The 72,089-nt window shown below is 36.1% G+C and overlaps 3 protein-coding genes across 3 annotated transcripts in view; all 3 read right to left on the bottom strand.

Moving 5' to 3' along the window:
* The window catches only part of kcnk2a (potassium channel, subfamily K, member 2a), a 28,568-nt gene extending 21,567 nt beyond the window's left edge, over window positions 1-7,001 (bottom strand). The window contains exons 1-2 of the mRNA XM_073827295.1: window positions 6,962-7,001; window positions 5,275-5,585 (exon numbers count right to left, since the gene is read on the bottom strand). Coding sequence (XP_073683396.1) covers window positions 5,275-5,585; window positions 6,962-7,001 — 351 coding nt within the window. The remainder of the gene's footprint in view (window positions 1-5,274; window positions 5,586-6,961) is intronic.
* A 19,233-nt stretch (window positions 7,002-26,234) lies between these two features.
* cenpf (centromere protein F) lies at window positions 26,235-42,527 on the bottom strand. Its single transcript, XM_073826987.1, has 19 exons — window positions 42,366-42,527; window positions 42,073-42,269; window positions 41,862-41,974; window positions 41,690-41,781; window positions 41,313-41,577; window positions 40,974-41,176; window positions 40,394-40,519; window positions 40,167-40,295; window positions 39,901-40,023; window positions 39,635-39,770; window positions 36,364-39,506; window positions 34,091-36,100; window positions 33,849-34,001; window positions 33,629-33,763; window positions 32,934-33,095; window positions 32,649-32,823; window positions 32,103-32,540; window positions 31,828-32,003; window positions 26,235-26,780 (listed from the first exon to the last, which is right to left on the bottom strand). The coding sequence occupies exons 1-19, from the start codon at window positions 42,525-42,527 to the stop codon at window positions 26,577-26,579; spliced, it is 8,142 nt and encodes a 2,713-aa protein (XP_073683088.1). The 3' UTR covers window positions 26,235-26,576.
* Window positions 42,528-44,845: 2,318 nt separating this feature from the next.
* On the bottom strand, window positions 44,846-67,424 carry smyd2a (SET and MYND domain containing 2a). The gene is made up of 12 exons (XM_073827066.1): window positions 67,093-67,424; window positions 64,280-64,343; window positions 58,545-58,655; window positions 51,241-51,301; window positions 50,699-50,823; window positions 48,861-48,928; window positions 48,668-48,770; window positions 48,205-48,315; window positions 47,487-47,610; window positions 45,836-46,010; window positions 45,638-45,746; window positions 44,846-45,554 (listed from the first exon to the last, which is right to left on the bottom strand). Exons 1-12 carry the CDS (start codon window positions 67,263-67,265, stop codon window positions 45,471-45,473), a joined length of 1,308 nt encoding a protein of 435 aa, XP_073683167.1. The 5' UTR covers window positions 67,266-67,424; the 3' UTR covers window positions 44,846-45,470.
* Between the last annotated feature and the right edge of the window lie 4,665 nt (window positions 67,425-72,089).

Below are 72,089 nucleotides of genomic sequence, written 5' to 3'. Positions count from 1 at the left end.
AATTTTACAAAACTGAGATATATACATCATATGAAAGCTCAATAAATAAGCTTTCTATTGATGTATGGTTTATTTGTCCGAGATACATCTATTTGAAAATCTGAAATCTAAGGGTGCAAAAAAATCTAAATACTGAGAAAATCACCTTTAAAGTTGTCCAAATTAAGTTCTTAGCAATGCATATTATCAAAAATTACATTTTGATAGGTTTACAGAAGGAATTTTACAAAAAATCTTCATGGAACATGATCTTTACTTAATTTCCTAATGATTTTTGACATAAAAGAAAAATCTTATAGATTATAAAATGATAGATTTTTCTTTTATGCCAAAAATCATTAGGAAATTAAGTAAAGAAAATGTTCCATGAAGATTTTTTGTAAAATTCCTACTATAAATATATCAAAATGTAATTTTTGATTAGTAATATGCATTTGTAAGAACTTAATATTGAGAACTTTAAAGGTGATTTTCTCAGTATTTGGATTTTTTTCCACCCTCAGATTCCTGATTTTCAAATAGATGTATCTCGGCCAAATATTGTCCTATGTATACATCTAAAAAATATATATATATATTACATAACAAAACTGAAAAATACATTTGCAATTATGATATTCATCTGCATTATCACCAAATAATGGAAAATGAAAAATAAAGTTGCAACAGTAAAACATATTTAAAACAAATTTAAAAACTGCACTGCAAGGATTAAAAATAAAGTTTATGGAATTATGGAACATTGAAGAATTTAGAAAAATTAAGTTGCAATAATAAGATTTTGCAATAGTGAGATGCACTGTACCATTTTTGTAAGATTACATTGCAAAATTCCAAAACTTGTTACAATTATGAAATGTAATGTCTAGATAAATGAAAAACTGCACTGCAAAGGTTAAAAAAAGTTGCAATTATGAGAAAATGTCCAATTAATGGAAAAATGAAAAATACATTTGCACTTATGAAATGTAATGTCCAGATAACAAGAAAAAAGACACTTCAAAGTTATAATAAGAAGATGCATCGCAAAAGTGAAAAATAAAGTAGCAATTATAAAACGTAGTGTACAGATAACAAAAATAGCAGTGCTAACATTAAATAAATATCCGAACAACACACTGCATTGGAAAAATGTAACTGTGGTGGGAAGCTATAAAGTTGCTGTGGAATAATTAAAATTAAAATGTGTAATCCATTAAAAACAGTCAACAAAGTACCACTAACATACAACATCAACATGCAATGAGGTGTTTAAATAAGCACTAAAATTTGTTTCACCAGTGTCAATATCACAAACATTAAATATATATTTCTTCTTATTAAAGTTACAAAAGTGATTTAGTCAAGAGCATTGAGAGATTTTCACACTTTTGTTGTTTGATTAACATGAATGACAGACAGCAGGAATATTAGACTGCTGTCACTTTAAGAGTTTCCTGGATCCAACACTGTTACAAGACTTAAATTACTGTTTATGAGGATACTTGCAAAGATGGGCATTTTGACTCGTACAAAATGTGTATTTAACCACTCTAGGCCTATAACACAGCAAAAATGACTCCCGTGCCTCTCTGACAGCACGTGCATATAGCAAAATGGGTGCTCTTTCGCTGCTGATTGCATTTTAACTACCTAATATCACTTGTTTCTAAGTCGTGTGCAAACAAAAAACTTTCCACTAGCTTAGCAACATCTCGTGAGCGTGTAACTGCGATAGCCGAAAATCACTACCACCAAATTTCTACTGGTTAATCGTGTCTACTAGTATTGTCACCCACCCCTAGTAACCATAAAAAACATTCAAGCCATTTAAGTATCTACATCTATTTGAATTATGCAGGAGCTATATCAGGTGTTGGCCATGCTGACATAGTCCATGTTCCAGCCATATCCTCACAGCCTAAAAATCTGTGCATTTGGCACATTTTCACTAAGCAGTTAGTGAGAAATGTAAACACTGTCAAAAACATCTGCGCATGAGTTTGCAGGTTCTCCTGGCCGACATACTGCATAGCAGGGATGCTGTAAGAGCCCTCAGCGTATCCCATCTGCTCCCTAATGTCTCCTACTCCCAGCTGGCTGCACAAGAGCTCAGCCAAAAATGAGAGGCAAAGAGAGGCCATTTATTCCGTGGGGAGGTTTCCCTGTTTGCGAACACCTTCCAAGTGTCGGCACAATCACCACTGGACTTGGGCTGTTGGCAGCCAAGCAACTTGGCAGGAATGAACATTTGTTCAGAGGTGTGTGAACGTGAGCGTCCCAACACCAATAATCAAGATGGGAAGTAGGCGAACGCAGTGTGTTAAGATGTAATTTATTGTTAGGGCAAGGGGGAGAGGTACTAGTTGTCACCTGGGGTTGAAAAATGTATAATTATGGGCTGTCAGGGAACTGCAGGAATAGGTAAGATGTTACTTAATCACATCACAACACACTACAAGTTCACTAGAAGTATGCAAATCAAATAAAGAAATATTCTGCAAATATAACATCAAAATAGCTGTGTCTAAGTTGCAAAGTAATTTTTAATTTATTATTTATTATTAAAATGATTTACATATCACAAAAACAAGAAAGTTGACTCAGCTTTTGTCCTGTTTTTTGTCAAGATTCACAATCAAATGTGGATATAAACCGAGCTAATGACACACAATCATCTAAGACTTTAAACTGCTGCTAGAACAATTTAGTACATCTTGCAGCAGACAATAAACTCTGCACTTATAAGATGGCACTTTATATTCAATCTATTTCTTACACAACGGTAAATACCACAGACTTTAGAAGAGCTAATTAGTGATGTAATGTCATTTCCCCACAGGTGAACTAGTGTTAAGTGAACTCACTAAAACTGATTTAAAAGAAAATTATAACAGACCCGACTGCCAGCAAGCTCAATTTGCAGAGCGGATAAAGTGTATATAGTTATGCATGGGTGCGCATAAGTTGTGTGCAGGTGCACATGTACAACCAAAATAAAAAATGCACTGGGTAAAAAGTTCAGACCACTTATTTGAGCACCGACTTGGTGGACAGATGTTAATGCACAATCACCATTTTTAATAGACTAACTGGCTAATATGGCTAAAATTCTGACTTTTTTCTCAAAATTGCATGATGCAAACTTGCAAATCTTGCAAAACTTTTTTAGAGATGCATTTGCAAGTTCTAAAGTTATAAAAACAAAAATTATGTTAGAATGGCAAAACTCACAAATTTGACTTTTTACAAAAAAAATGAGCATTTTTGAGAAAAGGTCATAATTGCGTAAAAAAGTCAGAATTGTGAGATATAAACTCACAACTGTGCCATAAAAAGTGCAATTCTGACTTTATAACTCACAATTGCGAGTTTATATCTCACAATTCTGAGAAAAATGTCAGAATTGTGTGAAAAAAGTCAAAATTGCAAGATATAAACAAGATATAAAAACTGTATTTGCGAGAAAAATAATTGTAAGTCTGACTTTATAACATAATTATGAGTTTATAACTCGCAATTGCGAGTTTGTATCATGCAATTCTGAGAAAAAAGTCAGAATTGGGTGGAAAAAAGTCAAAATTGCAAGATAAACTCGTAAATTTGCAAATATATATTTGAGTTTATATCTCACAATTCTGACTTTATAATTCACAACTGTGAGTTTATATCTCGCAATTCTGAGAAAAATATCAGAATTGCATGAAAAAGTCAGTATTGCAAGATATAAACAATATCTCATAATTCTGAGAAAAATGTCAGAATTGCAAGAAAAAAGTTGAAATTACAAGATATAAAAACTGTATTTGCGAGAAAATTTATAATTTTATAATTCGCAGTTGTGAATTTATATCTTCCAATTCTGACTTTATAACACAATTATGAGTTTATATCTCCCAATTCTGAGAAAAAAGTCAGAATTGTGAGTTTATGTGTTACAATTCTGACTTTATCACTTGAAATTACAAATTTATATCTCGCAATTCTGACTTTATCACTCGCAATTGCGAGTTTATATCTCAGAATTCTGAGAAAAATAGAATTGCATGAAAAAAGTCAAAATGGCGAGATATAAACAGTTTCTCAAAATTCTGAGAAATTGTTCAGAATTGCATTAAAAAAGGTCAAAATTGCAAGATATAAACAAGATATAAAAACTGTATTTGCGAGAAAAAGTCAGAATTGTAAGTTTATATCTCACAACTCTGATTTTATAAGTGGCAGTTGTAAATTTTTTATCTTCCAATTCTGACTTTATATCACAATTATGAGTTTATATCTCCCAATTCTGAGAAAAATGTCAGAATTGTGTGAAAAATAATAGAAAAATTGCAAGATAAACTTTTTTCTATCTCTCAATTTACTTTTTAGCTCACAACTGTGCGTTTATATCACAATTATATCACAATGTCAGAATTGCATGAAAAAGAGAAAAAGGTGAGAAAAAAGTCAGAATTGTGAGTTTACAGTTTTTCTCACAAATCTGACTTTATAACTTGCAACTGAAAACAAACAAACAAACAAAAAAGTCAGAATTGCAAATGTGTATCACGTAATTCAGAGAAAAAATTCTGAATTGTGAGATGAAAAATCACAATAACCTTTTCTTTTTTTTTCATTTATTGGCGGAAATGGGCTTCCGTAGAAAATGTTGAAAATTTGTTAAAAAAAAGCAAAGCATTTTATTTTTAAGTGTACTAAAAAAAGCATTTTTATTTAATGGTCTTTTATTCATTTATTTTTAAATATAATAATGTTATCACAATTTATTTATTATTTTATTTTATTTGAAAAATGATCTAAATAAAACAACAATAATGCTATTATTACTACTATTAAATAATACATTTTTTATAGTTACATTTAATTGATCAGACTATATGCAGTGTAAAACCAAATCTTCAGGTGCTTTCATGAGAACCAAACCAAAAAACTTCCAGTATGTGTACACCCCTGGTTATAAGCCTATGAATATTACAAAAATACAGTCAAAACAAACATGACAATCTTTTAATTTTTAAGAAATAAGACTGCAACAGAAACAGAACAACAGGCACAGAACAATTTATGTCCAATTAGTGTTTTCTGGCTCCAATTAATCAGATTACAGACCCTTTCTGCCAACTTCCGAGCTGTCATTATTGATTTTGGCAAAGATTAGTCTATTCGCCCAACATCCTGCAGACAAAACCACTATATGCTTTGAATCAATATCCTGAAGGCCATTTTTACCCATACAAACAGATACTTTGAATTCTAATTTCAAGCACACAGGTAAAAAATTGGATTTTGTACCTTGACCAGGTCCTCCAGTTCAGAGACGTTGACACAGGAATGCCTGAAAAGGAAGTTAATTTTCTCTTGCACGATGAGGTACTTCTGCGAGCTCTCCTGAGGCTGTTCCAGGGCTTTGAACACCGTGGCTCCGATGATCAGGTACAGAACCACCAGGAGGAAGATCGCTACGACTGTTTTCCACTTCATTACGGTGGTTATGGTATCACAATCATCCCCCGAGTTATATACAATGGGCTTAGAGGAAAACGACAGCCGTGGTTTGGTGTTGTGTGTGGCTGATTTAGGATCTAAAAGATCAGGTGCAGCCACTGGGGCGAACAAAGGGAGAGAGAGAGAGAGAGAGAGAGAGAGGGCAAGACAGAGCGAGAAGACAGAGAGAGAAACAGACAGGTTATAAAAGAGCTGTAATTGTAAAGAAATAACTGCTGATGAAGCTTTAGTAATACTTCAACCGTGTATTTCAATCTAAAGCGTTCCGTTTTGTTGATAGATATTTATTATATTATTTTTCCATGCGCCTTTGTAAACGAAAACACACTCATGTTTTTTACATGGAGCCATTAATAAATAATAGCAGCTATGAAAAGCACAAACAGCTGCTGGATTTGAAAACAGTGATGAGTGTGATTTCGATTATGGACATAGAGTTGAATCTTAATCATTTTTGTACACTGTTCAAACATTTGACTGATTATTTCTAATTACAAGCATTTAAGGTTTACTTTAGGCAACTTTTCTTCTCATCACAGGAGTGAAACTGGCCTTACATCTGAGGATTTTAATTTGTCTCTTTCTCTACTGACTTCTGCAGTGTTCCAGCCAAGTGTGAAAAGCCTCTCTAGCAAACCAGTGATAGCGAACGTAATGTTCTCCTCGCTAGTATCCAGTATGCAGCGTGTGGAAGTATGTTACGCAAGGCAACACAAGTTTTAGCACTAATTTAGAGCTGCAGATTTTCCCTCTGTGCATAATTCAGACTTCAACGCTTATTAATGATCTGTTAGTTACTGAAACCCCAGAGGGCTCCAGCAACGTATGCCCACTTTTTCATTCTTTTCCACAGGATATCAGAAACTTTAACCCGTGCAAATCCATTCGAATTTTTTTTGGTGTTTAAATGTTTTTGATTCTTTGCAATAAGTTTCACATTGAATCAGAAAAGTTATATTACTAAGACAAGCAATTATATTGCATTAAAGAGTTTATTTATTGTTTTTTAATATGCACCAGTGCACAACTGATAGATTCTAGCAATATTCCTCCTACAAATTTGGAAACCTGTCAAAGTTGTGTGGGTGGTGTGGCGCTGTGATGCATAATCTAAGATGGTCACTGAAAGGTTATAGGTTCAAACCCTGGAGAATGCAATCCAATAGGCATCAGCATTGTAGCAAGTGTATTGCAATGATTTTACAGTTCTGTTTTTCCTTTATCTGCTTTCAGTGATACTGAATTTTTATTTATTCAAGGAAAACACCGTTTTACAATCGAATCTACAAAGATGTTCAGAAAATGTGCTATGCCAACTTTTATAGAGATAGAACTATTAAAAAATAGCCTAATTATTTTGTTTGGTTAAGGCATATTCATAACATAATTCAAGCCTGAATGGGTTAACTACCATGCCAAATTTACTATGCAACACATGATAAACAATTCAATTATCCAGACAAACATTGCGCACTTACTACTTTGTCAGATCTTTTCTTCTTGCTGCTCCTCATCAGCTGTCTTGAGTGCTCGACCACTTGACTTCTTGTCTTTCCGTTCTTCTCAGGAGCACACAAGCAAAACCTGGATGTAAATCATGGCACCAAACGCACTCGCATCCCTCCGTTTTCTCTTCTGGACGATCATGCCTCTGTCCAGTTTTAAATCTCCATGCGAGCAGTATCTTGGAATCCAGCGCTGGATTTCGTGGTTGAGTAAACACTGAAGTGAGAAGGGAGTGTCCAAAGGGGGCACAAGGATAATTGGACGGGCTGTTCTCATCATGAGCGCGCTCACTGTCCGTCTCCACGCTCACAAGCGCCCGCGCTCTCAGTCTGTTCACAAACTGTTGGGAGGTTTCAAGATATCATGCGCGTCACTTCTTTACCTCAGGTCACATTGCATGTCAGTCAGCAATAGGGAAATTTAACGCGAGGAATTTAACTATTCTGGATCCGAATGTTCTGGACGATTCATGTACTTTTGAAGAGTAAATAGCCTACTTGGAAAAAAAAAAAAAAAAAAAACCCTCAGCAGCTTGTTGCAAAGTTATAAGATACATTCAGATTTCAACAAAGCATAAAGTCTGTAATTAAAAATCAATGTTTTTGGCTAACATGACACAGCAACAGTTAGTTCGTTTTGAGACAGAAATGACGAAGCTAAACTTGTAACCTGTGGTTAAGTAAGCCAAGTCCCTTGCTGGTTTATGCTGGTCCTTGTCCAGCAACATGACCAGCTAAGGACCAGTATAAACCAGCAAAGGAACAGCATAAACCAGCTAAGGACCAGCATAAACCAGCTAAAACCAGCATCCCAGCACCAAAACATACCTAACCAGCATATGCTGTTTTTTTCAACAGGGTAGTCTGATTATTTCAGAAATTGGTGTGACTGATTCTTTAAAGTGTTGAGATTGTCAAAAAACTTTAAAGCAGAATGATTCAATTGGTGCCCCGCAGGCCCTTAACTGACAAAAACACACAATTATGTCAAAATTCAAGGTTTGGGCAAGTGACCTTGTAAACATGGACTTAAAGGAACACTCCACTTTTTTTGGAAATAGGCTCATTCTCCAACTCCCCCCGAGTTAATAAGTTGAGTTTTACCGTTTTGAAATCCATTCAGCCGTTCTCCTGTTCTGGCGATATCACTTTTAGCATAGCTTAGCATAGATCATTGAATCCTATTAGACCAATAGCATCACATTCAAAAATGACCAACGATTTTCGATATTTGTCCTATTTAAAACTTGACTTTTCTGTAGTTATGTCGTGTACTAAGACCGGTGGAAATGCAAAGCTTCAATTTTCTAGGCTGATAAGATTAGGAACTACACTCCCATTCCGGCGTAATAGTCAAGGAAGTTTGCTGCCGTAATATGGCCGAAGCAGGAGCAGTAATACCACGCAGCACATGTGCAAATGCTAAACTACTTGGGAACTCATTTCTGATAATACTCCGCCTGCTTCGGCCATATTATGGCAGCAAACTTCCTTGACTATTACGCCGGAATGGAAGTGTAGTTCCTAATCTTATCAGCCTAGAAACTCTAGTACACGACATAACTACAGAAAAGTCAAGTTTTAAATAGGACAAATATCGAAACTCGTTGGTCATTTTTGAATGCGATGCTATTGGTCTAATAGGATTCAATGATCTATGCCAGGGGTTTTCAAACCTGTCCTGTAGCCTCCCCTGCCCTGCACATTTTGCTTGTCTCTCTCATCTAATACACCTGATTCAAATCATCAGCTCATTAGTAGAGACTGCAAGACCTGAATTGGGTGTGCCTAATAAGGGAGACATACAAAATGTGCAGGGCAGGGGAGGCTCCAGGACAGGTTTGAAAACCCCTGATCTATGCTAAGCTATGCTAAAAGTGATATCGCCAGAACAGGAGAATGGCTGGATGGATTTCAAAACGGTAAAAATCAACTTATTAACTCGGGGGGAGTTGGAGAATGAGCCTATTTCCAAAAAAAGTGGAGTGTTCCTTTAAATGAGTTATAAAGTCCAAAATGATTGTAAAGAGTCAATGTATTTTCTGTTGAAGTAAGAAGATGAGGTTGTGTATTGATGCGTGCGGTCCGATTCATAAACAAATGTCTTTTTTGAGCTGATTCTTTTTAATGAACCAAATAATAATAATACAGCATAAGTGATGCAGTCTGATTGCAGAAGAAATTACTCTTATGTGTGCTGGCTCTTTCAAATTAAAAATACAGAGCAAACAGTCCAGTTCTCAAAACAATTTAAAACAGGGCTATTCAATTGGCAGCACACGGCCCTTAACTGAAAAAAAACACACAATTAGGTAAAAATGTGCATTTTGGCAAGTGACCTCGTAAACACAGACTCAAATGAGTTAAAAAATACAAAATGATTGTAAAGAGTACTTGTATTTTCTACTGAAGCAAGAACACCTTGAGGATGAGGTTGTGTATTGATGCGTGCAGTCCGATTCATAAACAAATGTCTCTTTTGAGCCGGTTCTTTTTAATTTACCAAATAAAAATAATAATAATACAGTGCGAGCGATGCAGTCTGACTACAGAAGAAATTACTCTTATGTGTGCTGGTTCTTTCAAATTAAAAATACAGCGCGGACAGTGTAGTCCGATTCTCAAAACAATTTAAAACAGGGTTATTCAATTGGCGGCCTACAGGCCCTCAACTGACAAAAACACACAATTATGTCAAAATGAGTTATAAAGTCCAAAATGATCGTAAAGAGCTGACATATTTCCTATTGAAACAAGAAGATGAGGAGTGTTGTGATATGTGCAGTCCAATGCACGAATAAACGACTCTCACAAGCAGATTCTTTTTAATGAAGTAAAAAAAAAAAAAAAAGAAATACAGCGTGAGCAATGCTGTCTGATTGCAGGACAAATGACTCTTATGTGTGCTGGTTCTTTCAAATAAAAAATACAGCACAAACAGTGTAGTCTGATTCTCAAAACAATTTGAAACGTCAATTATGTTAAAATGCGCAGTTTTGGTGAGTGACCTTGTAAACACAGACTCAAATGAGTTATAAAGTCCAAAATGATTGTAAAGAGTAATTGTATCTTCTATTGAAGCAAGAAGATGAGGTTGTGTATTGATACGTGCAGTCCGATTCATAAACAAATGTCTCTTTTGAGCTGATTCTTTTTATTTAACCAAATAAAAATAATAATAATACAGCGCGAGCAATGCTGTCTGACTACAGAAGAAATTACTCTTATGTGTGCTGGTTCTTTCAAATAAAAAATCTAGCACGAACAGTGTAGTCTGATTCTCAAAACAGTTTAATGCGTGCGGTCCGATACGCGAATAAATTACTCCTATGAGCCGATTCTTTTCAATGAGTCATCTTCTTGTTTCAACAGCAAATATGTCAGCTCTTTATGATCATTTTGGACTTTATAACTCATTTAAATCCATGTTTCCAAGGTCACTTGCTTAAACCGTGCATTTTGACATAATTGTGTTAGTTTTTGTCAGTTGAGGACCCTGCTTTAAAGTGTTTTGAGAATCTGACTTTACGATAATTTTTTATTTAAAAGAACCAGCACACATAAGAGTCATCTGTCCTGCAATCAGACTGCATTGGTTGCACTTTATTATAAAGAATCAGCTCATAAGAATAATTTGTTCTTGAATTGGGTGGCATGCATCTGTTACGGTTGCTGGTTGGTGATGAGCCAGAGTGAAGACTCGATGAGCCAAGATTAAATCTCACAATGTGTTTAATAATTACAAACAGGGCAACCAAACATAACTTTAACACTAAGAAGACACAAAGACACTGAGGGACAAACGACTTATAAAGAGTGAGACTAATGACTGACAGGTGTAGACAATAATCAGGAAGAAACCAAATTCAACAGAACAACAGGGGGAGGCAATGGGAGAAACCAAACCAGAACAGTCCAATAAACAGAAACACAAGGAGACATGTAGCAGCATCACAACATGGCCTCATTTTCTGGTTTCAATAGGGAATACGCCAACTCTTTATGATCATTTTGGACTTTATAACTCATCAAGTCCGTGTTTACAAGGTCACTCGCCATAACTGCACATTTTGACATAATTGTGTGTGTTTTTGTCAGTTAAGGGCCCGTGGGCCTTCTATTGAATAGCCCAGCTTTAAAGTGTTTCAAGAATCAGACTACACTGTTCACACAGTTTTTTTTATTCATTAAAAAGCATTGTCTGTGCTGTATTTTAGAGAACCAGCACACATAAGAGTCATTTGTCTTGCAATCAGACTAAATGGTTGTGCTGTCTTTTGCTGATTTATTAAAAATAATCGGCTCATAAGAGTCATTAGTTCTTGAATTGGACAGCACTTATTACAACACAGTATCATCTTCTTGTTTCAATAGAAAATACGTCAACAAAAGGAAAGTGCTTTTGTCCAAAAAGTTATGGGCATTTAAGTACATCATGAATAGAGCAGAAACGACTAACAGTTGCTTGGGGTATTCTTGTAAAATGTATAAATATCTTCAGATAATGACCACAGATGTTATTTTATTTATAAATCATAAACCAGCATTCTAAAAACCCATGACTCAAAATTCTCTTTTGGGTTTTAGGACTACAAACTGAATAGCTATTCTATGCTATGAAATATGAGAGTTATTTTCTCTTGTTTTCAGAGTACTGCTTGTCACCATTTGCAGTAGTAATTATACAACTCTGTTCAAGGTTGCTTTAGTTTGCATATCAAATATTTATACAACTTGCATTGACTAATACATGTTCTGCTTATGTGCCATTCTAGTTGAAACCATCCATCACTACAACAAAATTTCCATAATGACTTTGACTTTGGACTTTGGTGTGTGCAGTGTTCCAGCTGTGAATGTATTAAAGTCCTGCATTCTTAATACATCTCCTATTGAGATAAAAATGAAATGGTGCAATGTTGCTTAAGGGAAGATACATGGTACCTCATGTATTTGTTTGAACATGAACAGAGGGGGTTGTCAATACCAAATGACAATAACTGCTTACAGAGGGTTTGCAATATATATGTATGCATGTAATATATAGAGATGTATGTATTAGCTATAACTACTACCCCTACTGCACAAACTTGTAGAGATGATAAACAGTGTTGAAAACTTAAAAAAAAAATCACCATCATTTCCCATTTAAACTAGCTTCTGTTTCCTTTTCCTTTTTCCCATTGTCTTTTCACCTTGGCAGTCATACTTTCTCTCACTGAGGTGGCTAAAATTATGGGTCCTTTGTCCTTTGGGCAATGATAGAAGTGCATCAAAGGCACACGTGCACTCACATTTCATGCTCACTGTGTTCATTAGCTTCCATCATGGGCTGCTGCTATTCCCTGCAAGTTTGGTTTTGGAATCACCATACCAAACATAGGCCATAATATTGGCATGGGTCTTATTTCATGCAGTGGACAACTTTGCAGTGCTGCTCAGCTACTGGTGTCACATTTATACATCTCGGTAACATGCAGAATAACCATTACTGAATAGTTTGCATACACCTTGCAGAATCTGCAAAATGTTAATTATTTTACCAAAATAAGAGGGATCATACAAAATGCATCTTAATTTTTATTTAGTACTGACCCGAATAAGATATTTCACAGAAAAGACATAGTCCACAAGAGAAAATCATAGTTGAGTTTATAAAAATTACCCTGTTCAAAAGTTTACATACACTTGAATCTTAATACAGTGTTGTTACCTGAATAATCCACAGCTGTGTTTTTTGTATGTTTAGTGATAGTTGTTCATGAGTCCATTGTTTGTTCTGGACAGTTAAAATGCCCAATGTTCTTCAGAAAACTTTTTTTTAACCCTTTCCAACAATGATTTTGAGATCCAGCTTTTTTTTTTTTACACTGAGGACAGCCAAGGGGACTCATATACAACTATTACAGAAGGTTCAAACACTCACTGATGCTCCAGAAGAAAAAAACAATGCATTAAGAGCCAGGGGTGAAAACTTTTGAAAAAAATGAAGAAGTGACCATTTTCTTATTTTGCTTAAATCATATATATATTTTTTATTTAGTACTACTCTTCAGAAGCTACAAATATACTTACTTGTTTCCTAGAGGACAAAATAAGTTAAATTTACCCTGATCTTCAAATTAAAAAAAGTTTTCACCCCTGGCTCTTAATGCATTACGTTTCCTACTGGAGCATCAGTGAGTGTTTGAACCTTCTGTAATAGCTGCATATGAGTCCCTCAGTTGTCCTCAGTGTGAAAAGATGGTTCTCAAAACTATACAGTCATTGTTGGAAAGGATTCAAATACACAAACATACTGAAAAACAAAGAATTTGTGGGACCTGTGGATCATTCAGGTAACAACACAGTATTAAGAAACAAGTGTAAACAGGGTCATTTTTATAAATTCAACTATTATTTTCTTTTGTGGACTATATGTAAACATATTTTATGTGAAATATCCTATTCAGGCCATTACTAAAAAAAATAATAGCATGCATTTTGTATAATCCATCTTAGTTTAGTAAAATAATGAACATTATGCAGATTCTACAAGGTGTGTGTAAACTTTTGACCTCAACTGTATATGCCCAAATTGATCTCTTTGCCAAATAACTGTAAAATATTTTAATTTGATTTTACATCTGCTGCCTTGTGGCACTATATCTTATGTCTATAGTGCTTGTCACCATCTTCAAGAGCCCATAATTTAGTAATAGTGTATAAGAAATGTATATAAACATTGACATTCGACTTCTGTCATCTTAGTTTATTGAGCAGCACATACACAAGCTCTCATTAAACTAAAGGAAGTGCTGTGACTCCTGCAGAGAAGCATATTTACATTATAAGAGCTTCTAATTAGAGATACTTTTTTGACAAGAATGTGACCTCTGATCTTCCACATAAATCCATTTTTACAGCCAGTGACCGGAAAAATATTAACCATGTTATTGTATTGAGACTGCAGTCAAGCCACAGGACAACAATTAGTGATGATTATAGAACAAAGTGTTATGTGTTTCCAATTTAGTCATAGAAATGATATAACAGTTAGATGCAGTTATCTAGTTATTTATATCATATTTATGGCTGGCAGGTCACAGCTACCATATGTGACCCTGGACCACAAAACCAGTCATAAGGTTAAATTTGACAAAACTGAGATTTATACATCACATGAAAGCTCAATAAATAAGCTTTCTAATGATGTATGGTTTGTTAGGATCGGACAATATTTGACTGAGATACATCTATTTGAAATCAGAAATCTGAGGATGCAAAAAAATCAAAAAGACTGAGAAAATCACCTTTAAAGTTGTCCAAATTAGGTTCTTAACAATGCATATTACAAATCAAAAATTACATTTTGATATGTTTACAGTAGGAATTTTACAAAAAATCTTCATGGAACATGAACTTTACTTAATTTCTCAATGATTTTTGGCATAAAAGAAAAATCAAAAATTTTGACCCATGCAATGTATTTTTGGCTATTGCTACAAACAAACCCCAGCGACTTAAGACTGGTTTTGTGGTCCAGGGTCACATATGTTGATATTCAGAACAATAGCATGACTGTGAATGTGATACTGAAACGTGAGAAAAAAGGATATGTTTGTGGATATAGCTCTCTGGAAAAAAAAAAAAAAAACATAGTGGAAATGATCCGTGCCCTGCTCTAGATCTTTAACATTTCCACTAAGCTATATTTCAGGTCAGAAGGTGCAGGGACACAGGGACATATTTTCTATTTATAGCACATCCTTCCTTTTAATGCACTGCAAATGAGGTTCCTGTAATATTATTTCTCACATTATCATTTTCTTCCTTTCTATTTTTTTCTGGTAACATCAGAGAGTTTCCGTGTAAGTGACCTGGGTTTTTCTGCAGAATTTTCATTCTTTGATGAATGTCTCTGGTGAAATGAACATTACAACAACCCAAGTAGGTGCAAATGAAAGTTCTTGAGTATAAATTCAATGTAAAAAACAAAAACAATAACAGGCAGCAGTATTTATTGGCGTTCAAAACAGTGCGTGACGAAGAGCAAGCAATCATAACTTCAGTCGACCAGGCTCAAAAGTTGGGAGTCTGTAAAAAAAATGGGGGTTTAATTTGGTTTTGTCTGTGTGTGTTTTTTTGACTCTCAAAGCCATGGGTCCAATTGATAGCCATTATATGACTGACAGACTGCAACGGTTTGAGGTAAAAATCTTTGTGTTCTACTGAAGAAATAAAGTCACCTACATCTTGGATGCCCTGGGGGTAAGCAGATAAACATCAAATTTTCATTTTTGAGTGAACTATCCGTTTAAGTGAATATTTCAATAAAAATTAAGATGAATTTCCTCAGCTTTATGTCAGTTTAAACCTGTTAGATTAGTTTGTTAGTATTATTATGCCTTTACTTCCTGCTGTTTCACCTTTCAGAATGAAAACACGCATGTTTCCGCGCAGCACATTTGGGTTTAAGCTGATGACTAGCATCTGTCCATTTATTGGCTTTTACTCTTCACTTCACTTGAGTACTTGAAAAAACACTTGGGTCAAATGTCAAACTGCTGACTCAGTGCGAATCTCTCTAACTGACAAGGAGAACATCCACCGGCATTGGAAAGTTAAACAGTGCCTATTCTTTTTTAGGGGCTCAGAGTATATAAATAGAGGCCTGTTTTCTGATCTTAGCCAGATAACGGTCTAATCCATGTTACATAACATTTTGAGCAGCAACCCCTTGACCCAGTGTAAAAAAAATATTTTGCTAGTGTTTGCCGTGCACGTGAATGAGCTTATGCTATGCCATAGAATAACACTGACATTGCATAAAGGGTCACCATACAGTGTGATCAATGGGAACGTTCTCATGAGCAAACGTTGACTCTACATGTCCAAACACATTACCTTGAAAGAGCAATGTGACAAAGGTGAAATATTTTAATAATTTAGTATTTTTCCCGCATTAATTTATAATGAGTTAATGAATAAATGAATGAATATTTTTCACCTTTGGCCTTGAGGGCTTTAGAAAATAAGCTCTATTAAAACATTTTTCACACTCTCTCTATTATTTAATCTCTCTACTAATAATGCACAACAATTATTATGAAGTCATGAAAATTTCCACTACAATCTTAAACAATATTCTGTTTTCTAACAGTCTGTGATGGAAATGACATATTTTTGTATATAGAAACCATCTTTTGTGTCAAAAATCGGCCAAATATTGTCCTAACAAATCATACAGCAGTGGAAAGCTTATTAATTCAGGCTTTAATCAGTATAATGTTTAATCAGGCTTTAATCATGTAAAAATCTCAGTTTAAAAAAAATGACCCTTATGACTGGTTTTGTTATTTTAAGGCCAATTTCATATGTATTCCATATATTAATATAGCTGCAAGCAGCGATTACCAGGGTTCAAGCTCTTTAAAGGGATGGTTCGGAGTAGAATTGACTTCATTGCTATGCACTCCGAAGCCCATCTAAATACCCCATCCGAAGTTTTTTTTACCTTAGTCAAACATTTATGGAGATTTATGGCCATTTGTAGTTTTTGAGACTAGTAGGGATCGGCTAAAACGTGTTTTTAAAACACTCATGGTGGACTTACAAATGTTCCGATGCAGCGTTTTGTGAGTACATAACCTATTTACACTACTGTACAAGTTTGGTAAGATTACTTGCACGTTTAGTGGTGCAATTTACGAGATACATCACATGTACCATTCACTCCTGTAACAAGCAATTCGAAAAACTCTAATATCTCCATAAATGTTTGACTAAGGTAAAAAAAACTTCGGATGGGGTATTTACATGGGCTTCGGAGTGCATAGCAATGAAGTCAATTCTACTCCGAACCATCCCTTTAAGGCATTTAAGAAAATTTGACATTATGTAGCAAATTTTTTGCAAATACAGGTCATTTACCATTAAAATATTATGTTTATGACTGTTATAGCACCAGCTGTGGTCTCCTTAAAACTTTGCAATTTTGTTTAGAATCACCTATATTTTTTAATTTTTTTCCAGATTGAGTGAAAAACCTAGGACTAGTTCGCAAAAGAAGGCCTTCTCAATCATTTAACAAACGATTCGATTGACAGTAGTGGCTCTAAAGGCAAAGTTGTCCAGAATGAGTTCTGTCATTTGATATGAATATCGTGTGTATGTGCGACGAAAAAAAAAAAAAACATGCAATGCATACACCCTTGAAAAATACAATATCACCCCCAGTGGCCGATTTCTTTCAAATTTCACACAGACTATTGGGGCCATGAGTCAAACAGGCCCACCAAGTTCGGCTTCGATCGGCCTCCTTTAACCATGTCTAATAGGTGCTCAAACTACATTAACAAATGGTGGCTATGTTTTTTTGAGATGCACAAATGTCCTTATAGACACTAGTGACACTTTGGACCAAGGCTGTGCACAGCGGTTTTCATGTTGATAGGACAAATGGTTGCATAGGTATAGCCATTTTTATGTTTCTTCCCTCTTATAGTGCCACCAAGTAGCCAATCTCCACGATTTTTGTCCTGTGACCTCAGATTAAGCTCTTGCATAAGTGTTCTGAGTTTGCCAAAGATATCTCATTCATTTGATTCATTCCAATCAGGTGAAAAACCTAGGACTAGTTTGCATAAGTAGGTTTTACAAAAATGTTACACCAGACCTGCGTTTTGTCCGATGTGAGCCAATGATTCCAGTTATTGAGTTAGGAGTTATGGGTGATTTTGTACTTTTGATCGATGTAGCACCCAAATCAGGCCATTTATATATATATGCTTGTTTCACTATATTATGATCATGATTTTAAACTTGTAATAAAATTATTATCATTTAGGCTGGAAAGTGTTTATGAAGGTAAAATAAAATCTCTAAATAAAAGGTACTTGAACAGAAGGTGTAGTTGATTAAGGCAGAGAAAAAAGCTGCCAAGATTTTAGATTATATCATATAAGAAGGGATGAAGTTGAAGGAACATCCATTATGTCTAGATTATGTTTTGAGCAGATGGATTGCAATTAAAAGTACACAAACTATATTTTTTTCCCAAAGAAAATCTCTTTGATTGACAACATCAAGCAAGACCACATGTACAGAAGCAGCTTCCAATGTTGAATTTCACATGGCCATTATAATCTTACACGTCGCCTTGTACTGCTTTAGCAAAGCACTGCGGCTGTGGAATATACTGTAAATGCACTTACATACAGAACCATTCAGAAGGTTTCATAGAGGTTAAGAGCCTCCTTCACTTTGCCAATACAAATTAAAATGGCTATAAAGCCTATTACAGCCTTCTAGGAAATTCAGGCATGTTGAGCCATTGAATGTAAAGTGGAAACTATAGTTACAAAAAAAAAAAAAAAAACAAGACTTAGAAAATGTTTGTTAGCAGAAACAGACTGAAAGAAAATCACAGTTCAATTGATTGTTGATTGGCTGTCACCTTTACCTATTTCTGCCTGAGGCCCTGAGCTTGAGGAGATGAGACTTATCAGGAACTTCCAGTTACATGTCACTTTCTGCTTATCTACAGCTCCGCTGGGGAATTCTGAAGTCGAAGGTAAGGATGAGAATGGACATGATATCACCTCTGGGATTGGATGGGATGAGGAGTCAGCACATGCTGTTTGACTGTAATTCCCAAGTATGGTCAAGGATATCACTGCTACATCCTGAGAAAACCTTTAGAAACATCTCAGATGGATGGCTATGAGATCCACACTTTATCTTTTATGTTTTTTTTTTTTGACTTATTTTATGTGTGTATGTGTGTGTTGTTTTAACTGGACGGCTGGCTGGAATCCCAGGTGGAAGCTAGAGGTTGCAAGTGTTTAGATTAATTGAATATTTCACTGACCCATTACTAGGGTGAGATGTGTTCTATTTATAGCCTGGATGGATGTGTTGGCTCAGCATCAATTGGTTTTCTCCCCCAGATCTTGCTGACTGAGAGTGAGGTGAGGGGGAGAATTATAATGAGAGGCCGAAATAAAATATCAATGAGAACTCAAAACAGAGGCTGCAACAAGAGAAAGGGGGAGGTTATTTTTTCTCTTTCGGTGAAATTAAAGCAAATGAATAGATTGACTGTGGACCTCTTCTTACACTGTGAGTCTATACTGAAAGAAATGTCTGCACAGCATTTCTGTAAATGCAATATGAAAAAATATCAAAATATAGTTGACTTCTATGGTGCCCTGAGTTTGTACTTCCAAAATGTAGTTTAAATGTGGCTTTAAACTATCCCAAATGTGGTTGTAAACACTCCCAGACGAGGAAGAAGGGTCTTATCTAGCGAAACAGTGTTTTTTGTTAAAAAAAGTACAATTTATATGCTTTTAACATCAAATGCTCGTCTTCTTTTGCTCTATCTGAAATTAGTTTTTTTCTGGTTTTAAGGTAGTTAGGGTATGTTGAAAAACTCCCATATTATTTTCTCTCTCAACTTCAAAAATCATTTCAAAATCATCCTACTTTGCTGCAGAAGTACCGACCCAGTGTTCGCAAAGTGAACATGCAAAGAAGATCAAATACCCTTTACAAAAAAGATAAAACAGCAATGTAGGACGATTTTGAGGGAGAAAATTAGAAGATTTTTCACTGTCATGAACTTGAAAAAAACTGAGTTCAGGCACAGCAAGACAAAATGAGTGTTTGAGGTTAAAAATTATATAAATTGTAACAAAAAATCTAAACAAAAACGTTCATTTTGCTAGATAAGTACCTTCTTCCTCAGCTGGGATCGTTTACAACCACATTTGGGATCATTTAAAGCTGCATTTAAACTGTATTTTGGAAGTTCAAACTCGGAACACCATAAAAGTCCACTATATGGAGAAAAATTCTGAAATATTTTCTTTACGACTGAAGAAAGAAAGACATAAACATCTTGGATGCCAAGGGGGTGAGTACATTATCTGTAAATTTTCGTTCTGGAAGTGAACTACTTCAGTTTTGAGGCCATCATTTAAACATCTGTTTGTGCCAACCAACATCAAAACTAAACACAAATAAAACAATATTACAAAATTCATTTTAGCTTAAATACATTTTGTAAGTAAGAAACTCTCTTTTTATTTGCAAAAATAAAGAAGTACAGCTAATGGGGTGACGGATGCAGCGCTATGCTGTCATGGTAACAATCCAGGTGCAGATAATTACTCTTTTATGTCTTTTATTGCTCCCTTCAACAAGTGTGTTCCAAGTAATCACTTTAAGGAGAGAGCATTGCATCAAGAGATGCTCACTTCCAACTGGAATTGCGCCCTGCCAGCAAAAACTGTTCCAAAAAACCCAAAGTAGAACTGTGTCTCTGAGCAACACACAGTGAATCAGCCTTTTTTGAACAAATCAGTTGCCTGAATAAATCAATGACTTACTCATACAGCATTTTTCACCACCTATTGCATAATGATGTAACCTGCAGTAAGAGTTACTGAAAAATCCCCACCATTAATTCACAGACTGACAGTCTGCCTAGAACGAATACAGACAGTGTCGACAAGAAAATTAAGGTTTTTGAGGAAAACATTCCAGGATTTTTCTACATATAGTGGACTTCAATGAGGATCAACGGGTTTAGGGTCCAAATTGCAGTTTCAGTGCAGCTTCAAATGGCTCTACACGATCCCAGGCAAGAAATAATTGTCTTTTTACCCTGCTGAAAAAACCCCAGCTAAAACCAGCCTAGGCTGGTTGACTGGTCTTAGCTGGTTTAGGCTAGAAGTAGCTGGTTTTAGCTGGTTTCCCAGCGTGGCCAGGCTGGTTTTAGCCGGTGCTGGGAAAATGGCCTAAAACCAGCCAACCAGCCTAGGTTCATCGATCAGTCATTTTATAAGAAAAATTACATTTCTATACTTTTTAACCTCAAGTTTGACTTCATGCATTATGTAATCACATTGAAAAGGTCACGTGTGACATAGGTGAAAGTACCAACCCAGTGTTTACAAAGCGAACGTGCAAAGAAAATCAAATGACCCTTATTCCTAGGCAGGGATTGTGTAGAGCTTTTTGAAACCAGAGTACAAAGACAAAGTACTAACCATGTGTGAGCATTCATTGTTAAAAAGTATACATTTTTCTTTTCTTTTTTTTTAAAGAAAATTACTGATTGTTTGACTAGACAAGTCCCTTATTCCTCGGCTGGGATTGTGTAGAGTCTTTTGAACCTACACTAAAGCAAAACGATCAGTCATTTTCTAAAAAAAATAACAATTTCTGTACTTTTTAAAATCAAATTCATTTGTGACGTAGGAGAAAATACCAACCCAGTGTTTACAAAGTGAACGTGCAAAGAAAGTCAAACGTCCTTTGCATAAAAAGGTAAAACTACAGTGTCGGATAATTTTGAAGTTGGAGGAGAAAATTAGATGAGTTTTTCACCCTACATTACCTTTTTAAGCTGGAGTACACAGATGAAGAACTAACCATGCGTGATTACATAATGCATGAAGAACATCTTGGAAGACATGGTGGTGAGTAAATTATCAGGAGATATTGTTTCCAGAAGTGAACTAATCCTTTGAACGCTGTATGTTAAAGATTGGACATCGTATAGATGTTCAATCGGATTGAGTTCTGACGATTTCAGCACCTTGAACTCAATGGTTCCTCAAACCAGTCCTGTACAATTGTTGCAGTGTAACAAGATGCATTATCCTGCTGAAACAGGCCACAGCCATCAGGGAACACCACTGCTACAAAAGAGTGCACATGGTCTGCAACAATCTTTAGATTAGGAGGTACGTGTCAAAGTAACATCCACGTGAATGCCAGGACCCGAGGTTTCCCAGCATAACACTGCCCAGAGCACAACACTGCCTCTATTGGCCTGCTATCCTCCCATAAATCCCGCTGGCATCTTTTCCCAAAGTGAACAGTGCACATGAACCCAGCAATCCAACCTGATCTAAAAGAAAACATTATTCAGCAGAGCATGCACCTTCTTCCAGTGCTCCATGGTCCAGTTCTGATGCTCACAAGCCCATTATAAATGCTTTTGGTGGTGCACGAGGTCATCATGGACACATCCGGTCTGCAGCTACGCAATCCTACACACAACAAACTGTGATGCACTTTGTATCCTGAAAGCTTTCAAGCATTAGGTTTTTCAGCAATTTGAGCTACAGTAGCTCTTCTGTGTGATCGGACTAGACAGCCTTTGCTCCCCACATGCATCAGCGATCCTTGCCCATGACTGGAAACACCTCACAAAACTTTTGGAGATGCTCAGTCCCAGACCCAGTCGCATAGCCATCACTAGCCATCATTTGGTCCTTCTTAGAAGTCACTAAGAAGACCATTTTTTTCTGCTTTCAACATGAAATGATTGTTTATTTGCTGCTTAATATGTCTCCACCCTTGACTAGCACCATTGTAATGATATAATCAATGTTATTGACTTATTGACATCTGTCAGTGGTTTTAATGTTGTGGTTGATCAGTGTACTGCAAATCAGCACTCTTGGAACGACGCTCAGGCAATCAAATTCGAGGAATGGACTAACTGGGAAACAGAACAGCAGATAGTCTTGGTGGTACCACAGTGAATAAAGATCTTCACATGCCATGTAGAAAAACACAGCTGTTTTGTACAGGTAATGTTAGGCAGATCAAGTTGTGCATTTTTATTAGACTGGAAAAAGTGTGTATTGATTTGTCACCTACTGTAGCCATTATATATACTGATAGCTCAGCAGTGATCTGATCAGTCGTTGGATAGTTAACAGTTTTGGCACCTCATTGACATGAAAGTATAAGCTGCATTTTTCTTACCGGGGTAGAGAGCACATGCATAGTTTGTCACGGATTGTAAGCTGATTTACTTACATGTTGTCCTCACAGTCCTTGACTTTGATCAGTATCATTCTCAGCAGAGTCAGCACAGTCATTCATGTAATAGAATTTTCCTCAGCAGTACTAAAGTGCAATTTTCTTCAATTATCAGGATTGCTGCATTATGCTTTTAAAAAACTGGAGTAGTATTTCAATATGACTAATATGATTTGATTTTGGGAATCTAAAAATGTGTTAAAATGTGTTTTTAGTATGCAAAACAGTGAGTAATATATCAAAGCTAGGTATTGCTTGCTGGGAAGAGAAAGATACACCATAACCACATACCTTTAAAGGAATAGTTTGCCCAAAAATGTTTTGTTTTTTTCATTAATTTCTCACCCATATGTTGTTTCAAACCTGTGAGACCTTTGTTTATCTTCGGAACACAACTTAAGATATTTTTGATAAAATCAAGGAGTTTTCTGATGCTGCATAAGCAATGCAACTACCATGTTCAAGGCCCAGAAAGGTAGTAAGAACAACGATAAAATGGTCCTTGTGACATCAGTGGTTCAACTGTAATTTTATGAAGCTATGGGAATACTTTTTTGTGCCCAAAGAAAACAAAAATAATAACTTGATTCAACAATTTCTTCTCCTCCCTGTTAGTCTAGGCCTTGAACATGGTAATACAAAGATGGTTAATACAAAATGCATGTTATTTTTTATTTAGTACTGACCTGAATAAGATATTTCTTGATTCTTAATACTGTGTTGTTACCTGAATGATCCACGGCTGTTTTTTTTTTTTTTTTTTTGTTTAGTGATAGTTGTTCATGAGTCCCTTGTTTGTCCTGAACAGTTAAACTGCCCACTGTTTTTCAGAAAAATCCTTCAGGTCCCACAAATTCTTTGGTTTTTCAGCATTTTTGTGTATTTGAACCCTTTCCAACAATGACTGTATGATTTTGAGATCCATCTTTTCACACTGAGGACAACAAAAAAGAAAATTATGCATTAATAGCCAGGGGGTGACATTTTTTTGTCATTCAGTACTGCCCTTCAGAAGATACTTACATGTTTCTCAGAAGACAAAATAAGTGAAATTTACCCTGATCTTCAAATTCCAAAAGTTTTCACCCCCCTCTTAATGCATCCTGTTTTCTTCTGGAGCATCAGTGAGCGTTTGAACCTTCTGTAATAGTTATATCCGAGTCCCCCAGTTGTCCTCAGCGTGAAAAGATGGATCTCAGAATAATAAAGTCATTGTTGGAAAGGGTTTAAATAGACAAAAATGCTGAAAAACCAAAGAATGGAGGATTTTTATGAAGAACAGCTGGCAGTTTAACTGTTCAGGAGAAACAAGGGACTTATTGGATCTTATTCAAGTCAGTACTAAATAAAAATAAAAAAAAGCATTTTGTACGATTCCACAGATTCTGCAAACTTTTGCCCTTATGTAGAATCAAAATTCAAACTCAGATTTTAGATTTTTTCCTGCATATAAATCTCTACATATTATATCACTCCTTGACAGGTGCCATTATAATAATATTATTAATGTTTTTTACTTCATCTGCCAGTGGTTTGGTTCTTGATTATTTCAAATAATATTTGCCTTACAAGCTACTGTACTATACTAGATTACAGTCTAGTCATGACCAGAAGGAAGGAGATTTAATATGGCACCACATTCTGATACTAAAAATGTCTCTGTGGACAGTCAGATTTATATTTTCTATTAACGGTGTCTGTCCAGAAATATTAAACTATGATCTAATCCAAAGGGCAGCACCTCAAACTCAAAACAATTGTTATAAATGTCAGCTTGCAAGAGGCGCAATATAATATAATGGAATGTTAAGGACAAGACATGCAGTTTTGGTAGCACAAGTTAAATCACCACAATTTCATTCATGTGTTCAACATCGTAATTCACACGTTATGTGACAAGGACGTTTGTAGAGTACTATAGGCTCTATATGTGGTATCATTTTGCTGAAAATATTAAAAGATGACATGATGTGATGTATTACTGTACACTACTTCAGTGCACTGGAGAATGTTCTTGCTTTGCACTGCAAGAAAAAATGTGCAGTATGCACATTACCTCCAACAACAAAGATACATCATATATTATAACTGGTGTTTTTACTGTTGAGGAATATATCATGAAAAATTGAACTTTTTCCCTGTTTAAGTGCTATAAACAGGTCCCTGGTGTATCTACCAACTCAGAAAACGTACCCAGTGAGTTTGTTTTGGTAAGCCTTTCTCTGCAAGTAAGTGAAAAAACGAGCCACTTAGATTTTGCTCTCCCCATGACGTAGAAAGGAGATCTTATCATAATATTACCGTCTTTAATCTGGACGTTTCCACTCACTGCGCTGCCATTTAGTTTTTGCAAGCGACAACAGTGTACCGGAGCAAGCATGCTAACTGTTCTGTCACTGGCTGCACAGATCTTCATAGACAAAGCCAACATTTTAACATAAACTTGTGTGTATTTGACAGTTTAAGCGCAATAAGACACGAAAGAGAACTTGCCATTAGACAGTCGCTTTCGATGTGTGTTTAGAAAAACCTATATCAGATGTTTAAACTGATATGGTTTAAAATGCATGATTTCAGTGTGATAGACATGATAATCAAAACCAAACAGTTGTTTTTATCAGTGTCTGAGGTATGAGCTGTAAAACCACAGCCCTATTCTGGAAAAGAGGGCAGGGAACAGCAGCTCATCTGCATTTAAAGATACATGCACAAAAAAAAAAAAGTGTGTTTCTGCTTCCACTCAAGATGGGCCTTTCAAAAATGTTATAAATTATCTGTGCATTATTTTGAGCTGAAACTTCATAGATACATTCTGGGGACACCTGAGACTTGTCCATAATAGGTCTGCTTTAACTAAAACTATAAAAAATAGTACTGAGACCTTTTTTTAATTGAAATAAGAGTTGAGAAGACAAGATGACGGCTAAATATAGTTAAACTAAACTCGACATAAAAGCAGCTTTTGCGGTTAATGGATTGACATTAATAAGTATGCATTTTAGGGAACAAATTTTGAGGTAGTCATGATGAAACGCCCGCTGTTCGTTGTCATCACATAATATAACAAGTCTGGCTTTTTCTTTCAAATCCTCTCAATTAAACCTTAACCAAACCACAGCAGAGATTTTCAGACTGAGTTTAAGAGCAAAGCTATTGATTTTAGGAGTCCTGGGCGGACCAGTATTGAGTCAGTACCTGAACTGACTGAGAATTAGATCCCTGCTCGTTATGTGTCCATTAAAAATAGACATCTGTATTAGACAGTCTGCAGATAAATCTCTACATATTATACAGCTTAATTACATATTATTCGGGCTTAATTTATCATTCCTTACCAATAAAGTCTGTTGCAATTCTTGCACGAGTAAACAGCAAAAAGGCCACTTATAGAGAACAGAAGCACACAAACAAACTGACTTGAAATGCAGAGGGAACTTTAGTAAAGTAGTAAGAAAAAGCAATGGCATACGGTAAAATAGAGTGGTTAGTTGTAATGCTTCTTTTAAAACAAGGATAAAGAAATTAGGTCAATATAATACATACAATAAAATGATACAGCTTTTCTGTGTTAAGGATAACATGTGAGTTATTTTGTACTTTAAAACAGTAGAAGAAATTAGAAATATAACAGAAAACAAATACATATAATACAGCTGCCCTTGAATAATATTTACAAAGCTAAAAAGCCAGTACATAAATGTTCTACAAAATACAGCATTTAAAAAAAAAAAACAGTAAATTCGGAAGGCATCCCAGTAATCACTGAACTTGGCAGTTGTCGTTTTGTTTTGGAGAGGCGCTGACCCGTTCCTGTTTCTCCAGGGTGTTTCTGAAGCCACGCGAGCGCCTGCTAATTTTCTGCTCTGTAGCAGGCACTGGGCTTTCACAGCTGTTTTTCTGTGTACTGTTGGTGAGTGGAGATAATACAGCCGCATTGCTCTGGATCGCCTTAGGCGCCTGGACCTAAAAGTACATGAACATGATGTCAGGAGAGAGACAGAGCAATGCTGGGCTGTCAAGAATGCCCAGCAGCAATATCAAAGTTGAAAACAATTCGTACTGTACACCCCTCTGGAGAAAGTGTCAAGATGTGGACAAGTGCAAATGGATAAATATAAGATTTCGTAATCAATCAATCAATCTTCTGTCTTCTCCAAACCCATACACCCAGTATGTACTTTAAGGAGAAGAACCAGTGCTGAAATTGCTGAATAGTAATTGAAAAGTGGCTGTGCTGCAGGCTGACTAATGGTTTGCTCATCCTCTCCTGTACCCTGCCAAGGGGCTGGCATCTGTTTCACTTGAAGTTTAGCTGTTCATTAAGAATTTCAGCTTTTTTATGATTGGTCTGCCATTGTAGAAAGAATTTTATTGGCATTTTTTTTTTAGTATTATAACTTTAACTTACAATGAAGCCCTAGCTATGTTCAATTTTAGAGGGTCTACAAGCTTCACTTATATTGTAGCATCATGTACTTTTATTTTAAAAGAGAAGTTCACCTCCAGAACAAAAATGTACAGATAATTTACCCACCCTCTCGTCATCCAAGATGTTCATGTCTTTCTTTCTTCAGTTGTAAAGAATTGCTTTTTCTTGAGGAAAACATTTCAGGAATGTTCTCCATATAGTGACTTCTATGGTGCCTGTGAGTTTGAACTTCCAAAATGCAGTTTAAATGCAGCTTCAAAGGGCTCTAAATCAGTGATTCTCAACTCCAGTCCTCGAGGCCCACTGCTCTGCACATTTTGTATGTCTCCTTCATTTAACACACCTGATTCAGATAATCAGCTCGTTAGGAGAAAGATCCATGAACTGAAATGAGTGTGTCAGATTCAGAAACATACAAAATGTGCAGAGCAGTGGGCCCCGAGGACTGGAGTTGAGAATCACTGCTCTAAATGATCCTAGCGGAGGAAGAAGGGTCTCATCTATTTTTCTAAAAAAAAAATTACAATTTATATACTCAAAACCCAAAAACACATTTTTTGAGATGTTAACAGATATATACATGTTGTACACTGCTTAAAACAGTAATAGCCGTCACAAAATATTACAAAGTGGAAAGTGGTCATTTTTACGCTTTTTGCGAACATTTCGTGCATCCGGTTCTAAAAGTTACGTTTGAGGCCGTGACGTAGACGCAGTTTTTTTTTTGGCGCTCATTGGCTGCGTGGCTTGTACAGTACCTATTTACGTCATTGGGTTGACGCCCCCTTTAAAGCATTATTAATGAGCAGTGTAACATTATACATGACAAAGGACTCGTCTAATCCAATCTCCGCACCGTGCTTTGCATGAGCTTTTGCAGTATTTATGCATTGGACAGTAGCACTTGTGTCAGTTTACGTTATAGCTGGCTTGGTGTTTCAGAGTCATGGTTCATGTTTGTGCCTTTCTTCACTGTGACAAAACAAAAGAATTGTTTTCGTCTCCCCTCGACGCAACCAGAGCTACAGTTTGGCGGCACGCTGCTGGTTTAAAGAGTCCTACGAAAACACACAGCAAATTTGTCTGTAAGGAACATTTCGTACAGGACAGTTTTTGGAATTGGGGACTCGTAAAAAAAGGCTAAAGCTGGCCGCAAAGCCCCAGCAAAAATAACCATGAATGTGTCGGGTGGAAAAGTTGACGATCCTGACTGGCCATCTGCTCATTGGACGCTCCTTTAATGCCTAAATGCATCTTTATGGATTAGGCCTACAGCTAATAATTATAATAATTATTTTTTATTATTTCTTTACAGTTCCGGATGATATATTACTCTTACCTTTATAAGCAAAATGAAGCTTCACATCGCACCGGCGCCTTCATTTTCTGCAAAGTGCGCTCCAGCTTTCACTCTCCGCACAAACGATTGGATATGCACCCAATAGCACACATTTAACTCGGTTAAACGATCAAACTAATATTGTGATAGGCTTTAAGTTTTTTATATCTGTGGATCTAAATTTAAATCGTGATGACTTGAGAGGGATAAATTGATCTGTCTGTCGCTGGCCGCTTGGTCGTTACTTTAAAAAACAAAAACTTGAATTTAACAAATAAAAAGTGTTCCAAATATATTTCTAAATTAACTTTATAAACTAAATAAACGAAAATAAATGTAATCTCTTTGCTATTAAAACAGCAGCTGTGTAATGGGGAAGAGAAAAAGTTCCAGTCGGATTCGGGCCAGTAATTCTGATGAGCTTTCAGACAAGGTCCGGGCGAGGTTTTAGTAGTTTTTGCAACGAATGTTTGTTTAATAGCCTATTTAACATTCTTATTTATGCGATTTTCTTATTTCTTTGAATATTTTACCGTTTTGTAGGCTGCTTGTTCACTGTCGGAAGTGCTCAAATAAACACGCACGTTTGTTAATAATGTTTGAGTCTCATTTATTTTGCTTCAAAATAATATACATATGTATTTTATATATAGGCCTATATACACAAACGTTATATATAAATGATAGTGTCAGTAATTACTGTGCTGCTCATTTCTGACTCCGAACACGAACACCTATTATTAGATAACATGATGAACATGTATTACATTAATTTCAAACTAGATATAGAGTGTCTGCGAAACAAAAATGGTCAACTTTACTTTTGTAGCATTCATATATACAAGATAAACTTAGAATTGTTAATTTACTATTATAAAAAAACGCTATAAGTGTGACACTTCTATCTGGTTCGTCTTTGTGTTCTTGTGTATGCGAGTGAGGGTCCAAAGGTTCAAACGGATAAGGCAGTGGACCTGCACTGTCATCACTTTGATCTAAGTGTGGGGATTCTGGTGGGTAGAAGTCCTCCACTTCCACACTGCTCTCAGAACTGCTGTAGCTGCTGCTCTCGGCGTGCGTGTGTTTGCATTGTCAGTGTGCAAATTAGCTGAATTTATTCACTTAGTCACTCCCACTTTAATGCAGTCTCTGCCTTGTCTCCACACTGTACCCCACCCCTTATCCCCAGTGAACACCGCCCCTTTTCAGAAAGTTTTTTAAACCAGAGGTGTGAAAAAGCACCTCTGAAACAGGGGGGTGTTGTGACACTTTAAATGTCTACCTCTGCGATATGCATGCATAATCTGGTTCAATACAGTTAGGGTATGTCTAAAAACTCCCATCTCATTTTGATTTTGAAGTTGGAAGAGAAATTGAGATGGGTTTTTTTTCGACCTACCCTAACTGCTGGGATAATTTAGAGCCCTCTGAAGCTGCATTTAAACTGCATTTTTTAAATTCAACTCGCCAGCACCATAGAAGTCCACTATATGGAGAACATTCCTAAATGTTTTCCTCAAGAAACGATTTCTTTACGACTGAAGAAAGAAAGACATGAACATTTTGGATGACAAAGGGGTTAGTAAATTATCTGTACATTTTTGTTGTAGAAGTGAACTTCTCCTTTAAGTACCTCACTAGAACTCAAATTCTTTTTTTGTTTAAACAAAAAAAGTGATGAAATCAATGTTTGTGGTAGCCTACTCAACACCATGCCACAAGCACTGCAGATAGAGCTTACTTTGTACTGAACCCAGAGTATTTTTGTTTTTAAATTGACACATGGAAGCAGGAATGCAGTATTTCAGCCTTCATAAAAGCTTAACTACATCCTGAATCAGGTATTCGAGGTGGTGAATGGTATATCTGGGACATAAAAGCTACTCTACAGCATGAGGTCTTGCCTCCCTTTGAATTCTTAAAGAATAACTGGGAAAATCTCCAGGAAATGGTGACCTGGGGTAAGGTGACATGATTAGAACTTCAGAGGAAGTCAAAAGCTGACAGGAGAGCTTTAATGCTTCAGGGCACTTAACATCTTTCCATCTAATCTGAAATGTCATGCAGAGTTTCATTTGGAAATGCTTTCATGGTCGGTAACTTTAAGAGCAGTACAAATGAGTTAACTAAAGACTGCAGAGAACTTTTCTGAGGGTCTATGATGCCCTCCTGTGGATAGAAGAATGACTAAACGTTTTCAGCTACACAAGTTTTTAATGTTATACATGGTTGGTATTCCCTTCCCTCATTTTTGTTCTTAACAGGATAGTTCACCCAAAAATTTAAATTTAGCCATTAATTACTCACCCTCATGTCATTCCAAACATGTAAGACCTTCATTCATCTTCAGAACACAAATTAAGATACTTTTTGATGAAATCCCTTATTCAACAATTTCTGTTCTTCGGTGTCAGTCTTGAACCACTGAAGTCACATGGACTATATTAACAATGTCCTTACTACCTTTCTGGGCCTTGAACGTGTCAGTCACGTTGCTGTCTATGCAGGGTTAGAAAGCTATCAGATCCCAAAGATGAAAGGTCTTACAGGTTTGGAACGACATGAGGGCGAGTAATTGATGACAGAATTTTCATTTTGGGTGAACTATCCATTTGAAATAATTTGCTATTACTGTATGGCTAATACTGTTGGACGCTTACTGATTTTTTGCTTTTGTTTTTCAAAAACAAACAAATCATTATATAAGGCCCATCTGAGACCTTTAATAAATATAATTTTAAAATAATCTTAAATAGCATATGTAGATTTGTAGCAATAGCCAAAAATACATTGTATGGGTCAAAATTATCATTAGGATATAGGGTAAAGATCATATGAAGACATTTTGTAAATTTCCTACCATAAATATATCTTTGATTAGTAATATGCATTGCTAAGAACATCATTTGGACAACTTTAAAGGTGGTTTTCTCAATACTTAGTTTTTGCACCCTCAGATTCCAGATATTCAAATAGTTGTATCTCGTCCAAATATTGTCCCATCCTAACAAACCATAACCATATAAATCTCAATTTCAGACAAACTAAACATTATGACTGGTTCTGTTGTCCAGGGTCACAAATGTTCATGAAATCAATACTACTGTCATCATTTTGCATCATATTTTGCACTTATTTCGAGGAAAAAAAGCTTAATATTGAATATGAGAATAACAAGTTTCTTCATTGTTCACTTTAAATGTTTGTGGTTGCAGGAAATAGACAGAGGCAGTTCTACTCACAGTGTTTGACGTTCTGCCCTCTGCTGTCTGTTTGGAGATTTGCACTGAATGTTCTGCTGAAACTGAGCTCTGCTGAGCAGCAGTCTTTTGGGCGGCCAGACGAGGGCTGCAGCGCTGTACTGTGGTTCTGCGAATGATGAATGGACTCATCTCTCCAATTGGAATATCTGCAAAACCTAAACAGAAAGAAGTGATGTAGTGATGTCAATAAAGCTCTCACAATGAAAGGAACATCTCATTGGTTGCTATTTTTACAAGTTGTAATGACCTCTCACCTCTCTGAACAAGTTCGGGCAAACCCTCTGGTTTGAAATCCTCATCTTCTACATCTAGTGTGGCTTTAGGTGTGGCAGCTGCAGCTTTCAGTCTCTTGGTGATACTGTGCAAGGCTTCCTGAGCTTTGTTAGGAGTGTCATCTACTGCTCTGGGTCTCTTTCCTGCTGGCACATTTGCTTTGTCTTCCACAGGTTTACTGTTCTCCAGGTCACTCTTCTCGGACCTGATAGACCTCCTGGTTTTGGGTGTCTTTGTCTGGGTGCTCAACTGCTTGAGCTGGTTTTTGAGGCTTTCATTGGTCTCTTCCAGCTTGTGAACTCTGACCATGAGGCTGCAATAGCGGTCCATGCTCTCATCCGCCTCACGACTCTTTTCCTCCAAAGCTTCCTTCAGCTCTTGTAGTTCTTCCTGAATGGAGTCACTGCTGCCAGCATGACCTGTTGACAAGAAAGATGCTGTTCAAATACATGTACATAAAATGGACAGAGTGCATAATTCTATACATTTACATACTATATTTGTTATCTTTTGAGTTTTGTCCATACCTTGTTTCTCTGAGGCCTGCAGTGCTGCTATCTGTTGTCCCTTCTGCTGAAGTTCTTCCTGAAGCTCTTGCTTCTCACTCTCCAGCTGTTTGCAAGACTTCATCCACAAATTGATCTTACTCATAGCATTGTCCTTCTCTTTGGACAAGCGCACAACCTTTGAGTCTAACTCTGCCTACAGGGACAGAGACCAATGAATATGATTATTTGGCTAAAACTTAAATACAGAATGACAACTGTATAGAAAAAAAAAACATAATAAAAAGGACTAGAAAAAAACAATACCTTCTCTTTTTCACAATGTTCCAATTTGTTTTGTAACTCCTTTAAGGTAGAATCCACATGTGCATTTTGAGACCTAAAGCTATTGAGGTCTGATAGATATTGTGCCGCCTTTTCTTCAACTGCTTTAATTTCTTCCTTTAGTCCATTATGCTCCATCTCATGCTGTTGAAACAAATAAATGTTTGATTATAAAACTACTTCTGATCAAATTCAGTTATGGAATTTATGACTGTGATGGAAAAACTGAATTTTCAGCATCATTACTCCATCTTCAGTGTCACATGATCCTTCAGAAATCATTCTAATACACTGGTTTGCTGCTCAAGAAATATTTTGTATTATTTCAACTGTTGAAAATAGTTTGTGTAACTGTGACACTTTTTATATATAAAATTGTTCTTTTTTTAACAACGTACACGTTTACTGTCACTTTAATGTGTTTGTTAATGTTTCATAAAAGCTTAGGCATTAAAATCAAGCTTCTGGTGAATAAGCATTCTTGATACTGTGCCTTTTTGTTATTTGGAAATGCTTCAAATTAATTCAACACTTCACGAAAATAAAAAACAAAACAAACAACAACAACAAGAAATTGCTCTCGTGCTATTATGATCTGTTACCATAACACCTCTTGCTAGAATGCACAGTGCTGCTCTCATAAAAAAGCACATTGTTGCAATGTTACATCTGCCCACCTGCTGCTGTACAAGTTTCAGGTTCTCCTCATGCCTCCTGTTGTTTTCCTTTATCAGAACATCATGACTTTCTTGAATTCCAGATACATTTTTCCGTAGGCCATCTTTCTCTGTTGTCAGTGCTTCCAAGCTGAGCTGGAATGTGCAATGAAAATAGAGTGTAAGCAGAGAATGCACATTCATGAAGGCAGTGTAAAATATACTGAAGGAGGATTCTTACCTTGTATGTTTCGATTTGTTTTTGAGACTCCTGCAGTTGACAGGTCAGTAGATTTTGATTAATCTCCAAAGCATTCTGTCTTTCTCTTGCCTCACACAGTTCTTGCTGATGTTGTGTCTGGAGGTGTAAACTGCTCTCATGCAGTGCATTAAACTGAAAAGAATATGAACAAATTAATAGGTGAAATAAAAACAATAGGAGAATATACAGTAGGAGAACAGCTTTAAGGTGACATGAAATACCTTTTCTGTTAGTTCAGAGTTCATGAGCTTCATAGCATCAAGTTGGCTCTCCAGCTGTTGGATATTATTCTCCAAAGTAGTTACACTTGTCTGCAATACCTCTATCTTGGTAGACTGCATCTGTGATGTCTCCTTCAACTGCACAATAGTAGACTGCAATTCATCCTTGTCCTTTTTCAATTCATCTCGCTCTTCCTGAATAGAAGATAGAGCCTGCAGCTCAGCTATTTGTGATTGAAGTAGTGTGTTTTCTTTGATAAGCTGCTGCTGCTTGTTTTCAAAGTCATTCAAGAGCAGCTGGTTGGATGAATCAAGCTCTGCTTGGCACCTTTCATATTCAAGGACTCTCTGTGCAAACTCTTTGTTTTCAGATTGCAAAGACTGCAACTGAGAGGTCAAATCCTGTGCTTTCTGTTCTTTCGATATTACTTCTGTTCGACAGAGTTGAAGTTCCTCCTCCATGGCACCAACTTTGAATTGGAAGTCTGCAATCATTTGTTGCTGGTTCACGGTTGCCTCTTCCACAGATTTAAGCTTTTCAGAAGTTGCTTGAATGGACAACTGCAATTCTCCAATTAGGTTGCTCTTTTGTTGAAGTTCTTGCTCAAGTTTACACTTCTCCTCCTTGAGATCTTTCAGCTCACTGACCATCTCTTCAATTTTCTTGGTAAGCTCTTGTGTTTCAGCCTGTACCTCTTCGAGTTCAGCTTTGGCAGTCTCTGCTTGAAGAATGGCATCCTCTAGATTCTGGTCAGAATGTTCTTTCTCTCTTTCAAGCTTTTCAATGTTGTCCTGAAGAACATCTGCCTTTCTCTGTGCAGCTTTGAGCAGCTGACTCATGTGGTTCTTTTTCCGTTCGTCAGATTCAATTCGTACCTTCAGTTTTTCAATGCCCCGTCTCATCTGAGCTACTTCCTCCTGTGTGGAAATTAACCTAGAAGCTATTTCACCTTTCTCCAAAAGGGATGACTCAAGTGACTGGGACAGCCTGATATTCTCATGCTCAAGTGAAAGGATTTTGGAAGACATGTTTTCAGACTCTCTTGAAGCACAATTCTCATTATTCTTTAAACTATTCAGTTCACTCAACAGATTTTTTTTGTCGTCATTCAAAAGAGCCACTGTATTCTCAAGGTTTTGAGACTGCTGAATGAGTTGCTCTTTTTCTTTCAGCAGCGCATCAATTTGGTTAGATGTAACCTCGTTTTGTCTTTTCGCCATCCTAATGTCTTCTTCTAGCTCTTTTATAAGGTCTCGTGTATCAGTCTCTCTCTTCCCCAGAAGCTCAGCCTTTTCTTTCCACTTCATTAAGGAGAGATTTTCACTTTCCCTTTCATCAGCACACAAAATAAGCTCTTCTTTAAGTCGCCCACCTTCTGCCATAGTTATATTAAGTTGTTGTTCAAGGCTGCAATTTGTCCTTCTAGCTGCTTCAAGCTCTGCCGCTTGCTTCTGTTTCTGTTCTTGCATCTCTTCTATGTCAGCCTCCATGGACAGGATATGCTTCTCTAAATTGGCCTTCTCCGAACGCACTCTTTTTAGTTCGCTCTCAATCTGGAAAAACTTCTCATTCCACTCACCTTTTGCCATTTCTAAGCTTTCCATCATCTCCATAACATCTGAGAGCTGGTATTTGGAGGTCTGCAACTGAAGTCTCAATGAATCAATTTCCTCTGTTAACTCTTCAGTATGGTTATTCATTTTCTGGTTTTCTTGACTGATGGATGTCAACTTGTCTGTGACGTTTGTCTTTTCTATTTCCATTTCTTGAATTTTGCCCTCCAAGTCTGAGCACAAGTCTTTTCTAACTGCCATTTCAGATTCCAAGACTTCAAACTGGGACTGCAAATGAACAAGCTCCGCTTCTCGCTTTCTTAGAATTTCCTTAAGTGTTTCAAGTTCCACAAGTGATTTTTCACTTTCCGGGCTAATTTCTGGAGTGGAATCTGTCTGTTCAGGTTGATGCATTATGTTCTTCTCTTGTGCTTCATGTGTCATTTTGTCCAATTCCTGATGAGATCGGAAGAAATTAAGAAATTAAATCAAATAGTTTTTGATATAAGCAGTGCCTTAAACCTATATTTGACCAAGGGACATTTTCAAAAGACAGCGATTTAAAGGTTATTACATTTGTTATTTTCTTATTCATTTTGTATTGGTGCTATTGTAAAAATGTGCAGATCAAAGTTAGTCTTGATCAATTTACTTTAAGTTAAATACACCAATTAACTGATTTTATGCATAAACTCAAAATTTAAAACATCTGAGATTACCTGGGAGGTTTCTGTAGCCAGCAAGGAGGATGATGCAAGGTCCAATTCCTGTAGTTGTTGCATGGTTGTCTCCAGTTGTGAGGACAAGACCTCTGTGTGTTGCTTTTCTTCTCTGAGTTTGGCCTCTAACTCATTTCTGATACTGAGCATTTGCTCCTCCATTCTCTGGAGCTCTTCAGCATGCTGTAATTTGAGTTGCTCTATTTGAACTTCTGTTTGCTCCTCTATAGTTCTGACAGTCTCCTTAAGAATATGAGACATCTCCTCAAGCTCCCTGGATGTATTTTGCATTTGCTCTTTCAGCGGTATGTGTTTGCCATCCTCATCTGATGACAAGGATGATTGAGCCTCTTCTTGTGAATCAAGATGCTCTCCAGGTGATGAAATGGCCAGGACAGCAATATCTTCTTCAAAGGGCAAAATAGATGTGTTCGCAAATGGCATTTCGCAAATATCTTGGTCATTCTCATCTGCAGTTTGCTCTTTTTTTAGTGTGTCTGCTGCGAGAATCTTCTCAGATTGAAGCTGTTCTATGCAAGTTTGCTGTTCTGCAATCTGAGATACTAGATAATTATTTTCTTGCTTTAATTTTTCTATTTGCTTCTGGGAATTCTGAGCATCTGCTTTTAATTCCTTAATATTGGATTCCAATTTAATTTTTTGTTCCATAAGATTGTTGTACATTGCTTCAAGGTTCACTTGCTTACAGTTCTCTTGCTCTAGGGAAAGTTTAAGTGTTTCATTGGTTACACGTAAAGACTCCAACTCAGCGACTAATGCAGAACTGGATTGTTGTTCTTTCTGCGTTTCCTCCAAACATGCAGATAGCTGTGAAACTTCAAGTGCACTCTTTGCATAGTCTTCTTTCACGTACTCAAGCTCCTCTTTTAGGATGGACCTCTGTGCCTCACTCTCACCTAACTTTGCTTCAAGAACACTGATGTTGCTTTGCAGTGCCTCTACTTGTGCATCAAATGAATTAATGCAGGTTTCATTATCTTCAAGATCCATCTGCAACATCTCAAGCTGTACTTTGATTTTGCTCAAGTTAATATTTTTTTCGTTCAGTGTCTCTAATGATTTAGCTTGCTCAGATTGGGTCTCCTGAAGTTTTTCTTTCAACGTTTCAATCTCACATGATTTTGCAGCTTCTTGGCTTTTCAAATCTGCCAAAGCAGCTTTGAGACTTTTTATCTCCTGCTCATGTGTAGATGCACTTTGTTTCAAGTCTTCAAGTTCCTTTGCAACTTTCTGATAGAAATCAGTGACCTCCTTGAGTTGGTTCTTAGATAAGTCCAGATCTTGCTTTAACTTTACCTTTTCAAGAGCAGCCTCCTCCAGCTTTTCTGAAGCATTTCTGGCCTCTAGACATTTGCTTTGTAATTCTGCCTCAAGAACACTGATGTGCTCCTCTAAACTCTTTTGCTTTTTAAGATGAGTTTCCATTTCAGAGACATGATCTTCAGATTCCTTGTTATGTCTTTCAGTGAGCTCCTTGATATCTGTCTCTAACAATGCTTTTTCTTCAGATATGCCTTGTAAATTTTTTTCCAGATTTAAATTCAGCTCTACAGAGGAGTCAAACTGTTTCTGAAGACTTTCTAGTGAATTCTTTAGTATGGTGGACAAATGATTTGAGGCTTCAAGCTCAGTTTGTATTAACACAATCTTTTCTGCCAGTGCATCTTTTTCAGCAAGTGCTCCTGTCATTTCTGAAACCTGTTTAAGAAGATTTTCTTTGTCTTGGCAAACAACATCATGGAATGTCTGAAGGCTTTCATACTTCTCAGCTAGATCATTGGCTTTATTTTCAACCTCCTCTTGTTTCACTTTGAGTTGTGCATTATTATGCTCCAAGCTTGAAGCCTTCCTTCTTTCTTCTTCTATATCTTTTGCAAGATTCTCAGTTATTGTCTTCTGATTTTCCAAGTCAGTGGCGGTCAGAACTTGAAGTTCCTTTACTTTTTCCAGGGAATTTCTGGTTTCTTCTGCCTCAGAAACAAGACAATTATACTGCTCTTCAAGAGAACATAAGGACTTATTCTTTTGTAGCAGAGATTCAACTTCAAGAACAAGATCTTTTTCCCTCTTTTCCACTAAAGAAACTTTCTCAGATAGATCTTCTTTGACTTTTGAAAGATCATCATACTTTCCTTGGATATCTGCATTTAAATCTTTTTGAGACTTTAGGACTGATTCCAAGTGGGCAGTTTTCTCAAGTACCTCCTGAAGGGATGTTTCCACATTCAGTTTTTCCTGTTCCAGCTCTTTGTTTTGTACAAGGCGATCTTCGCATTCTTTAGCTAACATGTCTTTTTCCTCTTTAAATTTCTCTAGCTCCTGCTCTCGCAAGCCAAATGTTTCCTGCAGATGCTCAATCTTAGTTCTGTTCATTTCAATAATAGAGTCCTTTGATTTAGCCAGGTCGCAAGCACTTTCATATTCGGCAAGGAGTTGACCATGGGCCTTCTCCAATCCTTCCACCTTACTTTTTTCTTGATGCAGTTTAGTTTCAAGCTCATTCACCTGCTCCTGCATCTGAGTGATTTGTTGCTTCAAATTGTCCATCTCCTTATTATGTTTTTGATGCGTCTCACTAAACTGTTGTTGAAGCTCCTCATACACTCTAACTTTTTCCTCCAGCTCCACACATTTTACAAGCAGTTCACCTTTGAGGGAATCAATCTGACCAGATAGGCAAATCTTCTCATTTTCTAAATCCTGCATCCTTTTCTGGAGACCATCATGAGCATCATTGAGTTTGGCCTTGTCGCTCTCCAGATCTGCAATTTTACTCAGCATTTCTTCACGGTTGGATTCAGCATTATTAATCAACTGTTCCTTTTCGGTTTTCCACTGCAGAAGAGCCTCATACTCTTTCTTCATCTCAGCAACTTCTTTCTGACAGGAACTTGAGGTCATTTTGAGGTCTTCATTTTCTTTCTCCATAGCACAAATCTTATTAGTTTTGAGTTCAACTTCATGAACTAGTTTTTGCAACTCAGTCTGTGTCTTCATATTCTTTGCTTCTGTTTCAGCCAGAGTTTTCTTGGCATTTTCCAATTCTTGAGCAGATGATGCACTTTGACGGTCCATTTTTTTGCGAAGCTCAGTCAGTTCTTCACTCTGGGTTTGTGTCTTAACTGAAAGTAGCAGGTAAAAATGATAAGATGAAGTACTTCTGTAGATTCCTTTTTAAATCATCTTTTAAAAAAAACTTTATAATATAATACATTTAACTGGTATATTTTTGTTAATTTTTCAAACATACCTTTTAAATCATCCACCATTGTACGGTTTTTGGCAAGGTTTTGCTCAATATTTTGTTTTTCCTCTTCAAGTTGTTTGACCCTTTTCATTCCTTGATCTAACTGACAACTGAGAGTATTCTTCTCTCTCTGCATCTCCTAGGATGAGGATAAACAACACATTTAAATGCTGGCATGCTTTGCATGGTCTATAAAGTAAAATTTGTTATTATTAAATGAAAACAAGTTAACTAATATCTTATCTTCAACAGATACACAGAGAACTTACATCAAATTTCTTCTTTAGCTCTGTCTCCTTCACTTGACTAGCCTGTAATGCCTGTTCAGACCTGAGAAGTTTTTGTTTCAGCTCCTCCAAATCTTTCTCCAGTCGATTCTTTAGAGCAGTTACCTTTGAAACCAATGACATTTTGTTGTGAATATACATGCTTGGGTTAGGCATTTGAAAAGAAACAAAGAGAGAAATATAATGAACTGAAATTTGTTAGTCATAACATTCCTAAAACGTTATTCATAACTGAATTTCCAAATTACCTTATCCATATCTGACTGCAAAACATTGTGGTCCTTTTTGGCTTGCTGGATCTCCATACTCATTTTATTTTTCACCTGGTTAAATTGCTGATCAAGAGCTTGATGGGAGCTTTGAAGTTGTGCAAGTTCCTGAAATAAGCAAGAGTCATTTGTCAGTTATAAGTCATCCAGCATTCAGAAATATAAAACAAATATTAAATGGATTATATTTGACAGTAAGACAAGACCTTTTGACTCTCTCTCTCCTGGTCCTTGATTTTCTGTTCCAGGGCTCGATGCACGCTTTCAGCATTATGTCTCTGACAGTTCATCTCCTCTGTAACCTGCTTAAGCTTCATCTCAAGGGATGAACACTGAGAAGCCAAATCAACCAAAGATTACCTACTGTATTCACATGACATAACCGACTGTTCAACCAAATGACTGCACAACACAACATAAAAAATACAAACAGTGGCCTCTAAAACAGGACACCTAATATTTGAATATCTTAAAATATTATACATAAAATATAATAAATTTACAATATCACGGCATGTAGCAATTATTTTCAACAACCATGCTTTTAAAGCAAAACAGTTAAAAATAGTTTTGCGCTATGATTTTTCTAAAAGTGTACTAATGTTAGCTTTAAAATAAGTGTTACGGACATAAAATATATTAATGTCCTTATTAAAATATATTAAAGTGTTTTCAAGTCTCCAAATACTTTCCAGGGCCACTGTATACAAAATATATTAATATAACATAACTTAAAGGATGAGATAATAAAATATAAACACATTAAGCTGACCTACGGTACATTACCTTAGAAAAGGACTGCTCATACTGCCCTGTAGCCTTTGTGAGTTCATCTCTGGATTTGCTGAGGAGTTTGTCCTTCTCTGTCAGATCTTTCCTGGCCATTTCAAGTTGACTTTGAATTTCACTGAATTTATTGATCTGATTTTTCATTTCCTTCTCCTGAGCCTGAAGACGGAGCTCTAACTCAGAAACCCTTGACCTCAGATCTGAGCAGCATAAGAAAAAGAGAAAACAAAATGTGTTACCTTAAGGCATTTGAAGATTATCATTGTAGTGCAGTATTCAAAAGCAAATTTTCATTTACATAATAGAAAATAAATCCATCTGTAAGGTCAGACCAACCTTGATTCATATTCTTAAGCTGTTCCATCTGCTGTGATCCAGCTGTGTCACTTTGGGTGTTTGATGCGAACTGCTGTTGGGGCTTTATTGGTGTGTCATCATAAGACCAGGACATCCCAGAGGGTCCGTTTCTTCTCCTAGAGGGTGTCTCCATCACAGGCAAAGACTGATGACTGTGTGTTTGGTCTTGCTGCCAAGGGAAAATTGAGGACCCTGCCTGCTGTCTTGCAATGTCTTTATGGCTCACCGCAGACTGGTTCAGAAGCTTTAAGCGTTACAAAAAAGAAAAAAAGAATGCATTATTACTGTTTAGCAAATTAATATAATAACTAGCAACAAGGCTCTTTTCACAAAAAAAAAAAAAGCATTTTACTTACTTTTACATGCATGACTTTGATTTCAGCTTCCAACCTTTTCCGCTCCTCAACCTCGCGATTGTACTTTTCCTGTAGATCACTCATTTTTGAGTCTGAAAATGCAATATTGCAGTGTTAACGTGTGTTGCACCATTTTGAATTACATTTTTGCTTTCAATAAGTCAAATCTTACCCTGTTGCCAATGATTAGGTGTTGCAGGGGTTGCAAAGGTTTTCTGTGGCGTACTGAACTGTTGGATTTCTGAAGAGTGTGAAGTTTGGGACCGTTCCAAATCATGCTTGTACCTGAACAAAAAAGATCAAATTAAGCCAGAAAAATATTATAATAATGATTAAATTAACAGAATAAACACAAAATGAAGTATTACACACTATCCACTTACTTTTTGATCTCTTGTTCTAATCTATCAATCTGCTTCTTGGACGAGTTGAGTTGACCCTCCAAATAGTTCACCTGTTGCTCCTTCGTTTGGATGTCATGTGTAAGTTTCTGTCTAGTCTTTTCCAGACCTTCACAAGATTCTACCAAAGACTGATTCTCTCTCTTAAGGGCAGATGCTTCACTTTTTTCACTGTCCATCTGGAGGGAAATACAATACATGCATGATGCAAATTTAAATACATTCATTAAGATGCTAGGGAGGAAATGTACTCCACTATTTCTTAGGTAACTGACCTTTTGCTTTTGTTTCTGCAACGTAGCTTCTAGAGAATCCAGCTGAAACTGCTTCTGTTGTCTTTCTTTCTTTAACTTGTCAAGTTGCGCTTCAATCTCTCGGATCTTTTGTAAGGCCTTTGCAGGAAGGCCATCCTTCCACTCTTCTACAGCCCAGCTCATGCTTACTGATAATGCGGCGTGTTGCTCCTCAAAGACACTCTGGCATGCTCTGAAAAAAATGCAAGAGACATTTATTCTGTAAAATCCACATTTAAGCAGATGAAACATTATAGAATCATATGTATGGCAAAAAACAGGCTACAAAACTGAAACAAAAATAATATATACAACTGATCATATACAATTATACACACAATTAAAATGATTATTATAGTTCAATATGTTCACATACTCACCTATATTTTAAAACAATGTAATGTTTCTTAAATTTTCATAAGGTGTTTTTCATTGCCTATCACTTAATATGGTGATACTAAATCTAAAAAAAAAAAAAATCATTTATTATAAATATTTGCAAATCTAGCATTCAGTGCAGTTATTGACTGGCGAACACAGGACGGTTTAAAATTGATTTTAAGCATGATCTTTTGAACTGTCACCACAGTCTGACAAAAACTTGCGTTGTAACAAAATCATATTTTGCATTTTTTACATGTATTAAATGCAGTAGCTATTCAGTTACTGAGAGAACCTACTTAAAATGAGGAATTATAAAACATTTGTTTATGTGACAGAGCTTACATATACAAGAGTACATGTACTTGTATTTATGTACTTGTGAACTACATACAAGAGTTCACAAGTACATAAAATGTATTGTAATAATAACTTAAAGAAAAAAAGATATCTTCAGGGCATGTATTGTAATTTGCAAAGAGGACCATCAGAAGGAAAACAGAGTTGGTGTGATCTGCTTTCATTTCCATATGTATAAAAGGTACAGACAATTTATGAATTTATACAGTTAAAAGACAAATTGTAATCCATAAAGTCAGTTTTTGTCTTAATGAATTGATTATTTAAGTGTCACATAAAAATGCAGCATTTTTTTAAATTTCCACCTTTTTTGTATATCACTTAATAGATAATACATCTCAGAAAAAGTACATTGGTGTGAAACATTTATTATAAATACTTGCAAATCTACTATTCAGTGCAGTTATTGACTGGTGAACACAGGACGCTTTAAAACTGATTTTAAGCATGATCTTTTGAACTGTCACCACAGTCTAACAAAAACTTGTGTTGTTTACATTTGTTTATGTGACAGAGCTTACATATTACAAGAGACTTACATTCACAAGTACATAAAATGTATTGTAACAATAACTTAAAACAGAAAAACTAGATATTATCAGAACATGTAAGTTAACGTTATTGTACGGTAATTTGCAAAGAGCACCTTCAGGATAATAAAAAAAACTTTAGTATGATCTGCTTTCATTTTATAGATCAAAGTACAGGCATTACAAGAGTTTTATTTAATATATAAATAAATATAAGACGGTTAGAATGACACAATACGAAACGATAGATATCCTCACGCGGTCGGTTTTACCAGATAAATCAAATGGATTTATAACGACAAAGACTTTAGACATATTCCACTCTCAACAATGATATATTAACGTTACATCCTACCAAAAATATAATATCTTACCAGAACTAAATTAAGAGTCCCTCACGGTTACTCCTCTCTTGTGTGTTCTTCAGTTACTGGAGTAGAAAATTCAAAACGAGTTCAACTTCGTTGTTGACTGAATGCAGCGTTCTCATTGGCGCGTCTGACATATGACGTAGGAACATATCGACCTCTGATTGGACATTGTTATCAGTTCGAATTTAACTCCGCCCATTGTTTTTCCATATAATTATTTCAGAAGAACTGAGGTAAATCGGGTCGATCAGTTATTTAGCTCTCGTCCAAAATGCAGTCGCCTGAAGACAGATGACTTCTTCAAAAGGAATGTCTTTAATATTCATATTTATTTAAAGAAACTTCTTTTAAACATTCTTGTCTGTGTTGTTACTGGCACATGAAGTGGAGGTTTGAGCAAACTGGTGATCATAATAAATGCACCACATATGATTTGTGATTATGTGCAATGATTTCTAATCCCTTGCTGTTAGGCACTTCTGAATGGTTACACTTCTGTTCCTGTTTGTGTTCCTGAATGCAGTGATCTGTGGGGAAATGAATAGCACCATGCTGCTTCCACAGGGCTCTGCCAAACACGTGCTCTGGGTCACAGCAGATGGTATGAGAGCCATATATGGATTTCATCACCATGGTTACTGCCAGGGATGCAACACAGCTTATGTAGAGACTTATGACAAAAACAATAGCAGATGATGATGATTACAAGTCGCTGGCTGTATTTAGTGCAACAAAGATAAATGTGTTATTTTGATGCTGGTTAATAGCATAGTTTGTTTCAATAATTATACAGTTAAAAAATAAACCATAATCCATAAAGTCAGTTTTGTCTTAAGGAATTTATTACTTTAGTGTCACAAAATTTTGCATCTTTTTTTTTTTTAAACGTCTTTTTTTTTTGCCCATGCTACCTGTCAAAATTGCACAATACTAAACAAACAAACGTTTAACAAACAAATAAGCAATAACGAAAGTAACACTATGAAATGCACTGATTGATTGGAAGTCCAATATCTTGACAGTATCCTTGATATATTTCGATCAGCGCTAAACGATATCCATGCAAACAGACGAGAAAAACAGAATTGGTGATCCGAGTCCTTCTCCTCATTGAGAATACATAAATGATTTACATTCGTCAGCTATTGAAAGAATATTGTTGCTACATGAGAGGGCAAAATATTGTTTAAAAACCTGGCATATATTGATATGATTCTTAATTCTTAGCCCTTCTTCACAGAAAACAGTGCAGCACGTTTGTTCAAAGTGCAGACAACACAAGCAACAAAACGTTTCAAACTCAAGCCATCTATTTACAAACCTAAAATTCTTTTAAATGACATCTCAGATAAACAGACAACTGTGACATCACTTTGTTTTAATATTCCCAGGAGAGGTATAAGACACATGCCAGCGTTTGATGCATATTCCTCCATGCGTTCTCATTATTTCTGCTCCTCGATTTCCTTCTTAATCTCTGCGATGTATGGGTGGTCTTTACCGTGGGCAACGTCCATGATTGCGAGAGCCTGTGACAAATTCATTCACAACAATTTGTCCAAAAATATCTACAGCGATTAATATTTTCAATTTAGATTTGCTAATGTCTTACCTTCTTTAAAGCTTTAACTCCTTGTGTCCTCTTCTCAAGTCCTAGGTACAATCGGCCAAGTTTCAGGTACATAGAAGCCACATTCAGTGAGTAAGGAGGGTAGTGCACACTAGAAAGATTTCATTAGAAAGAGCTCATTATTATTCAGCAACATATTATTCGACATTTAGAGAGGCAATGCACTGGACCCAGCATTACCTGTAGGGATGGATGATTTTCTCGCCATATTTCATTGCTCCGTCCCAATCCTGCATATAGAGACAGACTCCCATTGCCTGATACATCATGTGCAGCATGTATACATTGGTTTCGGCAAAGATCGACCCCATTTTCTCCTGGCTTAGTTCACAGATTTCCAGCAGTTCACTAGGGGGTACTTAGCAGTCAAGGAACTTTTAGTCAAACCCATAAAAATACCACTTTTGCAAGACTTATACAAGGTATAGGATTATTTGATTTCATGTTTCTTAAATAAGTATGTTTTGTATTTATTTGACCAAAAGAATAAGTAAAAAATAGTTAATTGTTAAATATAGTTTGGGAAAAAAGGTGAAGATCCCTTGTTTGTCCTCAACAGGTAAACCGCCTGCTGTTCTTCAGAAAAATCCTTCAGGTCCCACAAATTCTTTGGTTTTCCAGCATTTTTGTGCAGTTGAATCCTTTCCAACAATGACTGTGATTTTGAGATCCATCTTTTCACATTGAGGACAATTGAGGGACTCATATGCAACTATTACAGAGGGTTCAAACGCTCACTGATGCTCTAGTAGGAAAACCTTTGCATTAAGAGCTGGGGTGAAAACTTTTTGAATCAGGGTACATTTTACTTATTTTGTCTTCTGGGAAACATGTAACTATCTTCTGTAGCCTCTGAAGGGCAGTACTAAATGAAAAAAATATGATATTTAGGCAAAATAAGAAAAATGTGCACATCTCCATTCCGTTTAAAAGTTATGCTCTTAATGCATAATTTTTCCTTTTGGAGCATCAGTGAGTGTTTGAACCTTCTGTAATTGTTGCATATGAGTACCTCAGTTGTCCTCAGTGTGAAAAGATGGATCTCAAAATCATACAGTCATTGTTGGAAAGGGTTCAAATACACAAAAATGCTGGAAAACCAAAGAATTTGTAGGACCTGAAGGATGTTTCTGAAGAACAGCAGTTGAGGACAAAAAAGGGACTCATGAACAACTATCACTAAACAATACAAAAAAAAAACCAAAAAAAAAAACAGCTGTGGATCATTCAGGTAAGAACACAGTATTAAGAATCAGGGGGATGTAAACTTTTGAACAGGGTCATTTTTATAAAGTCAGCTATTATTTTTTCTTGTGGACTATGTGTAAATGTCTTTTAAGTGAAATATGTTTTTTAGGTCTCCGCCATATCCTGTCCTAAACCTGGTTGAGAAAGGAGAAAGGTTGAGGGTGAAGGGCCAGCTACCCCTCCCTTCAAAAAAAAAAAAAAAAAAAAAAAAACTACTGCTACAGAAACACCATTAGCTAAAACAACAGACACTGGGAGAAGATGGACCTCCAGCTGGAAGGTGTATGACACTGGGCGATGAAAGACAGATCTTCTTCAGGTCAGTGCTAAATAAACAATATCATGCATTTTGTATGATCACTCTTATTTAGGTAAAATTAACATTTTGCAGATTCTGAAAGGAGGACGTAAACTTTTGACCTCGACTATATTCCAAAGGCTAGTGTGGCTTAGTCAAGTAGAGACTAAAAATATCCCACTGCCTCTAGATTGCCCCATATTCAAAATATTGCGAAATAGCACAGAACTATAAATGTTTACACGTACATCAGAATCCAAAAGAGAAAAGGCCAAGGAAGGATATTTTTGTAGTGCTTTGCTCTTCTGAACTCCTCAATGACATTTCTGGCATACAGCACCATCTGCTTGATTTCCTCTTCCTCTGGAGGTGTGCTAAGCTTCTGTCGGATCTCCATTTTGGCTTTGTCCTATAAAAACATTAGAGGGTGTTATTCCACGCACATCAAATTGAGTTCTTTTATTATTATTATTTTTTTTTTTTATTCAAACCATTATTACACATTTTTACCATGCTCCAAAATGCACAACACAAAAAATAAACATTGAACAAACTGAAAATTATGATTTCTATGCCTTTCTACATCAGACAGGTTTTTGAAAAGGGGTTAACCCAAAATGAAAATTCTGTCCCTTGTTGTTCCAAGCCCATAAGACCTTCGTTCATCTTCAGAACACAAATGAAGTTATTTTTGATGAAATGGCACTGAGAGGAAATTGCTGAATAAAGTTATTTTTGTTTTCTTTGCGCACCTAAAGTATTCTCATAGCTTCATAAAATTAGGGTTGAACCACTGATGTCACAAGGACTATTTTGATATCCTTACTATCTTTCTGGGCTTTGAATATGTCAGTTGCGTTGCCATTTATGCAGGGTCAAAGCTCTCTGATTTCATCAAAAATATCTTAATTTGTGTTCAGAAGATAAATTAAGGTCTTACGGGTTTGGTAAGTAATGACAATATTCATTTTTGGATGAACTATCCCTTTAGAATGACATTCACCTTTGATTTAGAGGTGCATTCTTTACAGTCACAGGTGAAGAAGTAAGAATCACTCAGTCGTTCAATTCGATCCTCTGTTGGATACAGGAGGTCAATATAACTGTTGAAGATCTATTCAAGAGAAACAAAAAGGACTGTCACACAATATACCGCAATTAAGTTAGTAATGAGATGATTATGCAATACTTGATGTGATGATGGATGTCAGGAAATTCAATACTGATTTCCCCAAAAAATATTACAAAGCAAGTAACATTTCACATTAGAATTTAACGACAAAGACTATAATGCAAAATAATAAGCAATTAGGTCTGGCCAGTCAGTAAAGACAGGAGCCGCTGCTTTTTTAGCAAAAACTGAGCATTACATTAAGCATATAATTTGAGTCCTTTTTATTTGTGAACAGTGATATAAGCAGCGATGTTCTTTAAAAATGATTTGTTCATGGCGTGACTTGTCTCACCTCTTCTCCAGGGCTGATGTCCTGCACAGCTCTGACCTCGGCCACTGTACCCTTATACGTCACAATCACGTTTGGGCTACAGCTGTGGTTCATCAGAGCAACACTACCACAAACAACAACAACAAATTTAATTACTATAAAGCATTTAACATATTGAAATCATAATAATGATTTTGTTTTTCATGAAGCTTACTCTGGGAATACAGCAGAACCCAAATGTGACAGCTCCTCATCTTCAATAGTGAAGCCATTACAGTTCACCTGTGGTGTAGAAAGGGAGAAACTTACACAAATGGAGTATATGGAATTGATGTGAAAAATATTTTATGTTTGATTTTTCAAAACGCAAAACACTTTCATTTTTCTACGAAACATAAAAAAAAAAAAAAATTAGAATGACAGTCAAGGTCGCTGTTCACTTTTATCACATCTTTTTCCAGTGAAAGTAATAAAGTCTGTCATTCTCCTTGAAGTTTACTCAAAATTGAGAATTCTGTCATCAATTACTTTCCATAACCTGTATGACTTTTTTCCCCTCTGTGGAACATAAAAGAACATATTGCTTGGTTACCACTGGCTCTGAAAACCATGAGATGTTCCTCAAAATATCATTCTCTTATGTTCCACAGAAGAAAACAAGTCATACAGTTTTTACAGGTTGAATAAATGACAGATTTTTAATTTTTGGGCGACCTTTCTCTTTAAAATAAACCTAGTATGACATTTTATTTTTATATTTTAGAATTTTTTTTTATAAGGCATGCATTCACACCTTAAATAACGAATAGAATATAAAACTTCATTTAATACATATACAGTTTCATTTACTACACACATACTAAAGTGGTTTCATCCTCTGCTACCTCAATATACTAGTACATAAACACAGTCTTTAGAACTGCTCTAAGAGTTATTTTATGAGCATTTTACAGTTTGTTAGGAGAAAAACTATTGTCAAATCATATACAAACTGAAACCTTAAGGGTCTTCACAGCAACCTGTCAAAATAAAAGTTCGGTTTAACTTGCAGAAACTGCTACAGAAATATATTACTGAATGTAATGATGTTACAATTATGAATAATAAAAATAATATTAAAACATTATTTTCAAGGAATATTATTTACCCTGAAAATTATTTGCCAGAATTTATTTACCAGAAAAATCAACAAACAAACTATTTTTTTTTATTTGTATATGGGTTAAAGACGTATTGTTTTAAATTGTTGTTGTTTTTACAAAAAAAAAAAAAATATATATATTAAAAAGTTTTCTGTTTAATTTAATTGCATTTTAGTTTTTGTTTTTCTGAGCAAAAAATAAATATCATACATTTTCCCCTAATTTACAGAAGGCACCCACTAAAATATCATTCAGTGTAACTGTCTTGTCAGGCATACTTACAACGAAAATCAATTTATGACACATTAAAAGACAAATTACTTTCATCCCAAATATTAATTAGTTGTAATTGTACACTTTTACAATACCACTATCCTAGGTTTTGACCATTTGTCAGTAAGATTTTTTTACTCATTTAAAACACAATAAAATTTAATATGCTCCCTTATTCTTTTATACATTTTAATATGTACAAGTCAGAATAAGCATGTTGTTTGAATTATTACATAAATATTGTGTTGCACTGAATGACAATGTAACATTATTTTGTAACAAATTTTGACGTTTGATTCTCCAAAAAATTAATTTCTATATATAAAAACAATTTTTTAAGAGACACCTCTGATGCCTTTTAAAATGAAATAAAACAATTAAATTAGAACCTAAAATAAATCAAAAATAAATAAATTAATTAAAAAAATAAAACATATTACATATGGCCTTAAAATGTAATTTTTGTTAAACTTTTAATTGCTGTTAAATTGTGTTTCATGATTTCATGGGGTCCTATTTAACACATTGTTTTATTGGTGCAAATCCATCAAATTCTATAAAATAAAATTATAATTCCTCTTTATATGCATTTAGTAAAAAAAAAAGTTATGCTTAAATGAAAATCAGTTGACTTTACCTGAGCAAAGAGTTCAGTAAGTGCTGCATTATCTGGAAAATCGAGATGTCTGGAGTAAAAGTGGTGAAGTGCAGCAATGTCTGTATCATTCATCTCATTCTTCTCATTATCTAGCTTGTCCAGATCTGACAAAAATGTACAGAAAAGGAAATTAACATTTCATCTTCAAAAAAACAAACAACAACAATACAAAACCCTTTCTTACATGATCAAAAGTATGCCACAACTTGAATAGAAGAATAATATACCTGTAATATAACTGAATTTCAGGGCAACAGCAGAAATAGCTCTCTTTACATTTTTCATTACATTTTTTTTGTGGCTCCACCAGTTACAATTTGAGACACAGAGGGAGACTTCAAGTCCTAGGCGTCATATATCTGAGACGGCCAACAGAGCAGCTGGTAAGGGTCATTAAACAGGTGTGGAAAGTCACTGGCTTTACTGTCTTCAACTTCAAACCCTCATTTAAGAAAAAGACTTTGCATTTTTAAAACCGTATAAGGAAAATGTTTAGCTCACTCAGAGAACAAATTACTCACGTGCTTCTAATTCTCTAAGAGTCAACACTCTTTCTGAAGGAGTCCTTTCTGTTTGAGACTTCTGAAAAACAAGAATATATTCAAAAGTTAGATTTGACACGACCCTTGCAAACTGTCAAACGTGCAAAACAAATGCACGTTTCAGCATTTGCTAAGACACAACAGTGTTCCGGCCAACAGTCTAACGGCGCTTGCTGTGTGACACAAAGCGCCATGTGTCAGCCGAGTGAGTCACAGAGAGAGCTGCCGGGGCTGATGCATTCAGGAAAAAGACATCCATGAAAAACACATGGTAGTACCATATGTGCCTTTATCTAAATCTAAACTTAGACTAAATCATCAGCTGTGCGCTGGATTGTACTGATTCTTAAAAAATATTACGACTGGTGACCTTTGCATCAGTGTGTTCAAAAAAAGAAAACCAATCTTTGTTTTCACACCTGTGAAGGTTAATCATATGCACAATTTAACAGGTGCCGTCAAAAGAGCTGAGTTCCTTCAGACTCCCTCTGCCTGTGTCTGAAATCTGATAAAGGCTGCCTTCATAGGCAACATATGGAGGTAGGAAGGCAACAGGGCACATCTAAATCCAATGTTTGTGTAACATCCTGTCGACTGAAATTCCTTGATCTGACTGGATTTCGAAGACAGCATGTTTTGTTTTCGCTGCCTATGATTTCCAACAATATTCTGTGTATGTGTCATGTCCATGAAAAAAAATCACATTGGATGGAGGATTCATTTATTAATTTTTATGTTGTAATTTCTAAAACAAATGGACAATTTGGGATTAGTGGGAGGTTTTAATAGGTTTAAGATTAATTGGTCATTCCGCATCAACGCAAATCAATTTTTGATTTTGCTAATATTTATTCTGAAGAAAGATAAACATATAGAGTGATGAAAGTCAAAATATTAAATGTCATGGATAAATAATTACAGAGTAATCCACTATTTTGTAGAGGTGGCTCAAAATGGCAATTTTCACCTTAGATTCAGAGTCAAGTTCAAGCGGCAACCTCCCGCTCTCTCTATTGAAACCAACACGGAAGTAGCTTAAACTGCATTTCATCAACTGGCCGCTAGAGACACGCTGAAAAAGGGAGTCAGTCCCATAGATACCCCATGTTAAAATAACATCAGTATTAAAATAAAAAAATTACTTCACAGCAGAAAAAAATATGTTTACAGCCTGGTACAAAAAGTGGTTTTGGTCTATATAGCTAATTTCACCCTTCATGTCAACTGTGAGGGGGGTGAATTTTATAACTCATCCGTTTAAGTTATATTAAGATGTAAAGTTCTGCATAATTAAGGGTGTGGCCACTTGAGTGACAGGGGGATTGCCACTGCTGTCACTACTGTCATGCTAGATGGGCGTGGTTTCAGCACCCAGCCCCACCCACGTCCCACCTCTTTGCCCATTTTCAATTATCCAGGAGTGACGCACGATGACGCAAATCCAAGATGGCGACGGCCGAATCCCGTCCACTATAGGCTTCAAAATCGCTCTTCAGAAACTTACGGATGACGTCACGGACACTACGTCCATATTTTTTTTTACAGTCTATGGTCAAGTTACAGGGCGTTAAAAATTACTTCAGAAAGAAGGCAGCATCATTATCTTATTTTTGCACAGAGATTGGTCATTATATTAGTAAAATCTTTGTTGCATTATGTGCCAATGGTGAGTTTGCATGTCTGTAACTCAAGAAGTATTAAAGATATTTGAATGCCCTTTCAGATATAAACTTTCCTTTTGGTATCTTTATCTTTAATGCCCTATGAGATTTGGTTCCAGAGATATTGGAACTTCAATATGGCTCCAGAAGTAAATCATTAAAATGTACACATTATAATAAGTGGTTTTAAAAAATACGATACTTCTTTTATTTTAAAGAGGAATGTCTGAAGAACAAATAATGTTAAAACTAGAGATGTTTCCTTGTTTCTTTCTGTCAAGACAACTGCATTGAACATACCAGTCTGAGTGCCATAAATAATATTTTTCCAAAGTTTGAATGCCTATAACTCAAGAAGTATTAAAGAAAATGTAGCTTCTGAAGGGCAGTACTAAGTGAAAAATTTGATATTTATGCAAAACAAGAAAATAAACACATCCTTATCCTGTTCAAAAGTTTACACCCCTGGCTCTTAATGTCAGTGTTGATCTGCCTCTTCTCTGACCCCTTCATAACAAATACTATTTTTTCAACACATTCAGAAAAAGTACCAATCAATATCACTGTTTTTCATGTAGATAGAGCTGGAGGATCTGAAGACACTGCTAATCTAAAACTAGATTCAAACTACTGAAATGTCCCTGCAAAACGACTAACATAACTGGCAATTGAGGATAGTGACTGCACTAGACCCTGAACTGAAGTACTCATAAGTAGAGTGGCTGTGGCTATAGACATTATTACAGCGGACCAGCTGGAGAGCTGCCTCATCAACACAGTTACACAGCCAAAAACCATTTCAAGTTCTAACAGGCAGTAGAGTTCTAGCAGAGACTCAAATGTAATTACTACTCTGTAGTGCATTTACCGTAAACGTCCAACTAGGGACAGTGTGTTCGTGATCAAAATGCCATTAAGCATAATAATAATTGTGTTCAGTACATGTGCATGAAAAGTGACCAAGAAATAGGTTCGAGCAGTGCCGTTGGCTCAAAAATGATTAAAGCGATAGTTCTGCCAAAAATGAAAATTCTGTCATTAATTATTAACCCTCTTGTCATTCCGAACCTGTAAGACCTTCATCTTCGAAACACAAATTAAGACATTCTTGATGCAATCTGAGCCTGACCCTGCATAGACAGCAATGGAACTACAATGTTCAAGGCCCAGAAAGGTAGTACGGACATCATTAAAACAGTCCATGTGGCATCAGTGGTTCAACTGTAATTTAATAAAACCATGAGAGTGTTTTGTCTGCAAAGAAAAGAAAATAACTACTTTTTTTCAACAATTTCTTCTCTTTAGTGTAGTGTTGTCAAAAGTACCGCGTTTTTGTCAAGAGACCGTTTTATGAGTAAAGACTAAGAGTAAAGACTTTTATACTGAAAAATTAGAAACAAAGTTGTTTTTAGTTTCAACAACAGCTTGATGCAGCTAACAAATGCACAAATGAACAGGGCTGTCATCAGAAATCACCCTTAACAGATTATATTAAGGATAATAATAGGGATGCATGATATGACATTTTTTTTACAGATACCGATAGCCAATAATTAAGTCCTTCTTGTGGCCGATACCGATACCTATACCCAATACGTTCATATTTTTATATGATAATTTTGTGCACCCAGGAGAATACAAAATCTGAGATAAACTAATGAAATGTATATTATATATCTGGGTCAAACAATCATAGCAAACATCAGTCCTGACTCTTCAAAAATGTTTTTATTTTTTGTGTAAGGCACCACAATTCTAAATAAACAAAATGCTTTGACATTTGTCAACCTGGAAAAAATGAAAAGTGCATCATGGACTAAAGTCAGATGTCCAAATGTCCGTTAAAGCTTACGTGTAGTCCATTCTTATTGATCATATTATGAATGTGTGCAACAACCAAATCGTACAAGACGGGGAATAAAACATCAGAATCGAGATTAAAACATCTCAACTTTTCAGAATGCCAAACGCAGGTCATGTGACATGAACCAAACAATCGGCTTCACCCTTTCCCTTAATAACACTGAAAGCACTGCCAAGGTGGAGAAACAGCATATCATAGCTGTACAGGAATAAACATTTTTAAATAAATTTAATAACAGAGCTACTGCAAGCTATCTTTAATGCTGAAAATCCATTTATCCTTTGCTGAAACTTCCGCGTCTTTATGAAGAGCGCAGGTCATGGTTGCTTAGCAACGGCAGACGCCACAGCAGAGCACGGCATGCCTAGCGTTTTCTGCGCGTTTTTAGGCGCGACATGTGAATGGCCCCTAAAACAGATTTACCGCGATGACGACCTCTGAAGTGAGATATATAATATTTGTTGTGTTAAAACTTGACGGCTTTTTACCTCCTCTCGGAATCCTTGCTAAACATGTGTCGCAAATAGCAACAGCATCGTCCTCCTCTGCCACCGCGAAAAACTTCCAGACCGGCGAAGACGATGATGACGACACAGATGATGACGTATTAAACGCGACAAAATCCGAGAGTCACTGCAGTTTACAGCTGCAGTCACTTGCACTCGGAAAGCAGATGAATCTCAGATAAACCAGACTGATTGATTGATTTACCAGCAAGAGTACTTTATCGGATTTCATTGATTTATCGGAGCAATAAAAATGACGTAATTTTTACCCATATCGGTCGATAATTTATCTGTCCGATAAATATTGTGCATCCCTAGATAATAACGCTATGACAAAGAAAACGCTTTCATCAGCGGACATTCAAACGAATGTGTCACTGTGAATTAGGGTTGGGTCGATAGACGATACCATTGTCCATCGCCGATGGCCGATAGACATCACGATTCTGAGCCGGCATCGCAATCCCCCGCCCTGCCCCCGCCGCCGCAGCAGCAGCAACCCGCTCTCGAATAACACACACTTAATCACATTATATAACAAATGAAATGCATGCTTTCAATTTCCGCATCTATACTTATTTTATTATTATTATTATTATTATTATTATGAGGAAATAATAACAAGGAAGTTGTTAGCGATCACAATACAAATTACAGTGAACTCCAAATGAATTACACAAACTATTTCGTTTACATTAATAAATGAGGCATACAAAAACAGCAGAAAAAAAAAAATAATTTTAATTAAATTAGATTAAATAAACTACACCAAATATGCCTTTTTCATGGTTTTACCATAACGAACAGAGCTTGGAACAAAAAACAAGAGAATATGTTTTTTTCCATTGAAATACGAACGTAAAATACAAAGCCAATTATACATTATAAATAACAGTTTATCATTCAAATTCATTGGGAATATGGAAACACTTGGATTTGTGCCGAATTACAGAGGTACGTGAGCCCAACGCCTGCTATTTTTTGTTTCGCTTTGTTTTGGTTTCTTAACTTTGTGTATTTTGTTTCATTCCTGTTCTGTCCTGAATACCATTACATTTAAATGATTCATTTTGGAGTCAGGGTAACTAACTTATAGCTACAGTATGTTTATAGTGTTTATAATGTTAATACATAATAATATTTAGCTTGATTTGGTATTATTTCTGATATTACACTTTCTCTCTAAACATTCCGCTGCTCATTAAATGCGTTTGGAGAGAGTGGGTTAAGCAGTAAGCAATCAATGAGAGCGATTTTGAACTTAAAAAAGCTGACTGGTCAAAAATATGTTAAGGACCAACACACATCCTCCAAATACATCTACATAAACCCGCGCTTGCTCTGTCTCGTATGCACGCACGCACCGTCACGATCTAATGCACTTGTTATCTAATGCCAGATCTTTAAAAACAAATACCGGAACGCAAAAATCCAAAATCTGACATTTTCCGGGACAGGATCCGGCTCAAATTAAGCACTGGTGGAAATGGTAGGCTACAATTAATTAATTCGTTATGAATAAAATATTTAACAACAACCATCCCTCACCCCCGCCCCCGCCAACGATGCCATCGTCCATCGCGATGTTTCACATTAGACATTGTACGATGCCAAATTGGTCGACATCGCCCAACCCTACTGTGAATAAAAAGAATAAATGCTCCATCATATGCAGGCAATCATGATCGCTTAGACAATCTCTCTCTCATAAAACTCTACATAATACAGTGAGCTTTTGATACAATAATACAATCCGTTTTTAATGAAGCAACTCAACGTTCATTTGTTACTAGCTCTAAAGTGACAATTTGGAATTAGTAATGGAGTCTTGTGCTCTGATGTTCAACTGTCAAACTGAAATTTGAATTTGTGGCTAAAAGTAGTTGTTCTGCACAAAAGCGGGTTTTTAAAGCGTTTAAGAATCCGCTCAAAATGGTATCATATTTTATAAATTTCAGCACCAACTGGTATTGAAGTCGGCACTTTAGACAACACTACTTTCATGTCAGTCTTCAATGTGCGTTCACAACACAAGTGCATTACTCTGCTTGCAAACAGTTGAAGCACTGATGTGACAGACTATTTTAACAATGTCCTTACTAACTGAGTCTTGAACATGGTAGTTGCTCTAGAAAGCTCTTGGATTTTATCAAAATTATTTTAATTTTTGTTCAGAAGATGATCGAAGGTCTTATAGGTTTGGAACAACGTGAGGGCGAATAACTAATGACAGAATTTTCATTTTTGTGTGAACTATCCCTTTAAAGTATATTAGTATACGAGTAATGCTAAAATAACACTCGGCATTCAACAGTCGGCAAAATATCTTGTACTGAGGACACAGAATTGTATTGTTACACAGAAGAAATTAAAGAGATAGTTCACCCAAAAATGAAAATTTGATGTTTATCTGCTTACCCCCAGGTCATCCAAGATGTAGGTGACGTTGTTTCTTCAGTAGAACACAAACAAAGATTTTTAACTCAAACCATTGCAGTCTGTCAAGTCATATAATGGCAGTCAATGGGTACCAAATCTTTGAGTGGAAAAAAAAAACATACACAGACAAAACCAAATTAAACCCTGCGGCTCGTGATGATACATTGTGATGATCGGTCTGTGCAAGAAACTGAACAGTATTTATATCATTATTTACCTCTGATCCTCCGCAACATTCAACTGTCCTGAGCACTTTCACAGATTGCAACTGATTAAAAAATAAAAGATCACGTTTCCTTGTGCGAACTCACCCGGGAGTGTTGACATTTCACTGACTACATTGCCAGACCACGTTGACGCGTCACATGCCGACTGTTGCGAATGCGCTCAATACAGTTGAATGTTCCGGTGAATCAAAGGTAAATTATGGTATAAATACTGTTCAGTTTCTTGCACAGACCAATCATTTTGTGTCTTAACATCCCAATGTATCGTCACAAGCTGCAGGATTTAATATGGTTTTGTCTATGTATGTTTTTTTTTACTCTCAAAGATTTCGTGCCCATTAACTGCCATTATGACTGACAGACTGCAGTGATTTGAGTTAAAACTCTTTGTTTGTGTTCTACTGAAGAAACAAAGTCAAATACATCTTGGATGACCTGGGGGTAAGCAGATAAACATCAAATTTTCATTACTGGGTTAACTATTCCTTTAAGTCATCATGACAATTTTTATATTTGGGTGAACTTTTCCATTAAACTTGAATACAAAGAATCATTCTGTCTTGCCAAAAATGTTGGTTGTCCTCACCTGTTTCAGAATTATTCTGGCGACCAGTCGCACGGTTTCTGATGGACACCAGTTTTCTCCGTATGTGCACATGGCTGAGCACTCCAGCTTGTGCATGGGCCAGTCTCCTCTCTAAAGAAAACACAAGAACATTATTACATTACAAGTTGAAGTATGAACATTACAAGTTGATTATTTTCACACAAACTGGAAACATACAGTATAGCAAATTTTCATATTGCACCGGCAGATCATAACATATTCTCCGACAAACAGCGTATCACACTCTGAGCTCAATGAAACCCAGCATGAAGGGTCACAGCTCTTCTTTTTGAGATGATACGGTTTTGATATAACCTATAGCATGTCAGTTCGCTTCCGTTTAATGAGTCATGCTTTCAAATTGAATGGGGGCTCAAGGCGAATACGAGAATTCCTGAGAGATAAGACTTTGAATTAGTCTCAGGCTGCCTCATAGGCTACTGGGCAATGCACAAACTAAATCCTGTGTTCTGGCGAGCAAACAGAAACTGATCCTTAATGCGTTTGAGATGGATTGTCATAGCAACAGCACGGCCAGAACGCCTTCCAGCTCAATTTAGGAATAGAGCAACAACCAAGTCCCTTAAAATAAACAGGCTACGCAGACATGCTCCTGCTTAAAGTAGGCTATATTGGTTTGCTGTTCTTTTTTTGAATTTGGCTTTTTATATTTAAACTGACAAAAGGATGTTTTTTCTGCAATAAAATACTCTGCCAGAGACAGCCATTTGTAGCTTCCTTTTTGAGGAGTGTAAACACTGTGGTGCTATCAAAACATTGCTCTGTTTATTTAAACACTGTGGTCAAAATCAATGGTGTGATTTTGGGGTGAGACTTCCTGTAAGTAAGCAGAGAATAATAGTTGGGGTGACAAAACATACATGCTCTTCATTTCCTCCTTGGAGAAGCTGATGATAGCAATAACATAATGGAACAGTTTCAGTATTCAGTCAATCAATTTAGGTTTTGTGAAGTAAAAAGCTGCATTTTTGTTAGAAACAAATCCATCAGGGTGTTTCAACTTTAAACCATTGCTTCTGGCCAAAGAAGTCTAATAATGCTTCCTCCAGTAAAAATGTCCATCCACTGTTGTCCTGTCACATCAAAATCCACATTCTTGCTTATAACTTGCTTAGTTTTTGACTGTAAACAGTGCTTGATCTGTGGATATTTCTCTCCTGATTTAGACAAGATGACTTTTTCACTGGAGAAAGTGATATTGATAGAGGACTATTTTAGCTGAATGTAACAATTTAAAGCTAAAAAAAATTAATGATGGATTTGTTTATTACAAAGTTTTTCCCATCACAATATATTAAATAATAGACTAGTGTTTTTTAATCAGGTGTTTAGTCTCTCATTCTGACGGCACCCATTCACTGCAGAGGATCCATTGGTGAGCAAGTGATTGAACGCTAAATGTAACGCTAAATTTCTCCAAATCTGTTCCAGTGAACTAAGGTTGTCACTAACGATTATTTTGCCAACTGAGTAATCAGTCGATTATTCTGGCGATTAATCGAGTAATCAGATAATTTTTTGTCTAATTAAAAATAGTCCTGAGCGAACAATACACTTTACAATGATTTAAAATACTTATATAATGTCAATGAGGCAATAATAATTGGTTTAAATATAACATCAAAAGCAAGTAATCAATTGATTTTATTGAACAAAACAGTGACAATTGTTTTTACACTTCACAGCAATTTAATCTGTGTTTAATCTTCACTAAACAACGTTGAAGTAAAATCTTTAATATTTCTCATTTCTTGAACCGTTAGCATATTGAGAATGATAATGGTGTATTTTAGGTGTATGTGTATGTTATTAAAAAATAAATAGTAGTTTAATCAAGAGCAGCGAGTGATTCCGTCTTTTCTTTTAATGTTTGACTAACATTGAGACAATTCTATAAGACCTACTATAATGCATGGATCTAATAACCAACCAGCACAGGGCACATACAAAACATTGCCAAAAGTATTGGGACACCCCTTTCAATGAACAGGTTTAACTTCTTTAGTAATTTCCATGAGTACAAATCTTCATGTTTAAGCATGTAATGATATTCTAGGGAATTGTGTGCTTCTAATTTTACAGTTTGGACAAGACCTTTTTCTATTCTAACATGACAATGCCTCTGTGCATAATGCTTTATGGACAGAGGCATTGTCATGTTAGAGTAGAAATGATTGATTCAGTCAGTGTGGAAGAACTTGACTGGTCTGCATAAAGCCAAATCCTAATCCCAGTTGAACACCCCTGGTGTGACTTCAAATGCAAACCTTGAGCCAAAAACTCATCACCAAACACCAATAACTTGTACATAAGGGTACAGTCAATTTAGACACTTCCAAATCTGGGGCAACAGAGATGGAAATGCAATTTTTAAATGAATGAATTATGCGTCCATCTTTGTTGCCACAGTTTTGGAAGTGCCTTTTTCTGTTCTAAAGAAGGGGGTGTCCCAATACTTTTGCCCATAGTGTATGTACAAGTCATTGGCCTTTGTCAATGAGATTTTAGCTCAAGGCCTGCATTTAAAGTCACACCAGAGGAGATCAACTGGGATTAGGACTTGGCTTTCTGCAAACCAGTCAAGTTCTTCCACACTGGCTGAATCAATAATTTGATTTCTCTATGAACCTTGCCTTTATACACAAAGGCATTGTCATGTTAGAATATACTTTTGGCAATATAGTGTATGTTTGAGATGTTTGTGTGGAGCAGCATTTACTGTAAACGGAGCCGCTCTGAGATTGCACATAGCTTACACGCATATAAATAAAGTGCACATTAAACCTGCAGTGCACACATTAGGCATGGGATGATAACCGGTTTCAAGGTTTACCGCGGTTTGAAAAAGTCACGGTTTCAAAACCGCACACAAAAAAAGTTATACCGTTCCTACGATATGTGCATTTTCTGTGTCGTCAAAGTGAAAGAGCAGGACTCGCTACTAGGTTGTGTGTGTGCGTCCCTGCAGCGAAAACAATGCAGCCCCTCCCCCACCGGTTAGTGCTGCTGGCGCGTATATGTGATTGTGCACGTGGTCCACAGTCAGTGAGACTCAGCGGTAATATAAGTTCAGGATGGATGAAGGAGCTGAACTCCCACAACACAGAGTGGGAAATAGCAGACTATATGTACTAACTTTACGTTTCTTTGATCGAACATTAGTACAACAATTAAGTTAAAGTGAAATCACGTCTTTGCTTTTAAGCCTTCTGCCACGTTAAAGGTGCAGTGTGTAGGTTTTTGCGGCATCTAGTGGCGAAGTGGTGAATTGCAACAGTCCACCTCTCACCCCTCCCTTTACAGAACTACAGAAGCCGATAAAGACTTTTTTGACAGCAACGAATAGTGAGAATTCTTTTAAAACGTAATTTAAGGAATTATATTTACTTAATCATTCAATAAAACTATGTTATTGTGAATATTACTGTTACTGTTACTGTTACTTCATCATTGTATTTTTAAGGTCTTTATGCACCCCTGAAAACATAGTTATTGAACCTCTGTCTAGAGATCATCTTAAATATTACACAGTGCACCTTAAATATCTTTTCAAAATCATGGCATTAAAAAAAATACTGAGTATTTGTTTATTTTTGGAACTTTTACTAATGGTCATATTTTTGCTTTGATTAGTGATGGCATTTTTTCCATTTAGGAGGATTTTTTTATTTAATTTTATTTTGTTGATAATTGTTGAGCTGCAGGCTTAGGCTCACACAAGTGACTGAAATTTATTTAATTAAGGAGATTCAATTATTTATTTGCATTATTTTGGCTATTGCTCCATGTTACAAAATGTTCTATATGTTTCCTAAAATAAAATATACTGTGTTCAGTTAAATTTTTGTTTTTTTTTACCCAGACATTTAAATATAACATTGTAGAGCAGTAATTACAATACCGTGATACCGTGAAACCGTGATATTTTTATCCAAGGTTATCATACCGTCAAAATCTTATACCGGCCCATGCCTAGCACACATTTATCTAACTGAATCGCAGCCTTTGTGAATTCACAATAGCACTATGCTTCATTGTGATTTTTTAATATTTTAGAAAACAGTCTAATAATGCTTTTTATGGATTTTTGTCTATGGAATGCACATCTTCCGGTATTTTGATGGTTAATCGTCATGAGTACTCAAACTTAATTAAGGAATCTGACAGCCCTACAATGAACAAACAAACTCCACTACATCTTGGATGGCCTAAATAAATTTACTGCAATTCAGTTCAGACAAAAAACAAGGACCCATAAAGGGACAAGCCTGAACGGAAACACCATACAGCCGTATGATGATGGATAGGGCTTATTCTAATGCCACAACTTGTACAACGCACAAAAGCAGCAGGGACGAGAAAGAAGGGCCTTGTGGTAGAGTGCAAATGGATTATTGATGATCTTTATTTTCAGTGCTGGATTTCGTCTCTGCTTGGCGCTCACCAGCAAAGATCAATTACAGAGCTGTCACTCTGGCTGTGGTCTCCATAGACCACTCTCCCTGTTGCTCATCCTGGAGGAACTCATGAACAAGGAAATGAGTCAACTGTGCTGTCTTATACAAAGTTTATGAGATTAAATAAATATTTTAAAGCCTTTGAAAAAGGAAAAAGTCAATATTTGAATTATTGCACTGATGGGAGATGCACTACCATTCAAAAAAGTCTCTTATGTTCATTAAAGGGATAGTTCATTCAAAAATGAAAATTCTGGCAATAATTACTCACCCTCAGGTCAGAAACTCTTGGATTTCATCAAAAATATCTTAATTTGTGTTCTGAAGATGAACAAAGGTCTTACGGTTTTGCGACATGAGGGTGAGTAATTAATGACAGAATCAAAATAAACAATTTCTTTAACACTACTATTTATTTGAATAATAATAATAACAATAACAATAAAAAGGAGTAAAAAAAAAAGTAATATTGAGAAACATTGTTACAATTTGAAATAACTGTTTTCAATATTAATACATTTTAAAACAAATACATTTTTAGTTGTCAGAAACGCATAGAAATCATACTAATATGCTGATTTGGCACAAAAAGCACTTCTTAATATTATTTATACATTTAGCAATTTAAGGCATCCTTGCTAAATAAAAAAAAAAATCCTTCTAACCCCAAACTTTTGAACAGTAGTGTTTTTTCCTACTGTTCTTTCAGTACATCATTTCATTTTGCCACCTTGCAGAATGTTGTAAATCAAACCATTTAAACTAATTACTATAAACACAAATCATTACATATGTATCAAAACTGTCCAGTTACCCCTGCGATTGATAACTTATGATAACTTATTTAAAGAATAGATGAATCAGAATGGGTCTCAAATATGCAGCAAAGAGTGGTGGAGGTCCAGCTGATTTTGAGATGCTAACACACAGGTTGCAGGTGTGATTCCAGGTAAAGAGAGTCCATTAACTATGGAGTTCATTCTGAGACTGTGCTACTCTGACTCATACACAGGAAAAGCACTGCAGCTATTGCTGCTCCAGTGGGACCATGCTCACAATTAGAGCACTGTAGTGTAAGTACTAAGCGTATGGGAAAAAAAAGCTTTGATATATATGCTGACAGAGCACAATGAACTTTATAGAGCAGATTGTTATGGTTGCGGATTTGACTAGTTATATCACTACACAGCATCATATTCCTTCAACAACTCATTCAAATCACAAAGACAGACTTACCTGACAATCTACATTGCAGTAAAAGGCCTGTTTACATTTTCCGCATTTTGACAGCCCTTCTCTCCTGTGAATAAAAGAACAAAGTGGTCAAAAAAATAAAATAAAAATCTCAATTCACACTTCAGTACGCTATTTTTCCTCTATGTTAAAGGGACAGTTTATCCAAAAATGAATTTCGGTCATCATTTATTCACCCTCATGTCTTTCAAAATCTATAATACTTTCATTATTATGTGGAACACAAAAGGAGATGCTAGAGTGACAGCCAAGGTCACCACCCACTTTGCATTTTTTTTTTTTCATACAACAAAATGTGGTGGAGTCTGACATTCTCCTTAAGTTCATTAAAAAAAATTTAATTCTGTCATCCTCATCATTCACCCTGATATTGTTCCAAACCTGAATTACTCTTTTGCTGAACATAAAAGAAGATATTTTAAAGAACGTTGGTAACCAGATTTTAAAGGGATAGTTCATCCAAAAATGACAATTACGCCATTATTTACTCACACTCAAGCCATCCTAGGTGTGTATGACTTTCTTCTTTCAGATGAATACAATGTCCTGGCTCTTCCATGGCAGTAAATGGGTGTTGAGATTTTGAAGTCCAATAAAATGCATTCATCCATCATCAAAAGTACTCCACATGACTCTGGGAAGTTAATAAAGGCCTTCTGAAGTGATGTGTTTGTGTAACAAAAATATCCATATTTAAAATGTTATAAACTGTAATCTTTAGCTACTTCATACGAGAAATACGTTTTGTTTACAGCAAAGGAAAACTAGAGATTATGGATTAAAAAGTTTTAAATATGGATAACTGATTTTGCTTCAGAAGGCCTTTATTAACCCACTGGAGCCACATTGAGTTCTTCTTATGATGGATGGATGCACTTTATTTTGCTTTAAAGTCTCAACAGCCATTTACTGCCATTATAAAGCTTGGAAGAGCCAGGACATTTTTGATTAAACATTAAAAAGTTTAATTAAAAATGAAATATATGCAAGGTTGAATTGTTCAAATTAAGATCTATACCAGGGGTTCTCAACGCTGGTCCTCGAGTTCACTTTTCTTGTCCACTTTTTCTCCAGTCAACCCTAATCAAACAAACCTGAACAAGCGAATCAAGGTCTTCAGGATTACTAGAAAGTTACTGGCAGGCGAGTTTGATCAAGGTTGAAGCTAAACTCTGCAGGAAAGTGGACCTGGAGGGCCAGAGTTGAGAACCCCTGATCAATACCATTAATTTGAAAATAGAGTGTTTCACGAAATGTCATCAATCGACCATACTGGCGGCACAGAGCGTAAACAATGCCACTGAACTGAACAAAACTGGCATACTTAGCCGATTACTGATGCTGAAAAGAGTCAATTATTGTCATGTTTTGGGCTGTACTAAACGGTCGAACCAGGAAAAACATTTGGAGTACTATAGACTGCCAAAAGTTTAACAAATCAAGTAGAAGAGTGCAAAAAACTGTCTGAGGAACAAAAGGCATTTGTGGTTGGCCAAACTGAACCAGGATTTCCAGGACAATAATCTTGACAACATTTGTGTTTGTTCTGATCATTTCTGGTTTGGTAGGTAAAATATCAGGGTAATATCTTAATTAATACTGCTCGTATGTAACTTTAACACCTGTTAAATTTAGTTTGTCAAAATATTACGTCATTTCCTGCTCTATATGATTTAGCAGCTTCCACACATTTTTTCCCTTGGTTCAGGCAGCATAAATTAGCAGAACGGTTAATATTTAGTAGTACATTAACCGTGCAATCCATGCTGTTGTTTACATCAGAGTATCGCATCCGAGTAACTGGCCAAACCGCGACTGAAGTGAAAACCCTCTATTGTTGACAACTGATTCCAAACTCACAGTTGCACCTCAAATGATCAGAGGCTGTAATAATCACATCAAAAGCTTTCATTAAAGTGCATAATCTAATAATTTATATAGTCTGAATTCACATTTGCTTACAGTAGAGATATATGTGACCCCAGACCACAAAACCAGTCATAAGTAGCACGGGTACATTTGTAGCAATAGCCGAAAACACATTGTATGGGTCAAAATGATCATTTTTTTCCTTTTAATGCAAAACATCATGTTCCATGAAAAGATGCTGTAAATTTCCTACTGTAAATATATAAAAACCTAATTTTTGATTAGTAATATGCATTACTAAGAACTTCATTTGGACAACTTTAAAGGCGATTTTCTCAATGTTTACACCCTCAGATTACATATTTTCAAATAGCTGCATCTCAACCAAATATTGGCCTATTTTAACAAACTATACATCAATGGAAAGCTCATTTATGCACCCTTACTTATGACTGGTTTTGTGGTCCAGGGTCACATAGTCTTTGCATCTTGTGGATTTATCTAGTGTGGAAGTGTATCACACAGATCTCCAGTAAAATGTACTGACTTTCTGGCAAACTGGAAACAAAGATTTTACTGAACATCATCCACAGCACTCACTGGCCGTGTTGGAGATGTATACAAAGTGGGTCACTCTTCCCAGTGCACGACCTAGTAGCATTTAAACACAGTGCAAATAGAAAGCATGTGCCAGCCATCTTTAAGAAGGATCAGCCCCGAAGTGAATGCAGATTACCTGCCTGTCAAACATGTCATTTCCAAAACAAAAAATGATTTTGAACTATTATAAAAGTTAATAGATATTTTTATTACGCTTCTTTGCGTGCATGCACTGTCAAGTGAAACAAAAGTAAACATGCCATGAGGATCTAGTCTCGTGCACAAAGACACAAAGTGTCAGACGTGGACTTATAAGGAGCGCTGACCTGGTAAAGCAGTATTCGCAGTGTCCGCCTCTCTCGTTCACTGTCAGCACGTAAGTATACGCCGGACAGGCGAACACTAGATCACCAACTTTGAAATGCTTTGTGGCTCTGAGCCCCCGGCCTTTACCCGGACTCAGAAACCTTTCGGTACCCTCAATTCCCTCGGTTTTCATCGCTCTTGACCTGCTGCTCGCGTGTCACACTTCCTTGCACTCTTCAGAAGGCGACGTCTCAGTCTCAGTCGGTTTTGTTAGTGACTGCGGCAAGTGTAGTGACGCCACTGCCACACCACATGTTCGGCGAAAAGACTCCGAACAACGGGCTGCACCAACAGACAGGCGGCTTACGGCAATGTCACACAACGCCCAGCGGTCCTAAAGCCCGTCCGCGAACAGCCAGCGTCCACCATCGACTTCGTGACTCGGCCTCATGGCGCCATCGCGTGGTCATCAGGCTGAAATCTCCCGGATGATTTTACAACACTTAAAGGAGTAGGCTAGTTCACGTTCAGAACAAAAATGTACAGATAATGTACTCACCCCCTTGTCATCCAAGATGTTCGTGTCTTTCTTTCTGCAGTCGTAAGGAAATTATGTTTTTTTGAGTAAAACTTTTCAGGATTTCTCTCCATATAAGGGACTTCTATGGTGCCCCTGAGTTTGACCTTCCAAAATACAGCTTCAAAGGGCTCTAAATGATTCCAGCTGAGGAAGAAGGGTCTTATCTAGCTAAACGATGGGTTATTTTCTAAAAAAAATTTCAATTTACATAGTTTTTAACCTCAAATGCTCATCTTGTCTAGCTCGGCAAGACCAGCGTTTGAGATTAAAAAGTATATAAGTTATAAATGATTTTAGAAAATAAACATCATTCGCTAGATAAGACCCTTCTTCCTCAGCTGGGATCATTTAGAGCCCTTTGAAGCTGTATTTTGGAAGTTCAAACTCAGGGGCACCATAGAAGTCCATTATATGGAGAGAAATCCTGAAATGTTTTCTTCAAAAAACGCCATTTCTTTTCGACTGAAGAAAGAAAGACATGAACATCTTGGATGACAAGGGGGTGAGACATCTGTAAATTTTTGTTCTGAAAGAGAACTACTCCTTTAAAAGCAGAGAGCGGACTAATGCCATTGAAGTAATTTGTGACCCTGGACCACAAAACCAGTCATAAGGTTCAATTTTTCGAAACTGAGATTTATACATCATCTGAAATCTAAATAATTAAGCTTTCAGTCCTTCAATCTGAGGGTGCAAAAAATCTAAATACTGAGAAAATCGCTTATAAGGGGGTCCAAATTAAGTCTAATCAAAAATGAAGTTTTGATATATTTACAGTAGAAAATTCACAAAATAAATTCATGCAACATGATCATTACTATCCTAATGATTTTTGCCATAAAAGAAAAATCGACAATTTTGACCAATGCAATGTATTTTTGGCACTTGCTACAAATACACCCGTGCTACTTTTTGACATTTATGTAATTCATATACTTATTACCTAAGCATATTTAATTTGAAACCAAGACATAAGTAGCAAATATTTAGAACATAAGAAAAAAAAAACTTTGCTTTTTTCCCGTTATTATTTGTATGTACAGATAAGTCGTAGCCTAATATGATTGATCTGAACGTCTGCTTTATTAATTCTTACACCGTATCACTACATTTCAATTTTTAGTCAGTGTGTATGATGCTTTGGTAACATTTTATGGCACTGGCAAGAAAATAAACAAAGAAAAACAAATCATGTTTATAACCGCACAGGATTGTGGGACATCATAGACACTGAAGGATAGATCTGTGCTGCAAATCCAACCAGATTAATTAATCTTTTAGTTTGATGTTTCGGAAATGAATTGGGACGCGCCTTGATGCCTTCGAAACTGCAAATACAGCCCTTGAAAGCAATATTAGTGGGATGCAGCCCGTGAGTGTTGATGTGAAACACATGTAAACACCTAAATACAGTGATGGGCAAGCTACTTGGAAAATGTAGTGAGCTAAGCTAACAGTTACTCTTCATTAAATGAAGCTTAACTACACTAAAGCTACAGCCTTTGGTAATGTAGCAAGCTAAGCTACAGCATCATGGCAAAAGTAGTTCACTACATCTAAGCTATTTTTTAAAATTTCATTTTTCTATTGAACCAACATCATACAAAGTCAGTGCTCTCTCAGTGATCAATTAAATTGTCAGTCATACAGGCATGCAAGTTCAGTTTAATTGTTTATTCAACCACTCTTCCAAACCAATTTGGCAACAAAAATCTGTATCATGTACAGGGCTGGATTTATCTCATATTCTGGGGGGTTGAATTCTTTCTTGAAAAAAATAAAAACAAAAAAGCAATGGCACCAGTCTCACAATATTAAACGAATAAAACAGGGAAAACACAATTTGTAAATAAAATAATTTTATACATATTATTGAATAACATAGTCTATATATGGATGGGTGTTCGTCAACTGATTGCATGTCGTCAGAGTTTACAGTGTTGACAGCTTCGTAATAAATAGCCTAAAGGAAGCGCTGTAGATTTGTTGTATATAGCTACTAAAATATGACAGACCGCACAAAAACCGCACTTTAATTTACTGCCTTGTTTGAACAAAGATAGTGATTGATTTCATGAATACAGGAGCCTGATTTTTTTAATTGTCAGAATCTATAGTACATAACAAATACAAAAATAAAAACAAATCACAAACTTTTGCAGTCAAGACTGTGAATAAAAGACAAGTGTGGAATGTAAGCCAGATTTGGCCCAGACTCTGTTACTATCTGGGAAGCAAAGCTAAATTCTATTGTAAATTTGTTAACTGACAGTAAGAATATATAACCGAATCAAGCGGCTATTTTCGTTTGCAGAAGGTAAAATGCATTAACGTAAAAATTTAACCGACAGGTCACAGCGGCTAGGCCTATAAGTCACATTTGTGACCCTGGACCACAAAACCAGTCATAAGGTTAAATTTTACAAAACTGAGATATATACATCATATGAAAGCTCAATAAATAAGCTTTCTATTGATGTATAGTTTGTTAGGATAGGACAATATTTGGCCGAGATTCATCTATTTGAAAATCTGGAATCTAAGGGTGCAAAAAAATCAAAATACTGAGAAAATCACCTTTAAAGTTGCCCAAATTAAGTTCTTAAAAATGCATATTACTAATCAAAAATTACATTTTGATAGGTTTACAGTAGGAATTTTACAAAAAATCTTAATGTAACTTGATCTTTACTTAATTTCCTAATGATTTTTGACATAAAAGAAAAATCAATAATTTTGACCCATACAATGTATTTTTGGCTATTGCTACAAATATACCCCAGCGACTTAAGACTGGTTTTGTGGTCCAGGGACACATTTTATTATATTCTGAAATAAACAGGCCTACAGCATAATGTTATGACATTATTTCCCTCACTCCACAACAAATCCTTTAACTTTAATCTTATTCAGAACAGAACAATGATGAAATAAATAAATAAATAAATTTGCCTAAACAATCCAAAACAAATTAAATGTGAAAGTAAAGATGGGCTTATGTAGACTACCTCTCTTGCCACAAATACAAATGTTTCCATATCTGCAATGTATTTGAAGCAAAATTATTATGCATTGGGTGCTTTGTACTTCATGCACGTCGACAGAAAATATCATGATGAGCAAAAATGTGCCACAGGACCGGTGGTCATGCTGAACTGCATGTTATACACACTATTTAAATTGACTAGTGTAACTTTTGGGTGACTGTGTTTTATTTTTCAAATGAACATAGTGTGCGCGTAAGACACCAGCGCGATCAAACAGCTGAATATCATATTCTGTCATGTTGGTCATAGTAAAGGCATAATTTGCTACTGCAAAGTCCAAAGCAGTTTGAAGTATTCAGAATATTAGCAAAGATTATTATAATTCGTTTAGACTAGAACACGGTTTCATTCTTATTTTGCTATGGACGTTTTTTGTTTGTTTGTTTTTACTAACGAACCGAAATATTTTGCCTTTCGCCATGAATTTGACACCCACTCTCTGCCCATCTTGTACTTCTGAGTTTGAGATCTTCCCAGAGCACTAGCCTGCTTCAAATACTAAAATCAAGGCGCCCATCACTAGCATTGCAGATTATACAGTTTTCTGTTGCTATGTGGGCGCTCAGTTTTTTTCTGACATTTAGCTAAAATATCGACAACAAAAGTCTCGACAACCAGTGCTAGACTAAGACACACTTTTCTCATATCTTCGAATGCAAAAAAAAAAAAAATAACATTAGCCTTTATTAATGTACTTTCAATCAACACTTCTTTATTTACCTCAAGTCTGCAAACACGCTGAGATGCTTCAAACTGCGTGCCGCACTTCATTCACGAGAGAGGCGGGAGGAATAATACGGTTTGACTGACAGTTTAATGAGCCAATGGCATCACGAGGTTTAGTGGCGGTGGCGTCGCTTACTGACCCAGGATCAGTGATCCGTAGCAGTTATATTTCCGATTTGAGCTTAAAGTATAGAACAATATATAGCTTGTAGCTTTTGTTGACGCTACCGCGTTACTTGATCAAAATAATAGCTTAGCTACTGAAAAGCTATTTGATTCAGAAAACAGCGACGCTACCACCACGCTACTGAGAAATGTAGTTAAGCTAGTAGCGTCACTACTTGTAGCGACGCTACTGCCCAACACTGCCTAAATACGACTCTAAAAAGTGACCAGTTGTGTTTTTTTTTTTTACTTCTTTTGTGCTTTTAGCTTTAGTCTTTAGATAAGACACCTGTACGCACACTTAACGTAATTATGTAGTACTGTAGTAATAAGTGCTAATACAGTTGAAGTCAAAAGTTTACATACACCTTGCAGAATGTTAATTATTTTACCAAAATATAGGAGGGATTATACAAAATGCATGTTATTTTTTATTTAGTACTGACCTGAATAAGGTATTTCACATAAAAGATGTTAACATGTAGTCTACAGGAGAAAA

Source organism: Garra rufa, chromosome 21, assembly GCF_049309525.1.
Source record: "Garra rufa chromosome 21, GarRuf1.0, whole genome shotgun sequence".
Classification (NCBI taxonomy): Eukaryota; Metazoa; Chordata; class Actinopteri; order Cypriniformes; family Cyprinidae; genus Garra; species Garra rufa.
This window is presented reverse-complemented; position numbering and strand designations above follow the sequence as displayed.

Bases quoted from the DNA above. Each gene is read 5' to 3' on its own strand.
- smyd2a (XM_073827066.1), bottom strand. From the start codon at position 67,265: ATGAAAACCGAGGGAATTGAGGGTACCGAAAGGTTTCTGAGTCCGGGT. The intron at 51,302-58,544 runs GTGAGGACAACC...CTTGTTTTTCAG, and splicing joins CCAGAATAATTCTGAAACAG to AAGTCTCAAACAGAAAGGAC. The intron at 48,771-48,860 runs GTAAGCTTCATG...TGTTTGTGGTAG, and splicing joins GGTTCTGCTGTATTCCCAGA to TGTTGCTCTGATGAACCACA.
- cenpf (XM_073826987.1), bottom strand. From the start codon at position 42,527: ATGAGCTGGGCTGTAGAAGAGTGGAAGGATGGCCTTCCTGCAAAGGCC. The intron at 40,296-40,393 runs GTCTTGTCTTAC...TGCTTATTTCAG, and splicing joins AGGAGAGAGAGAGTCAAAAG to GAACTTGCACAACTTCAAAG. The intron at 40,024-40,166 runs GTAATTTGGAAA...TTGGTTTCAAAG, and splicing joins TGCAGTCAGATATGGATAAG to GTAACTGCTCTAAAGAATCG.